Genomic DNA, 72,089 nt, shown 5'->3' on the forward strand with positions numbered 1-72,089 from the left:
CACCTCCACTGACATTTTGAAGTAAAAGGATGCTGAATACATAAGATGCAGAGACACTGGAGCACACTAATTAGCATGATCCAGCAAACTTGATTAATTGAGTCTGCTGAGTGTGCTGTAATTACAGCATGTCAGAGCAGCAGCCCTGCATGTCTACAGGCATTCAGAGGTTCCTGCTGTTATGCATCAGACAAATTATTGTTTCCTTGAATAGTTAAGTTGAGATGCCAAAGCTGTCCAATTCCAAATTTGATTGTCATAATCCTCTATATATAGAAACGGAGGAGTTAAGCTATATGGTACCATGGGCCTTATATTTCCCTAAATAAAATGGAACTATAATTTGGGCCTTGTTCCAGCAACAAGACCAAAAACAGCTCTATGAGCCAGACAACTCTTTTTGTGTATGAACATATTCCAATAGGATATAGTTCAATTCTATAAAAAAATCTTCTCAGGTCAGCTGCAGTTATTAATCTTGTTGGAGCATAATATTTCTATGTTACACACATTTATACAATAAATTGATATGGAGGCATTTGAATTCCTAAAAGCTCTCCTACAGGCGATGGTTAAGTGGGTACAAAACAAATGAGATACTTATATGTACAATTTTTAATAGTTTACTTAGCCATTTATCTGAAGAATGCCACCAAGTATTTTTACATGTATATTCTCCAGGTATTCTTCATTAACTTAGAATCCCAAAAGGTACCTTTTTTGGCACCTAAAACAAAGTTAGTGTTATCCACTGGATGCTGAGTGTTTTGGAAATCCTCACTATCTTGTAAAGCACTGGCATGCACTGAGTACCATGATTTAATTTCAACTTTCTTGTGATTATCTGTTACCCGGCATAAATTTGGGGGATTGCACCAGAGTTTACTTAGGCTGGATGTAGTTTCTCACACTGCAAAGCTTTAACTCAAGGCATTGCACTTGTTTGTGTGCATCACTAGGACCAGCTGAAATTTTGCGAGTGGAGGCAAAGGGAACTATGTACATAAAAGACAGATTCTTTTCTATCTATTACGTGTGTAAGTGGAACAGGCACTAAGTGTGATTCTATTCCCCAGTGTTTAAGTTCCTGAAAATCCATGAATACATCTATTTTTGTAACACTGTCATGATGTCTTAAAATCAAGCCTGAAAAACAGTAACAAGTAGGAAGAGGACTGACCCACTTTTTGTATTCACAATTTTTCAGGGGATCAAGATGGGTGGAATAGCCCCTATACATAGCTAATAGGTGGAATATAATCCTTCAGGGTCTGATATTAAGCTATCCTAGGAAGCCCTTCTCAACCTTACAGACATCAGGCCATTGTGAGAAAGAGGGTAATCTTATAGAAGATATCCCACTGTTGCTTACTAGGTGGTCATTTTTTTCTGGACAGACCCTATAATTTCTTACTCATCTTGTAGGACTTTGATAATATGAAAAAAGGACACCTTGGATACAGTGCTCTTTTTCTGTGCAAGTGCAGTATGCTTATACAATATGTAATGTCTGTTAGTTTTATAAGGGAATTTAAACTACTATTGTTTTTATGTTCTGGAATATATAATCCAGGGATGTTATACACTATAGTGCATCTCTCAGCAATATTGCACATATTTAGATAGAACAAGGCTTCAGCTAAAGTGATTTGGAATTATAATTCTTTTTCATTTTATTTTACTTTGTGGCTGGTAAGGTGATATTCATAGCCAATCTCTGTATATCAGCTGAACCATTATATTCAATTGTAATTAAAATAAACTGCCAGCATGAATTACTGTACATTGGTTTTAGAGATCTGTTTTTAGACAACCATTTCTTACACATGCAGAAAGACAGCAATTTGCTGTCTAACTTTGTATATTTATAAAAGACACTTGGTGTAAAATTAATTTGGTCATTAGAAACCTATTTTCTTGCCTCTAAGGACTTGATTTTAAAAGCAAGTGTTTCCTATAAAATATGCCATCTTAGCATTCAAATCTAGTTGTGCTTCATTCTTCAGATTTTACAGTCTATTCTCTGTTTTTGTCAGAATAGAGACGTGTGTGAGACATAATATAGCAATCTCAGTATTTGGGCACTTCCCAGAAAAGGTTATTATTTAACTGTTTACTCCTTTGCGTAATAAAGTTCAGTGAATAATTCCCAGTTAATTTTCTGTTCTGGGACTGTAGTACTTTTTGGACTTGTTCAAAACCAGTGGGTGCTTTTATGTATTTCTGCCCTGTTTGGGATTGTTCAGTTCCTGTTCTATGCCAAAAGACCTCATCTTACAGATAGCTCATGAAGTATTCTGTTTGCCAGTATGCAAAGGGTCCTGTTTCCCTGTGTTGGCCTCTTTTTAAGTGCTAGAACATGGGTCAGAAGTTTAGTAAACCTGCAGTGTTTTTTCTACACCTTATCCAAGGCTAATCACAGACATTCATAAAGCCCAAGGTGAAATCAATCTAAATTACATGGTTTCCTGCAAGCAGCATAGCGATAGATCAGTAGCAAATAGTACACAAGTTTGCCCTTCTGCGGGGGAGGCGGGGGCGGGGGGTCTGTGTCCTAGCATGAAACCTATTGTGAAGCACCCACATTATACACACAGAACTCACACAGGCTATCAGGCATAGGTAAGCATTTCAACCCAGCTCTTTTTCCTCCCCTGGATGCTGCCTGCTTGCAGATGACAGATACCTATGGCTGATGGACAATGGGGCAGGGAGAGGGCAGAATGCTCGGTCATGCCCGCCAGTCCAATTGGGGTCTGTAGTGCTGCGCCCATTTGCAGGGCTTCTCCTGGGCTCAGCATGAAGTTTGTGTGTATATCATAACTTCATGACAGGTTTCATGCAGGGACACAGATGCCACCCTTTCCACCCTCCTGCGTGCTACCTGCCTGAGGCTGACAGCTGGTTGGAGGCAGCAGGTGGGGCTGAGGAATGGGTCTGTGCTAGAAAAGGCCTGTGCTGACTCAGCTCTGGGTGAGTTCAGAACTGGACCAACTGGATGCTCAGCCAGAGCAGCAGAGTGCAGAGTGAGTGCTAGCACGCCTCCCTGCAAGGAGAGAAGCGGGCTATTGAAGGGCTGCAAAGGTGCCTAGGATGACAGGAGACACTGACATAACATGAATCAATAGGGATCTGGTACAGAAGTTTGATTTACCTATCTAACCTAAATCAATTAAGTTTGAGTGCACATTGATCTAGGTCTAACTTAGACCAAGGTCCACTGTTTTTAAACCAATTTGTGTGTACTGAACTTCTGTTTCATTATGGTTATATACTGATTTTTGATCACCAGGGAGATGTGGGTTTTCTGTTTCCCATGGAAAAACAGAGTAAATTGTGGATTTTACCTTTTACAGGAGGCAAAAATGGATTTCTCATTTTACTAGAGAAACCTGAAGATTTTGCAGTTTTGCCATGGAGGGAACGGGAGGAGGGCAGGTAGGCAGGCAGGCAGGAAGCCTGGAGAACTGCTCCCATAAGTAAGTTAGGGGTAGTGGTATTGAGGCCTCCATAAATAGAAAGGAAGGGAGTTGAGCAGGGCTAGGGCTGGGGCTGGTGCTGCTACCCAGCTGATCAGTGCCTGGGGCTTGGGGCCTGGGGCTGCAATGTATGGCTGCAGGACCAGTGGAATGGGGCCATGGGTGGGTTGTCCAGAAGGTGAGGGGGTGGAGCCAGCTTTCTGCCACTGCATGCACTCTCAGGGGCAGGGGGCACCTGTGCCCCCCAGATCTGTATGCAGGCCAGAGGGTCTTATGCTGCTAGCTTCAGGCTCATGGTCCCTGCTCTGCTGCCCTCCTCCAGGCCCTCTGTAGACTGGCACTGCAGGGAAGACCACAGCTTTGCAGGAAGATGCCTGCTGCTATGACATCTGCACTTCCCACCACTGTGAGATCTGTAATACCCACATCCCCTCCAAGCAAACCTGTGCTGCCACCCCTGCTGCAGCTGCACAGGCAGGGGACACCTCACCAGAGCAGCGCAGAGCCCACAGCAGCAGGCAGCTTCCTGCATGACTCTGCTTTTCTTTGCAGTGATGGGTTGCACGTGGTGAGCTGTGGAGGCCCTGGGGGTGGGCAGTAGGGCAAGACCCCACAGTGGGCAGCACACAGCTCCCACTCTGTGCATAGATGTGGGGGGCATGGATCCCCCTGCTTCCCAGGAGTGCACACCATGGCAGGAAGCAGCCCCTTTCCCCCTTCCACCCAAGCCAGCAGCGGGGGAGGGGGGAGCCAGGCTCCGCTCCATTGCAGCAGCCACTGCCTTCTGCCAGGAGCAGGGGGCTGTGGAACCCATGTCCCTGGCTCCACAGCCCTGGAAGCTGGGAGCCTCTTCTGACAGGGCTGAGGGAGCAGGAGCTGCAGGTGTGGGGTGAGGGGGGGGGTCTTTCATTTTAATCACAGTTTTCGAGATTTTTTATCAGAGAATTGGTGATTTTTATTTTATTTTTTTTAATCGGGGAAAACCAGGATCCCTGCTGATAACTTATAGCTGTAAAAGTGTTGTCTGTACCTGGGGTCCAGGATTATGTGATTGTCTTTGTGTTATACATTGCTAGCTATGTCTGTGACATGTTTGTAACTATTTGTCAGATGCATTCAAATACAGAGGGTGGGCGAAATAAACTTCACTATCACAGAAGGATGCAGAAGTCTGTATGTTCGGAGAAGTGTTTTCCTCCTTCTAAGTGAGATGATGACAGAAATGCTCCTACAGTTCTTGTAACTCCTAAGTTAGAGACACCGCTTAAAAATGTTTAAACCCTGCATGATATATTATAATCAGACCCAGATCCATTTCAGCCCTATGAGAAGAAATTAAGTTGTGATTTCTAATAAAACTTTGTTGTGTATTTTGTGAAGCTTCAATTGAGTTTTCCCTGCCATGATCTCATCTTTCACATGAAAGATCAAATCTATTATATAGCTTTAAGATATGGTTTTCCTTTGTATTGTTTTTATTATTCCAATGGCATAATTTTGATTGTGTACATAGTATTAACATATCTTTCTTTTTATTGGTTATTTTGTTTTCTCTTTCTCTGCATCTTATTCTGTTTCTCTAGATACTTATTGACCTCTATCTCAGGCATACCCCTCAGTTGTGTGTCTACATGTTCTTTAATGTGCAGTAGTTACTGTACATTTTGTTTAGTACTTGCTTAATGAAGTACTAACTAAATGTACAGTAAGTAGAGCTGGCACATTGGGTATTTTTTATGCTTACTGTGTTGCAGCCTAATAACACTGTGCCTTAGCTTATTAGCACACTTTTTGACCCGTACACTACTCTTCAGTGTTATTAGGCTACTGCGCATTACCCTGCCCAGTGTGTCTCTTACAGGTGTGCTGCCCAGTAGTGAGCTGCCCTGGCAATGCGAATATGGAAGAGAAGAGAGCAGAGTGAGACAAACCACAGTCTTATTCCAAAACAAACAAGAAGGGGCATCTTCTTCATTAAGGCACAACCTTGTATGTGTGCAGTAGAGATTTAGGTTGATATTTTCAAAGCTGCTTCAGCAATTGGGGCAAGGTATTCTCATCCAGTTTATTGAAACCTGTGGGTAAGGACATGGTTCTGATGCCTAGGATAGAATTTTGTAACAGCTAAACTTTTGAGTGACTGCTGAATTTAATTCACAGCAGCCAGCTGTGTTTCAGAATGCATTTTCATTTTCTGAATAACTGTGAAGAGCAGCTGTCCTTTTTCTTCTGTATCTATTTTCGTATTCTCCTCTCCTCCCCACCACCTCCAATAAAATTATTAGACATTTAAAAATGCAGTTATTCAGATTTTGAAAGTTTTTTTCCCCAACTTCTATTGACTAGGAATTCTATATCAAGGGTATATGGATGGAGCCTTTGGACTGAGTTCCATGTGAGGGATAGCTTGGAGCTGTACCAACCTAGGGAAAACTTGCGAGTCAGTCATAATTTGTTGCTTGCTTTCAGGGAGACAGGTTACTTTACCTCTGTTCAGGATGCAGTCCCCCCTGCTCTACTTTTTATCTGTCTAGCCAGGGCCCCCCGCTTTTCCCTTTACACTTGCTGCAGACCCTCACATTATTCCGATCTTCCCCTCTACCTGTTTGTATAATTGGGGCAGCCATACAATTGCACTCAGGGGAAGTTATACTCCCATTACCGCCCCCACATGCAGAGGATCTGCCTCTTGCTATACGTTTGTAATATCTCACTTTGGACCTTGTTCATCCCATGATGCAAATAATCAATAATGGGCAATTTTCCTTTAAAGAGAAAAAGTAACATTGAAGCAGCAGCACCCAAGCTTTTTAAATTCTGTTTTAACTAAATATAACTGATCACATTCCCTGTGTCCTTTTCCATGTTTTATAAAACATCTCTCTTCTGTATTTCCAAAGCAAGAGAGAATTAAAAACAATACAGTAATCAACAAACATACTGGAGAAATGTCTGCTTCTCTGGCTCTTGCACACCTTTTTCAGAAAAAAGAGAAAAATCTTTTAGATCCTTCCCCCCTAAAAAATTGCTTTAGGCAATTTAGCCAATTTCACTGCTCAACCAGAATTTTTATTTACTGCATTTGTCTGTGGTTTCTTCAAAGCCACCTGCCTGGTCTCCCTCCCTTTCAGAGACTTCCCTGCCGTGAGTCTGAATGCTGCTGATCATATGGGTAGGATTCAGCTCAGAGAAACACAGCAAGCACAATTTACCTTTAACATTCAGCTTCCAGCTTCTGTGCTGTGGTGCCAGAGTTTTGTTTTTGCTTACAGTGAATGCTCTAGATTGCCACAAAGAGGATTGTTTTGACTTTCTGCAGAACTTGGAAACTTCTTTTCACCTTTACATTAAAAAAACTTTTTGCATAAAGCTAGCAGAGTTACACAGCTGGCAATCAGAGCACGACAAACAAAAAGAATTAGTTCTCAATTAAAATTACTTTGTCGAGAGACCTAGATTAGACAAAGAATGGATATTGCTGTACCACACTTCCAGCATCTACTGTCCTTTGTTCTGGAGCCAAAAACTAGAAAGGCTTGCAGAACCAAAAAGTGTTGTGTTTTAATGTCAGCAGTCACAAAGGCTCTGCCTCAAACAGTGATCACAATGTGATCTGAAGCAGACTAGCTGGTGCTGTGATAAAGATGATGCTTCATTGGGAAATGATCACAAGGCATCATATCTGTGTGTAAACAGTCTAATATTAGGGACAACACTATGAGAAGGTGGGTAGATCAGATAAAAAGTACTTATTTATTATACAAGAGAGAAGGGGTTTTGGTGGTTGATATCTTTTGTTGGACCAACTGTGTACTTGAGCTAAAGTTGAACAAGTTGAAGAAGAATGGTTTGCATTTGAAAGCTTGTCTAATTTATTCCAGCTATACAGTTATTCCAATAAAAGATATTACCCCCCCAAATCCTTGCCTCTCACATAATTATTGGATCATCATGGCTACAACACCACTCTAACACTATCATAACATGCAAATTATTTATTATAGGCATTTAAATAAAAAAAGGCTGTGGCTAGGGACAGAAGCTGCTTGCAGACATTAAAACAAACAAACAAACACACACTTTACCTTCAACCCAACTCTGTAGTGTCCGTATACATTGGGCACATCGTGGGGCTTTTTGGCACTTTTATCTAAAGATGATTGAATTAGCTATTAGATGAAGGTGGAAAAAAAGCCCCACTAAAGCACCTGATCTATACAGATATTGGGTGAGCCGGGTCCAACTAATGCAATGCTTCTCCTGGGCATGTGCTGGCCTTGGTGCAGCAACACACTGAATTTAGAGTGCTGTTGTTGGGTCGCAGGGTTAATGTCTGCAAGCAGCCAGAAATTACACACAAACTTATATAACTGATTGGAAACAGGTTCAAATAGATTCATAGATATTAGGGTTGGAAGGGACCTCAGCAGATCATCGAGTCAGACCCCTGCCCCAAGCAGGAAAGAGCAGTGGGGTCAAATGAAGAAGTTCTTCTTGATGTCTAACCTGAATCTGCTCTCTGTTAGTTTGTGGCCATTATTTCTAGTTACTCCAAGGGGTGCCCTGGTAAACAGAGCATCTCCTACCCCCCGCTGCGCCCCCCTCCCCCCCCATGAATTTGTAGACAGCCACAAGATCACTTCTCAGCCTTCTGTTGCAGAGATTCAGGTCCCTCAATCTCTCCTCATAGGGCCTTAGCTGAAGGCCTCTAACCCTACAAGTGGCCCTCCTCTGATCCCTCTCAAGGTTATCCACATCCCTCTTGAAGTGTGGCACCCAAAACTGGATGCAGTACTTCAGCTGCAGCCTCACCAGTGCCACATAGACGGCAAGTATCACCTCCCTGGACCTGTTTGTGATGTACCTGCTAATGCATGATAAAGTGCAATTAGCTTTACTGATCACTTCATCACATTAACGACTCATGTTCATTTTGAAGTCAACTATGACTCTGAGATCCCTTTCTGCTACAGTACTGCTGAGAGGATCACCCTGTAAGTGTGTTGCTGATTCCTTCTCCCTAGGTGCAGCACTTTGCATTTGTCCTTGTTGAATTGCATCCTATTCTGCTCTGTCCACTTCTCCAACCTTTCCAGATCTTCCTGGATTTGTTCCCTGCCCACTAGTGTGTTTACTTTAATTTGCTGTCATCTGCAAATTTGGACAGAGTGCTCTCCACACCCTTATCCAAGTCACTGATGAAAACATTGAATGGCATTGATCCAAGGACTGAACCTTGGGGAACTCCACTGCCCAGGTCTTTCCAGGTCGGTGCGTCCCATTAGCCAATTTGCCACCCACCTGACTCTGTAATCATCGACATCACAGCTGCTCAGTTTATTTTTTAAGAATAGGATGAGATACTATATCAAAGCCCTTCTTAAAATCCAGGTAGACGAAATCTACCTTGTCCCCTACATCTAAGTATTTTGTGACCTGGTCATAAAAAGAAACAAGGTTAGTCAGACCGGATCTACCTGCTATGAACCCATACTGGTTGCCCTTCAGCATTATTTTTCCTGCTGGACTCCCACAGATGTGATCCTTAATCATTTTTTCAAATGTTTTCCCAAGGATAGACTAACTGGCTGATAGTTACCCAGATCTTCCTTCCTCCCCTTCTTGAAAATAGGGACCACATTGGCCCTCTTCTGGGACCTGACCCGAGCAACATGAGTGCTCAAACAACTGTGCCAGTGGTTCTGCTATGACGCTGGCCAATTCCTTGAGCACTCTTGGATAAGATCATCTGGGCCTGCTGACTTAAACACATCCAGCCCCTCCAAGTATCCCTTCACTAAGTCGGTGCTAAGAGTTGGTGGGATAGTTTCCCTCCTATGCCTTCCTACAGTCCATTTGGGAGATTTATCCTGATCCGTGTTCAGGAATACAGAAGCAAAAAACTCATTGAAGACCTCAGCTTTGCCCCTCCTTTCTGTCACCAATTGCCCTAGTCTGCCCTGTAGGGGCCCTATGTTACTGTGCACCTTCTTTTTGCTCCCTATATACATGGAGAAGGACTTTTTGTTGTCTTTAATTTTAATTGCCAGCCTAACTTCCATTGCAGCTTTGGCCTTTTTAACTAGATCCCTGCAAGTGTAAGTCAAGTAGGTATACTCCTCCTTGGTAGCTGCTTCCACAGTCTGTACGCCTCTTTTTTCTCCCCTAGGATTTCCTGGATTTCCCTATTCAGCCAAGAGGGTTTCTGTACACAAATAATAATGTTTCTGTTACACAAATCTGTAACACAACAAAAGTTCAGTGCACTTAAACTGCTTTCAAACTAGCTAACACCAGTTTAAGACAAACTGGATGGATATAGTATCAGACTTAACTGATTTAGGTTAAATTGATTTATTGAACTTCTGTCTCAGATCCCCTCCAGATCCTAGTTAACTCACAGTACCCAGCATCCCAGGGGGATGCTTTGCACCTCCCCTACAAACCCCCTGCCTTACAAGGTGGGCAGGCTAGCCTTGGCCCAAGCTGTTTGCTCCAGCTGAGCAGGGAGGTGTGCTCTAGTGCCCACCGACTTTTGGCCTGGGCCACTGCAGTCATGTAGTTGCATTTCCAGAACCAAAGATGAATGTCTGTTCATTTGCTTATCAGTTTAATTTACACAATTTAGACTAACCTATGAAGATTTAATCAATCCAGCCTCAGGCTTTTTGACTGTCTGTACTTAGCCTATGAGGCTAAACTATGTATCAGGTCCTCACAGTGCACCTCAGTTCTCTGCTTGTCTTTTGAATTGCACTATGAACTGCCTTTTGAAAACCTGCACAGAATCAAAATACTCACTTTGTTTAGCCTCTTTTGAGCACCTTTAAGGATAGGATGCAACAGACTGACACTGATTTTTACAGTTTTGCAATGTAAGTTTATTTGACTATAATATTCATCTAATACTTTATAAACTAAAATATCATTTCTGCAGAATAGTCAGAATACAGTTAATTAGCAAAGTGCTGACCAGGCACAAAAAATAGATCTCTCTAAAATGTTAAGATGACAGTAAGCTGATCTTGCAAATGTGCTGTGTTTTAATTGTCTGCTTATGGCAAGCTTGCTTGGTATTGATGCATACACATGGTGAAGGCATTCACTAAGCATGTTAAACGGCTTTTAACAGAAACCTGCTGCAAACTTAACTTTGGTAAGAGTGGTGTTGTAGACAAACTACTGCAAAGCTAATTTGAGCCAATGTTTGATGTCTCTTTCAGGTAACCTTGGCAGAAGAATTTAGACAACTGAATTGATCAGGCTAATCCCATGCAGAGGGAAGACTGCTGCAGCCTTGCACTGTCCTTTCAAAATCCACAGGTTTTATGGATAGTCTGCTGTGACAAGCTTGCTGTAAATTTGTGACAAATGTACAGATAACACCTTATTATAAAATAGTTTGGAACGTTTTATATGTAAGTTGCTGAATAAGTAATAGCAAGCCAGTAATCCTACACCAAGCAAATCAGGGAGATGCAGTTTGGGTTAGTCACGATTACAGTTATCCTTCATGCTGTATTGTTAAAGGAATGCTGCTGCTATATAGTTCTGTCATTTTTGCTTTAGGGAGAATTAGGCAGTATGAAAGCATGACCTTAATAAGACAACACAGAAAATAGCAAGGATCTGATTGTAGCCTTGCACTTGGGTGGTAATTTTCCTCTATACCAAGAGACTGTAAAATGCTACCATTTCAGAATAAAAGATCCTTGCAGCTATTTTGTATGGAAGTAAAAGGCTTACAGTGAAGAAAGGGGCTCCAAAGGCATTTGAGTATGCCAGAAAGCACACTTACTTGGGAAAACTGACCAGCATAGCTACGGCAGAATAACTCCTTCATGTGGATATGCTATTTAGAAATAAAATTGATATTGGGCTGGGATGAGAGTGCCACTTTGAAATTAATGTAATTATTTCAGTTTGCAGATTAGCCCCTAATACTCTGTATCACACAGTCACTGCCATAAATTTGTCATTTACTCATGAGAGACTTAGAAATAAGTAAACAAAAAAGCTTACCAGAGTAAATGAACTGGATGGCACCTGACCTTATGCACTGCCAACCTGAGCCCTCTGATACTTTAAATTTGAAATTGGCGAGTAGAAGAGTGCACAAAGTGATGACAAGGGCCACTGAGGGCCAAAACCTTGTTCGGAGTGCCCCTACTCCTGAAAAGGAACTCTGGATGATTCGAGCATGTGTTCATTCCCATTTCTTTGGTATCACTGCCACCAATGAAAAAAGCAGCAACCTCTCCTGTACAGTAGGGAAACTCTGCTGGTAGTTGTGAGGAATGAATACATAGTGGTAGTGATGCATGGAGTTATGGTACTTCTCTTATTCTGCTCTCCCTCACCCTCTTTCAGCTAGCTGTCTCTTTCCTATGATAGTAGGAAAAAGCTCATAATTTTCTACCAGTGATATCGTAAGTAGCCCCTACGCAGATGCACAAAAGGAGAGCTCATGTCTTTGTCATGCACAGTCTCATGTACAGTTTGAGCAGAATGTAGTCTGTACTCTTCTGACCCATGATGTAAAGGGAGCAGAGAAGTCCTGAAGAGCTAGAGAATCATTGTAGAAGTGAGACAGCATAGTTGATGCGTCTACTATTTTATTCAGAAAAAAGGAACCTTTAAAACATTAGTTTTATGTAGAGCTTTTTGGCAAAAATTCATCACAAGTAAAACTAAAAACTGCCTTGGCTTCAAATCCTGTGGAATTGAAAGACGGGAGGTGAAAGCAGAATAGAATCCTGGGCTGAATCCTGTTTGGTTACTATACTGAAAGATTTGAAAATGACAAAGGGAATTAGCTGGTAATGAGCAAGAAACTCCACTCATGTTATCTTATGGGAAGATGGGATACAAGTGTTGTGCCCTGTCATTGCACAACAGAAATCAGTACTTGGAATTCATCTGTTAACTCTGTGTGTGAGTACATGTGTATGTATATAGTGGAGAAAAAAAACCCAGAAGGGGGACCTTTTGATTGCCCCCGGCAAAGAATTAGCAGGGAAAAGACTCATGGATATTTTGGAAATGTGTTAAGATGGGGACTGTGTCTGGCTAAAGGAAAAGGTAAAATAGAGACAGAAGGAAGAAATGAGATATTAAAAAAGCTTAAGTGACCCTTTAATCTTCACTAGCAATAGCCTATTCTCCCTACCATCCAAACAGCCGAACCACAGAAAAAGTGCATTCTCCTCTGAAGAAGGATGGGAAGGCAGACACAGCCTAAGAAGGAAATAATTAAGCAAATGAATGACACCACATTTTATTTTCACCTGCAAAACAGAAGCAATTAAATATTTGGCTTCTTTTAACTTGAAGAAAAATTCTCTTCATCCCTACAACCTATTGACACATAGAATTTGTATTATAAACATTTCAGTGTGACATACAAATCACTCATCATCCTCTCAGACTGGAGACAATGCAGTTTCAGGCATGGTATTTTTAGAATCAGAATCATTCCCTTTTTCTGCTGTTGAGCAGTTAAAGCTAGAGAGGTAGAATGGTTTTGAATTCTGGAGGGGGCTCAAATAACAATCATCAACAAAAAAGTTGAGCCTTTAGGAAGGAGGAGGCTTATGAAACTACAGCATTATTAAGCATAATTCTTTCCTTGAGCCTCATAGATCCTCTGGTCTTAGCTGAAAAAAGTTCATTGGTCTAGTTAAAAAATAAAGTCAGAAGGCTGTTTTACCTATACAGGGCCAGTTCAAGTCAGTTCTAGCTATGAAAGTCTTTGAACAAACACCTAGAATTGGAGAAATATTAGGAGAAACTATTTTGTGAATATTCTTTCAAATACTTAATTTAATTCACTAGAGGTATGAGTAACACTGATATCCCAACACATCAGTTTACAGATAATATTCATCAAATGAATCTTTAAATGCATGCTATAGAATTCTAATGAAAAACAAATCTGGGATTTCTAAACACATGAATATTGGAAACAATATTCTGTTAACAGTTAACAAACAGATTGTTTCTGAGTTACATTCATTTAATCAAGAAACAGACATGTTCCATTTGACTGATGGGTTCAAGTATGGAAGTCTGAACATTAAATATTTGCTCAAAAGTAATTTATAGGCCAGGAATTATTCACGAAAATTATTGGGTAGATCATTTCAAATCATGAAGAAACTTTAGCTAAGAATTTTTACAGTAATTCTAAGGGAAAAAAAGTGAAATCCTGGAATAATTATCTCATTATGAATCATTTAACCAGCTTTAGTTGGTGGGTGCATTCAGCTGCAAAAAGTATCATGGCTGTCCTTTTGCCTAATAAAGAGTCTCAACAGAGAACCGGTTATTGCAAGGATCATGAACGCTGAAATATTCTTCAATAAATACAGGTAATCGAGAGCAAAGCATAATAGATGGCCAGAAAGATTCTTGAATTGTTGCTTCCTGATCTATGTTTGTCCTGTGGGTAAATATTTCATCCTTCAAGACTAATAATCTGTAGCTACATTTATTTGAAAATAAAACATACACAAAGAATAGGATGCGACTAGTGTGAGATGTTTGTTCAAGACTGAATATTTCATCCTTCATCTGAAGGAAATAAGAATAAGGAATAAGGAATAACAAGAAGGAAATATTTCATCCTTCATCTGTAGCTACATTTATTTGAAAATAAAACATACACAAAGAATAGGATGCGACTAGTGTGAGATGTTTGGCATGGCCATTGATGATTCGTGGATGTTTTTCTTACCTGCTCATCATTTGTTTGTTTTTATGTAATCATGTGAATTCTTTATTTGTTTTCATTTTTAGGGGCTGGAAGGGACCTTGTAGATAATCGGGTCCAGTCCCTGTGCACTAGATAGGAAAAAACAACTGGGGTCAAGTGACCCCAGCAAGGTTACTGTCCAGTCTCCTTTTGAAGATTTCTAGGGTTGGTGACTGCACCACCACTGGAGGGAGTTTATTCCACAGTTAGGACACTCTGACTGTGCAGGAGTTTTTCCTGGAATTGAACCTGAAGCGGCCTTCCAGGAGTTTGTATCTGTTGCTCCTGGTCTTCCCCAGGGGTGCCCTGGTGAACAACTGTTCACCGAGTTCTTGATGTACTCCCCTAACATAGCAGTAAGCCGCTACCAAGTTCCCTCTCGGCCTTCTCTTCTGTAGGCTGAAGAGGCCAAAGTCCCTCAGCCTCTCCTTGTATGGCTTGTCTTACAAGTCCCTGATCATACGGGTGGCCCTTCTCTCGACCCTCTCAAGCTTTTCCATGTCCTTGTTGAAGCGCGGTGCCCAGTACTCCACCTGTGGTCTCACCAGTGCGGAGTACAGTGGGAGTATCACTTCCTTAGTTTTGCATTAGATGCAATGGTTAATGCATGCCAGCATGTTGCTTGCCCTGGTGGCCACAGCATCACACTGCTGGCTCATGTTCATGGGATGGTCGATCACTTTCGGCCATGGTGCAAGTCAAATTGTCACCACTGAGCCTGTAGGTATGATGGGCATTGTTTGCCCCCAGATGGAGCGAGTATACTTCTGACTGTTGAACTTCAGCTGGTTCTGGTCCACCCAGCTCTCCAGCCTGTCCAGGTCTGCCTATATATGCAGCCTATCTTCTGGCATGACCACACTCCCCAATAACTTGGTGTCATCCACAAACTTGGCCAGCGAGCTTTTTACCCCTATATCCAAATCATTGATAAAGATGTTGAAAAGCACTGGTCCAAGCACAGAACTATGAGTGACACCACTGGCCACTTCTTGCCAGGATGACACAGATCTGTTCATGACAACTCTCTGGGCACTACCATGCAGCCAGTTTTCCACCCACTGATCTGTTGAGCAATTAAGCCCACAGTCTTCCAATTTTTCCACAAGGATATCATGGGATACTAGATCAAAAGTCTTCTGGAAGTCTAGGTATATAATGTCAACCTTCTCTCCCGTGTCCAGGTGGTGAGAGACCTGTTCATAGAAGGAGATGAGATTGGCAAGACAAGACCTACCCACAACGAAGCCATGCTGGCTGTCGTTCAGAATCTTACCCTCAATGAGCATATTGCACAGATTCTTGAATGAGTTTTTTCCAGGATTTTCCCTGGAATGGAGGTTAGGCTGATTGGCCTATAGTTGCCCAGGGCCCTCTTCCAATCCTCAGGGATCTCCCCTGTGTGCCACGATTTCTGAAAGAGTATTGCCAGGGGTTCTGCAATGACCTCAGCCAGCTCCATCAGCACTCTTGGGTGAAGTCCATCTGGTCCTGCTGACTTATAAATGTCTAGCTTTTCTAATTGGTTTTGCACCAGCTCAGCATCCACAGTCGGAAGGCTATCATTCCCACCGTGCCCCCTGTGATCCTTATCTCACTTGTCTTTCCCCTTGGTTGGGTGAAATACTGAAGCAAAGTGGGCATTCATGAGTTCAGTTTTTTCCTGAGTGTCCATTACCAGCTGTCCTGAGGTGTTAAGCAGGAACCCCATGCTGCCATTTGCTTTTTTTCTGTTCTACACACCTAAAGAAGGACTTCTTATTGTCTTCGACTCCCTTGGCTAACTTAAACTCAGTCGCTGCCTTAGCTTTCCTAATCATTTTCTACAAGTGTGGACTACTGTTGTATAGCCCTCCTTAAGGACTATCCCTAGCTTCCAGTGTGTGTACCCTTTTTTCTTTCTCAAGAGGACTGTGATGTCCCTATTGAGCCAGGAGGACTTGCCAGCCCTTCTGCTAGCTTTCCTCTTCAATGGAATGGTTTTCTTTTCTGCTTCAAGGATCTTGTCCTTGAGAAACAACCACTCTTTGTGCACCTAATTTGCCTTCCATCCCTGGTCCTGCATCGCCTTCTCTACTAATGCCCTGATCCTGTTGAAGTCCAGGACTTCAATCCTGCTAGTTGATTTGTCAAACTTGTGGTGGACAGTGAACCTGATGAGCTCATGGTTGCTGTCGCCCAGGCTACCCTCAATGTTCAAGCTACACACCAGATCATCTCCTTTGGCCAAGACCAAGTCTAGGAGAGTGGTACCTCTGGTTGGCCCTTGCACTTCCTGGGTCAGAAAGAGCTCCTTGATTACAGTTAAGAAGGTACATGACTGATCCGACTTAGTTGAGTGTTCCTCCCAATTTGCATCTGAGTAATTGAAGTTGCCCATGACAACCAAGCACCTTTCATGTACGGCCTCTGTCAGCTCTTGAGAGAACTCCAGATTAAGCTACTCCATTTGGTTTGGTGATCTGTAGTAAACACCCACAGTTAGGTCTCTCTCACCTTGCCCCCTCCCCCCTCAAAGCTTGACCCAGAGGGTTTTAAGTTGCTTATCTTTGGAGCCAATGTCAGCCTCCAGAGAGGTGTGCTGCTGCCTCACAGAGAGCTACCCCTCTGCCTTTTCTCCCTGTCTGGTCCCTTCTGTGCAGGGTGTAGCCCTCTAAAGCTATGCTACAATCATGTGAGGAGTCCAATCAGGTCTCCGTGATCCCTACCAGGTCATATTGCCCACTAGAGAGCAGGAGGGCTAGCCCCTCCTACTTGTTCCCCATGCTCCTGGCATTAGTGTACAGACAGCTGAGGCCCCCAACTGACACACTCGATTTCCTGAGATGCTGTGGGAGAACTGTTCTGTTTAGCATCTTCAAAAACAGTTATCTTATTGTCCTCCACATGGAAGCTTTCCTGTGTGCCTGTCCCCAAGCATGCTCCACTTGGAGTTTCCCCATATCCTAACAAAGTCAGTTTAAAGCCCTGTCTAGTAGATCAGCCATCCTGGCTGAGAACAGGGACTTACCTCTTCACGTGAGGTGGATGCCATCTCATCCCAGGAGTCCTGTCTCCCTGAAGTGTGTGCTGTGGTTGAAGAAACTGAAGCCCTCATGGTAGCACCACTATCGGAGGTGCCTGTTTACTTCTTCCACACAGCCTTCCCTATTGGGGCCATGGCCTGCAACAGGGAGCACAGAAGAAAAAACTGCTTGAGGCCAGCCCCCAGAGCCCCGTAGTTACTCATGACCTGGTCCGGATTACTCCTGGCTGTGTCATTCATGCCCACATGAATGAGGAGCATGGGGTAGTAGTTGGAGGGACGGACAAGTCTGGGGATCCTCTCCACAATGTCCTGGATGCGGACCCCAGGAAGGCAATAGACCTCTCAGACCAAGGGGTCTGGATGGCAGATAGGTCCCTCCATGCTCCTCAGGAGAGAGTCCCCCACCACCACCCAATTACTTCCTGTGTACTTACCTCCTCCTCTGGTGTCTCCTCATGCATGATGAGGGGAGCGTACACGTTATGCAGCATCAGGGGAGGAGTAGCCCTAGCTCAGTGTGCTCTGGATCTGGAGACTACTGTCTTCCAGGTAGCTCTGTGACGGTCTTTGTGGCCAGTCTTCTTCATAGCCATTTTCTCCTCCACCTTCTTATCTACTTCTTCTTTTTCCTGGGGTAGGGCCTGGCAGTAGCTGTTGATGTAATCTTCATGGGCCCTGATGGTGCATAGCTGGCATGCCTCCCCCTCAAGCTCCTCTACTCGGCACACCAGAGACTCTATCAGGGAGCATACCCCACAAGTGGGGGTGCCCCCATGCACAATGGCCAGCAGCTGCTCCAGGTAGCCCCTGCAGTCCGGGGCCATGGGCTCTGTCTGAGTGGAGGTCTCAGCGATGTGGGGATGCCTGTGCATATGATGAGTCACTGCCATGCCCCAGAGTGATTGGGTGGTAATAGGCTATGCTACTACACATGAACTGGTCAGCAAAATTCCAGCAAACTGCTTCCCCTTTTGCCAGTCCCTGTTTGCTGGCTCCCTGGTCGCTGGGGGAATCTCCTTTTATATCTTTCTGCTAGTCTAGTTTATTTACAAATAGCAATGCTAACAAATTAATAATATAACGAACATGCTGTAAAGGTGCTGACCTTTCAAAAGAAAGACTTGGAAAACAAAAAGGTTGAGTTAATTAAAATCTGTTGTATGTTTTTTTCTTATGTACCCTGAAGGCAGAAATGTCTGCAGGAGGTTATGGAGAAGCTCCAGACAATTAACTAAAGAACAAGGGGCAGTAAAAACAGAGGCCCACTGTTTTTTTTTTTTAAGTGATAAAGAGAGAAATAAGCATAATCATGATTTTAAATACATTATTGTAGTTAACACTTTAAAATAAATTTACATTGGTGTAAGGAAAATCTGAGGCAGGCTCATTGGTTTAGACTTGAGAGTTCTACATTTTAGAATGCTTATGTTATGCTATGCTGCTCTAGGGATGTTTGAAGTAGTACTTTATATAGGAGTGTTTGATATACTATTTTAATGGGACAGGGTCATATAGCATTTCTGAATTTGACATGATCATTTGTAACCTCTCTGGACCTTATCTGATATCATTCATATAAACGGGAGTTTTTTGACTGATTTCAGATCCTCTAAGAAAATGAGGTGTTAACATTTGAGGTGTTAATATTTTCAGATTGCCAAAAAATCTGGTTATTTTTTATATTTCTGCCCCCTTGAAAATATTTGGGTCTTCTGTAGGAGAATCTTTCACTAATAATGTGTTCAGGATTAAATTAATAGGGCTAAAGCCTCACAGAGGTCATATGGTCCTTACTAGTGAAGTTTGTGGCAATTCCGAATCAGAAATGTCAACTTTACTAAAACATGTTGTTCATAATAGTCCCCACTGGAACAGGATGTATTCTAGGTCAAAAGTAGGTTAGTTGTGGTATTCTAATTATTTCTGACATCATGTTGAGACTTTGGGCATTTATCAGATAGCCTGTTATACTAGTGTGACTAGTGCTTAACTCTTTACAGAGTTCCCTGTGTTATAATAGGAAGTCATAGACCCTTAAATAGTTTTGATAACACATACATGCTTAGAATCCAGTCCTGTGCTTATTGAAATCAGTGTTAGGACTCCCATCACTTTCTAAGAAAAGAGACTTGCCTTCTAAGCTTCCAAACGCAGTATCAAACATTTTTATATTAGCTTGTAAGGTCATTTCCTTGCTGTAGCATCATGTTGTGCTGCCAATTAGGAGATGACTCTGTAGAGCTCAACGAAGCCAGAATTGGAGAAGCATGTGGAAAACTGTCTGGTCATCTTCTTAGCTTCAAATACCTGTGCATCAGTTTTTCTATGTATTTTGGTGAAAATGCTGCAGATGTTTTCAGCCCTGTTGTCTGTTCCTTATTTGAGTTAACCAGAACATGTGACACCAGATGATGATCTGTGGGTAGTTGTTTCCTGGTTTTTACTTGTTTGGTTGGTCTTGCTGGTAGGGAATTATCAGTGCCATCCTATCCATGGGGTCATATGAGACAGAGAAACTAGCGAAACTCATCATCCTGTTCCAGAGACCTCAAATAGTAGTAAGTCATCAGAATAACCATTTGGAGGTCTGCATAGATATTTTGCTTACACCATGAAATATTCTGTTAGTTTTCTAAATCAGCAAAACTTTCTGATAGTTTTAGTACTGTCCATGGATATTTTAGAGAATTTGGTGGCTTCTTTTAGCAAAACAAGCTTTCAAACAAAACTCAAATAAAGCAGTGCCCTTCTCTGCATGTATATGGGCTGCTTCTCATCTCTGTCTGGGGTGCATCTGGAAATTAAAAAAAAAAAAAAAAACAAGGAAGGGAATGTAAATATACATGCCATAAATGTACAGTGCCCTGGAGAGATAAGATCCATGGGGCCTGTAGACAATGGAAGATTTGATACTTGTAAATTTCTACACTCAAGGAAAGGAAATAAACCTTTTAGATGCACAACTGGAGAGCCTAACTTATCAACCCATATCCTTTAATTAAGATGAGTTTTGTTTTTGTTTTTTTAAATCATTTTTTTTCATTTAATCATGTGTTAAAGCCAAGAAGATTAAAATATGAACCAGGTTCACAAGACATGTTTGGAGCTGGAAAAAAAGTGTCCGCCAGTCTGAGTTAGGTTAGTACGCACACAAGTGTCATACCAGCATTTAATATGCTTATGGATGAAAGAAGCCAGATCTTTCCCCAGAAATATTATTACCCAAGAATAAGAGCTGCACTCAACTTTTGCAAAGAGAGAAGTTGATTGCATCAGCGTCAAAAGCTGTGATTATCTGCATTAATAAAAAATATCATAAAAATACTCATTTCATGTGGTAAGTGTCCTGGCAAATTTCTGTTGTCCAATTTGGTGGGTACAGAAGTAAGTAAAGCTGCATCCTGTTTTATCTAATAAGAAAATTTCTCAGTACTTCCAGAGTTTGCAGTTCTATTTCAGTGCTCTTGAGATCACATTATAACACTTGAAATATGCTGGAAATTTGTGGATAAACTTTTTTTTCCCCACAAGCAGCACTTATATTAGCTGTTTTCTGAATCAGATGCTTGATTATATTGCGTATTCTTTAGTGAATAAATTTCAAGGATATGTTTAAATTTATCTGAATTAAGTTAATTTGGATTATTTGTTTGTTTTTACCTCCCAAGGCACATGGTTGATAGCCCAGAGGTCAAAGTTCGAGGGCATAGCAGAAGTGCTCACAGTATGGCCGTGTCAGATTAACAAAATCTGTTAATTCTTCTAAATAACTTGTCACAAGGACATGAAAAAGGAAGGACTTGTAATGTTACTGTGTAATTAAGGTAGTTATTCCTGAACTGTTAGTGGTAAAACAATAAAAGAACCTTGATGCAGAATGTACTAAAGATTATACTTCAAAATGAAGAGTGTGCTGTACATGGAATATTTTAAATCAATAGAAAATGTTTTATCTCTAACCTTTAAGATTACAAAAAGCTATTGATAAGCCATTCCTAATCATTGTTAGGCATGTATCACAGATTAACAAATCCACTAACTATTTTTACTGATGCAGTCAGCAAAAATCATATGCAGAAAGCTGTGAAGGCAGTGGTCATTGTAGTTGGTGTTAGATAACCAATTAATAAGTTGAGCTGAAAATGTTGGGGGTGGGAAGAATGCTGTTTAATTTATACTCATTTGTTATGGGAGGAAGGCATTTAAAAAAAAAAAAAAAGAAAGGGTTTTGTTGTCTCTGGCCTTGTGAGGGGAAAAGCTTGTAACAAAGGTTTTTGACAAAAAGAGTTCCACAGAAAGAAGTTGGGGGGGGGGGGGGGGGGGGGGGGAGAAGATATGAAAAGTAGGGCTGTTTGAAGCTTCAGGTGCTGATTCGATTCAGAAGAGATTTGGCCCTATTCGGTGGCCAAATCTCCAAATTTGAATTGAATTAAGGGACCAATTAAAAGGTCTGAATTGATTCTAAGCTCTCTGAATTGATTTGGAAAAGATTCAGAGAGCTCCAGCGATTCAGGCAGTCCCCACTTGCTGCAGCAGGGAGCTGGACCTGGACTCCATGCTGGTAAGTAGGGGGCAGGGGAAGGGATGCTGGAGGAGGTGGGAGGGGACCATGGGGGGACCCCTGCCAGGCCCTATCCCCTGCCTGCTTCCCTAGCCCTCCTGAGCAACCCCCAACCCCCGCTCACTGTCTCAGACCCACCCCCATGGCTGCGCCACCCACTCCAGTTCCCAGTTGTTTAAAAAAAAGCTCCCACTCACCAGCTGCTGCCAGGAGGGGGGCTGTCTCTGCTGCCCCCCACTGCCCCATGCTGGGTTGGAAGGTCTGCCATGAGCCCCCCACAACTCCTGCCCACTCCCAGCCCCCCCATGGCTGCCCAACCGGCCCCAGCTCCCGGCCCTTTAAAAAAAAACCCAACAAGCCACCACCCACTCGCTGTTGCAGCAGCCTTGGGGCTTCTGGGGGCTCATGGAAGAGCCCCCCCATGCAGCATGGGACAGTGTAGGGCATCAGAGAGCACCCCCCTTGCCTAGCAGGAGCCAGTGAATCAGGGCTTTTTTTTTTTTTTTTTTTTGAGAGCTGGGAGCTGGGGTTGGGCAGGGCAGCCATGGGGTGGGGGGACTCATGACAGCCAGTGAGTGGGAGCAATTTTTTTCTCAAAGAGCTGGGGCCGGGCAGGGCTGGGACAGTGGGAGGGGGATGGGGCCTGTGTGATTCGGAGATTTGGCTAATTCAGCTAAATCAATTCAGGACAGTGATTCAAATCACTGAATTGAATCACTGTCCTCCAAATTAGCCAAATCTGAATCCAAAGTGAATACTAGCCACTTTGCATAGGCCTAAATTAAAAAGCTGAAAGGTTTCCTCAATAGAATCATAGAAAAAATAGGGTTTGAAGGGACCTGAAGACTTCAACTAGTCCAAGCCTGTGTTCAAGACAGGATCATCCCGTCTAAACTATCTCAGCCAATTGTTTATCTAACTTGCTTTTAAAATTTTCTAAGGATTGAAATTCCACATCCTCTCCAGGTAATCTGTTCTAATGCTTAATGGTCCTCATTACCTGTAAGTTCTTCCTAATATCCAAGTGTAGTCTCCCTTGTTGCAACAACTACTACTTCTCCTGTCCTAGTTTCTAGCATCATCTTCTTTATGGTATTTGAAGATTGTCATCAAATCCCTCCCTGGTTTTCACTTCTACAAAGTAAATCATCTCAGTTCCTCCATTTGTAAGTCATTATGCTCTTTTCAATTTGTCTATATATTTCTTGAAGTGTGATGCTCAAAATTGGACACAGAACATAGGCTGGATAGAGTGAAAGATTTACTTATGTGACTTGCTAGCAATGTTCCTATTAATGCATCCCTGTATGCCATTGACTTTTTTTTTCCCCCAAGAAGAAGACACTTATGTCTTCAATTTGTGGCCCATTGTAAACTACAAACTTTTCTTAAAGTACTACAGCATAACAAGTCATTTCCCAATTTTTATTTTTTGCATTTGATTTGTCCTAAGTGCACAACTTTGCATGCATCTGTATTGAATTTCATTTGATTAATTTTGGATTATTTATCTAGTTTTTCCTAGGTCATTCCATGTCAATACTACACTATGAAATTCTTCTAAACACAAAACAAAAGGTCAGCTCTATTGTCTAACAGTGTGATTGTGTCAGTTCAGGCTGTATCATCTGTTTAAGGAGGATATCTTGAAATACCCACATAATCTATTATTAGTCCCCGGCTAGCATCAAATTTGATGCACCCAAACAAATGATTTTGGGTTCACTACACAAACATATAGGCAGTGGCTGCCATAGAGAGGAGAACTGAATTTTTCCTACTTAGATAATCCTGTAATGTTTAAGCATGGATAGTTATTGATGTCCTCTCTAGCCATGTGGTGTTATGAAGCACACAGATAGCTTTGCCTTTTTGTTCATGCATGGTAGTTACAATGGCATCTATATGTCTATTCCATAGTTTCTAGAAAAACTTGGTTCTGGGAAATTTCAGACTGTTGTTGCTGTGTTGAGCATTTCTAGAAAGGATTTGGGGAAAACCAGGACTGAAATGCCTCTATGTTTTTCAAATTGACATTAAACCAATATAATATGGAATGCTATTCAGATATACTGTTATATTGAGGTCTCCTGGAAATCAGTAACTAATCCAAATAGCACTTGACATGCATGTACATTATTTGGAAAACAGTTGTGTGTTGGGAAGAGATGGTTTTGGGTATGCTAAGAGAACCATGGAGTTCTTAAAAAGGGATATTTCTCTACCATAGAAAAGACCATGTTTTAATTTTTAGAGATGGGCTCTGACTGTACAGGGGTTTGGGGCCTAAGAGTACTTTATTTCTGGTAGCTCTGAAAAGAAGATAAGAAATATGTTCCATTTTTTGCCCGCCAAGTGAAATAATATTTATAATGAGTTGCAAATAAAAATGTATGAATAAAACAATAGAGAGCCTGTCTCGGGCAATTTTAACTATTACTTCACACCCGCTTATATGAAAAACTACTTTTGCAAATTCTTACCTTCCAAAATCAGATTTCTCCTTTCTCTTCCAATTTGCAGTCTTACATGGGTTGCTTTTATTCTACGGTCACACCTATGCAGCCTTTCATCAAACACCTACTTAGCAATAAATGGGGTAACCAAAGTACAAAGAATCACAAACCAAGACTGAGATGAAATCAGATTTAGAAGCCTCCCAGTGACCTGCTTGAACCATGAGATGAAAGCATGTCTTTTCATTCTGCAATAAAAATCCCGATTTAAATAATGTTGGTTAAGTAAACTGTCTGACATGATCTAGACTGGAAATATGAGGTCATGTAATCCAGATCACTTTAAATTATTCTTAAATACTAATATGAGGATAGAATAACACATCTTGCATCTAGTGTTTGTAGTGTGAAGGCAACTGAAAGGAACTGACAATTATAAAATGCATTATACTGGACATTTCATAATCACTTAAGTAGATTGTAAGCTTTCAGACATGGAACCCCATCTAACAGTGGTCTGGAAAACAATGGAGAGAAAGGATGAACAACATTTTACACATTATATTTTATTTACCTCAGCAGTTATGGTGATCGCAGCTCTATACTGCTTAGGCATTGTCAGTGAAGTTGTGTGTATTATGAAAGAAGTTAATTTTGAGAGTTTCAGAGTTAAGAAAATGAAAATCTGTGTTTTCATTGGGAGGCACTAAAACTTGCAAAGAATGGTGTGGGAGACAAGAAGCATGAACATGTTTGTTGTGGAAGGAGAGAGAATGTTGAATGAATGAGGCCAGCATCATTTATGGCCTAAAGAGAGGAGTTGATCTTGCAGGGAGATATTAGGTTGGAGTACTTGAAAACAGATATAAGAAAATGTGTTAACTGTATTGGAAAAAGGGCAGCCAATGGAAGAGTTTAAAATTAGATGATGTAATCAAAGTGATTAGATGATAAGATTGTAACAGCATTTTTTAAGTATTTGAGGGAGCGTGATATTGTATGCATCAGGATCAGACAGCAGAAGACTTCATCAGTCAAGGAACAAGATGAAGAGCTGGACAAGAGTTCTTCCTCTAAGAAGAGAAAATGATTGGATATTGAAATTTCAGGAAGAAGTGGTAGGATTAGATTCTTCTTAAGTATATGGGTCAAGAAGAGAGCAGAGTTAAAGACAAACCAAAACTATGGGTTTGCATGAGAGGGGAGATGGTGTCCGTCATCATAATGAAAGAGGAGTAAGAAAGATTGGTATCTTGGGTTTTGGTAATAGTTACTTCCAGATGTAATGTATACATTATTCTTGTTTAGTACTGACATTGGAGAGAGGCTGTGAACTTGTTTTTTGGCATTAAAACATCATTTATGAAAGTTGGGACTGATATGAACAAGAAAGAAGCCTAATAAATAAGTAGGAAACACAATATCTACCCTATTAATCTGCTAAGAACTCTATTTTCAAATACCTAGACTTATATAGGCATAACAACCACTTTATTTTTATTCTTTGACAAAAATCTGCCTCTTATTTTTTTTCTTAACCTCTGCCCACTCTTGCACCCCGTGACTAACTGGGCTATTTTTAATCTGCCAACTCCCCTTCCCCCTCTCCCTGTGGACCCTCTAGTCCCCACAGATCCTGCCCCCTTCTCCCACCTCACCAACTTACTTAGACTATGTTCCTGGCATGGATCCCAGCACAACAATCACAGGGCTTAAACTAAGCCAGGTGATTGTAGATCGGGTCCTGCAAACATTTACATGTGCCCTTAACTTGCTAATGCGTTGACATCAGACACAGGCACACTGATGAGTGTACCAACAGTTGTGCATTCAGTTTAAAAAAAAATGCATAAAGCTATCCAGATTTAACCATTTTACTGCAAATGTCATCAGGGAAAACCTGAAGTAATTCTTAGAATATAGGCATCCTCAAATGTTTGCAATCCACTACTGGTTGAGTTATTGTATTACACTTAATCCCAGTTCAATGAGACAGTCTTCTTTCATGTAAACACAACCTTTGATGTAAAAAGAGAAAATATATAGTGAGCCAGACCTCTTTTAATGGGAGGAAGAAGGGAAAAGGTACATTTCAAAAGCTTATTCTATTGAAACTTTAGTGATTCAGTGCAAATGGAAACTTGCTTTATTGATTCTACTTGTACTTTCTGGAGGCAGATTCATTGTTGAAGTCTCCAATATGCTATATTTTAATTCTACATTTGCTTCTATGAGGCTACAACAAGCCCTGTTTAATGGATTTACTGAAATTCAAGACTAAAACCTAAATGGTTATAAAAATGAATATTTTAGTGTTCCATTCTTTAGACCTGTTATATCACTGCCATGAGGTTTTTGTTTTCTTCTGTATTTTTTTTAATCCTAAATTTTTCCATTAAGTCAGTATATTGATAAAGATAACATTTCTGGCCTTCTTAAAATATAGAAGATAGGTGTTGATAATCTTGACTCTCAATAAATCTCAGTGTATATTTTTTGTCATTGAGGGGAATTTCACTTTTCTCCTTTTGTCTCCTTAATAAAACATCATCTCTTTTTAAGAAAGATGCCCCCCTGAAAACTCACAAGTCCCTTATGTGTCACTCATGTTATCTGCTCTATACTGCAGAATATGAATGGTTGTGCTCAAGTTGCACTATTTTTGTTTATTTATTGTTGTAAGAAAGAAAAAAATAGACAGTCGTAGGTTTTAAAATGTGTTTGAATTCAAATCTAAAGATGAAAACTTTGACCAAATCACTTTGCATTTAGGAAACAGGGCTTGAAGCTTTGGTTAAAAGTGGAGCATACTGAGTGAATTTAGTTCTCATTGAAGTAAGCAAGCCAAAAGCTTTATCCAAATCCATAAAAGCGTCATGGGATTCTCTTTGCTGACTTTAACAGAACTTGGATTTGGTCATAAAAGCTTTAGCTAGAGGTGTTGCTATACATACAGCTCTACTGATTCACTCTCTCTCTAGCCTGCAACACCCCTGCAGGTAAAGCATAAATAGAAGGCTCTTCTATTAAATATAGAACACTGGTACTTTTGTGATGCATATTCAGCTGGAGAAGCACCAAACATTTTCACTCATGTCAGGTTTTGAAGCCAACTCTTAAAGGTGAGAGATTAGAGCAGACTGCTGCAGTGTCTCACCCTGACTGAATGAGTCCAATTGATTTCTACCTCCCTTGAGGACAGTTCAGCTGTTTGTATTCACTAGTGAGTATCTTTGTCATCAGCAGTTAAGAGCTGTTAAGTATAATGGGAACAATAATTCTTAGATCCTGATTATCCTTTACAGCTAGGTTTCTTTATACCAGAGAAAAGTACAAATAAGAATCAGGCTTATAATTTTTTTTTCACTTTGACATAATTCCTCAAACAGGACTTTTTCCTCTACCTGTTACTTGCTCTTGACAAATGTAGATACAAAACATCCTGTTAAGTCCAGGGACTGAACCCTTAGTTTTATGTGGGCTATATTTGATAGTTTTTTTCATTGATATTTTGAACTCAGAAAGACCTTTTCCTTTAAGTTCTTTCTTAAGCTGCAGAGCAGAGATATTTTTGGCAAGTGGAAGTAATTTACAGTTTATTTCTAGTGGCTGATCTCCAGAGGGGTGGAGCAACTTCAGAGCCATGTGCAAACTCTTCTTGCCATCAATGTGTGGATCAACTTCTGAGCCATGTGCAAACTCTTCTTGCCATCAATAAAATTTCAGGTACTCAGCATCTCCCAGGATCAGATATTAATTTTGTGATTCTATCAGGGCTCCCACTATTACTAGGGAAAGTTACATTGCCATTGTAATCCAACAATATGCAGTACTGTTGAATGCAGTATTTGGTTCAGCATTTTGTGTGATCAGAATTAAAGCTGCAAAAGCTTGAAGAAAAACCCTCCTTGCAAGCAACTTCACTTGGGAAGGATTTTTTTAAAGCCTTTGCACTGAGGGAGAGCTAAATTAAAGTCATTGGAGAATTTTAAAGAAAGAAATAATTAGGGCAGGAAGAAATAATAAAAATGCTAGGCAGGAAAAGTCAGACATCAATGATTCAAGGGTAGGATGTGTCAAGTATAAAAAATGTCATCCATTGTGAAAAATATAATGAGACATACTGTAAGGGCCCCACCTACCCATTCTCAGCTGAAAAGTAATACATTATAATTATAGATGTCAAATATATATGGTGGCTTGCTGCTTAAATACTGGCAAAAATGCCTGAACATTGTCCATGGAGTGTTGTCTGATACTATTCACTTAGCCCTTTCTCTCTACTTCAATTATAATTATTTCTATTCTCTGACTTAAACCAAGAAGAAATAAAACCTTTTGGTTTCATTTCTATCAGCCTGGCAACAATATAACCTGTGCCACATTTGAATTTTACTAGCCTCTTCAAAATGTGGAGGGAATCCTTGATCCATTGAAATCAGTTGCAAGAATCTATTGACTTAAAAAGGGCTAGAACATCACCCACTGAATCCACTCTTGCCAAGCGCTAAGCTCTATCAGTTTCTATGTCAGCTGACTTTCAAGATAGATCCCCTTGTGAATTATGCTACTGCAATGGAATCTGAGTTGAGAATTCCTTTTTTAATTAAAACTTAGTTTCATCTTGAACTTATCTGCATCCATAGAAGAAACAAAGAAAATAGATTTTTTTAAAGAAAAATGTACTAATTAGGTAGGACATTGATTACACTCTGTGCAAAGACTTTGTCCCACTGTTGAGTAGTGTGAATACAAACAGCACTATAAAGGTATGAATAATAGCTTGATATGGAGAAGTGTAATAGGGGCCCAGCTCAGGGCCTATCAGTCGTTGGTCCCCCCGCCTGTTTCTGGGCTAACTGCCCACCTCTCCCTCCTGCCATGCCTTGATGTCCCTCAGGCAGGAGGCTGCCCATTTAATACCCTGATGTCTAGGGGTTATATATGGCTCCAACCTCCCCTTACCTTGTCCCATGACTTGTAGGTAGCATCCCAGGTAGCCAAGCTCACTTGTACCCTTCTCCCTCTCAGCTGTGGTCCCCTCTTTGGGACCTTTGACTTCCCAGGCCCTGGCCCCACCTTCATCACACCCTGGCCTTGTCTTTGTCAGGCCAGTCAAACCCCTTGCCCCTGGCTCTGCGCATCCCTCACTGGTAGGCCCCTGGCCTTTTTGGGGCCCCCCAGGTCCTGGCCCCAGAATTGACTAGTTCAAGAGTCCATCCAGTCAGGTTAAACTCAGGATTGCCTTCTCTTCCTCAAAACTCAGATGACCCCTTGCTGGAGTTCTCCTTGGTGTTTGAGCCTCAGCCCTCTCAGTCTCTTAATAATGCTCTTTTGGGGCCAGCCCATGTGCAGCTCTTCGGGTCCAACTCAGCTAACCCTATTCTGTACACCCTGGTGTAGTTCTTCAGGCTTGCCGCACCCAGCCCTACTCGGTAGCAGAATGTTATCTCCGTCTCTCCCCTGTCTCTGCTGCATCAAACTGGGCTGAGATTTCTTAGACTACACAGCCACAGGTAGCCCCACCAGACCATCCTGCCCCAGCAGGGTGCAGTTTTTAGTCATACCCAGGACCTGGGGACTGCCTCCTTCCCCCATAGCCCCAACTCATAGACCTTCAAGGATGTTCCATGGTGTTGTGAGCAGCAGCTCCAGTCAGCTGTTATTCTTTTGGCTGCTAGCAGCAGACTGCTGACTCAGCCTGGGTCTAAAATGGAGGTTGCTCAGCCCTCTCCTCCAATCCCAGGGCCCTCCTGTGGTATATGACTATACTATACTATACTATGACACACACCTGCCAGCTGCCCTGCTGCCTGCTCCAAACTCTTAAAGTGGCAGACAGCAACAGTGCCCTGCCACAGGAAGGTTTGCATCTTACAGTGGGATGTTGCTAGTTTGAGTTTCAAAGGCTCTTTTGTTTCTCTAATGTAACATGTTAAGTTTGTTCTAAACAAAATTGTGTGAGAAAAGGGATGATGTAGTAAGAGAGGACTGGGGGAAAACTGAAGACAATTGGTAAATTGATTCTACTTTCATTCCATAGATTTTCAAGTTGAATTTTTATAGCCTCTCTCCAATAAAATTACACCTTGACCAAGAAAGCTGTTAAAAACATGTCTTTCTTAAGCTATGTTCTAATTCAGTATACATTTGACTATGTAAACTAAGATATAAATTCCCTCCTGGGAATAAGACAAAATTCCCTCCTGGTAAATGTTAACCCGTGTTTTAAGATGATTTATGAAAACACACCAAATGATTCTATTCTAAGCATTTGTACCATTCTTGTTGCCTGGGAATCTGAGTCCTTGAAATTGAGACTAGTCAAATTCTGGTATTTATTTCAAGTGTAATTTTAATAGAGATAGCAATGAAAAATAAATTCCTATAATAACAATGAAATAAAACCTAATCTAGTACTCTTTCATTAGTAATTTCTTCTACACTTACTGATCGTTATGTCTCATAGCAAAGCATGTGCTGTACTAGAGGTTTATTCAATGTTAGTGATTGTGAAACAGATTGTGATGACACTGCACTATAATGTATGCTACTGTAGATCCCTCAGATGGAAATGTTCTTTTTTGGCTTGGTCATGAAAGATGAACTAATTTCATTCTGACAGTGAAGAGAGGGCTGAAAATTTATATGGAACTGGGCTTTCTCCAAGAAAATTGATGCAACCTACAGCATGACATCATAGTTGTGGGCATCAGAGATGGACAAATCACTAGAAATAATAGAACTGGATTGGGGAAAATGAGAAGTGGCTTAAATCCTATCTTATTATTTGAGTTGAACATAAACTGAGCTATTTCCAGGAACAGAGTAGATTTGATAAATATTCTCCTTGGCATTTCACAGCTCCCTGCTTTATTTACTTACAGCTTCTTACTTTTTCTCATCTGTCAGAAGATGCTTATTCAGGAAGGATAATAGCCAGGTGATTGTATTATATCTTGGGACAAAGCAGTCTTTCATGGGGTGGACTTGCCCTTAGCTCTAGTGGGAATGAAGAGAAGAAGGATTTTTGTGCTCCAGCACATATTCTAAGACAGCCAGAAGGCAATGAAGCAAGACTGTAATAAATACTGCAGCAGTGGCCTGCGGAAAGTCTGCTACATCATGCTGTTCCAGTTACTGGTACCAGAAACAGACTATGACTATCTCTGACTTCTTCCCACAAAGAGCACTTATTAATGACTAGGAGGAACAGGGAGTAGACAGATCTCTGAAGATGATTCCATATGCCGTAGGCTGAAATAGGTCACTTGGTTGATGCCACATAACTGATAAAAGCATTTAGGTCTTACTGTGGCTTAAAAGACATACAGATCCCAAGGGATTAAAAATACAACAAAATGTTAAGAAAAGGAAATTGTTTACTAGTTAATAATTTAACTGTTGACTTCTCCCCTTGACATTTATGATCTATTGTGCCTATGGCAATACAAGATATATAGGCTACAATCTGTTCTTGTTGAGAACCTTATGGTATTTAAACAGACTGTAATGTATTCAGCACATAAGGAAAGCTTTAAATCTGAAATTTGAATATCTTTGGTTTTGTAATATTCATAGCATTACAAAGCTGGCAGACATAGTAATAAAAGATTGTGTATGTTCCAAGTACTCTACCACTGTACTTATGATTATCCAAGTGTAATTTAATCCTTCTGTTCACTCATTGCCAAGCAAGATATAAATGTTAACAACTGATAGCTGAAAACACCAACAGAACTACAGTGAATTGGCTGTGTTAAATCCTCCTAGGCAGCATCATCTTGAATCCCAGAAACTGCTGTACAATCATATTTTTAATAATTTAGCTTAATCCAACATAATAAGACATGAATGTTCAGAAAATCATACTAAGCAATGAGTAATACTAAGGAAATTGGTGTCCTTAAGTAAGTTTTAAAGGCTGTAGATAAAAAACCCCCCAAAAACAGAAAAATTACTTTTAACTTGGAGAGTTCATTTAAGATTTCTTATTTCTAGGGCCCAGTTTTTTGACATTATAGGATTAGGATCATGGTGTTTTTCAGATCGCATCAGCTCAAGCTCTGTTGTGCTTGTGTTTGTAAGAATCAAGGTAAAGTCTTCTTAGATAGACCAAGTCTAAAATCAGAACAGGATGGGGCTTACAAACATCTTAAAATACAACTGAGCCCAGACTGTCCTAACAAGTAGGTATATTAATCAGGTAATGTTTTGAATTTGGTGCACCCAAATCTAAACAAAGAATTTTCTAATTTAATTTTCTTCAGTCCCAAGTTAAAAAACATAAAGGTTTCGATAGTTTTAATATCTCAGTTTTAGAAACTGTAATACAGCTATTGTTGGTAACGAAAGGCTCATGTGAATGGATTAATCTTTTCAACCTCCCACTCCAGAAAATTCTTGAAAGTAGCAAGATACTTTTATCCAGGAAAAGCTGTAAATTCTTAAATTCTTCAGGCAAGAGCAGATAGAATAAACTACATGAAACAAACGTCAGGAATTTTTGATAGATGTGCCGTGCATGTTGCTTTATAAGTAATAATAGCTCTGTGAAATATTGACCTGACTCCAGCTGGTTGGTGGTACCTCAGCAAAGTACTTCTCAAATATTCTGTTGTTACCTTCCATCTTTTCTGCTTCTAGAGCCACAGCCAACAAATATAGGTATCTACTGTTGGAGCAGAAGTTACTTAATGTGTGTTGATATTTTAATATTTGTATTGTGGTGGGGAGGTATGGAAATATTAAATGTAAATGATTAATTACATCTGATCTGGACTCTGCCTTTTGACCTACATGCTGTAGCGTTCAAATAGCTTATAAAAATGGAGCAGGTATCTGGATGTGCGTACTGTACAGTTATAATAAAACTGAAGTTAAAAAAAATGCCAGTCTTTGGAGGTATAATTATATATCTGTTTTGCCAGAAGAAAAATAGAAATGTTATAAAACTGAAATGCAAATTTGTAGAACTAGAACATCTGGTGCAAATTGCTTATAATTATTTTGCAAATCATGTTTTCCCATTAGCATTATATTTTTAATTGATTTCCCAATATTTGACATAAATATAAACACCCTGTGCATCTAAATTGTTAAAAAAAAAGTTTTTATAAAACATTACAGCATGCCCACTGTACAAATTTCAGTTGCTATGCTAAGCTATAGTAAGCCACTATACCAAAAAGCAGTATGAGAGAAAGGAGCCTCTTGACTGCTGAATGACCCAGGAAGAAAGAAGAAAAATCAAAACACATTAATAAGCAAAAAGACACTGAAGGGAGTATGAAAACAACAGCTAAAAAACTTGAGGATAAATGTAAAAGTTAGAAATTACTAATGAGACAGAGATTAACAAGTGCAGGTATGTAAATTTGGTAAATGAAACAAGGAGAGATGAACATCTTGACAGAGACAAATAAGAGTTGACATGAAACGGTGGACATGAGGATAACTACAGGGGTTTAGAGATCTGTCCCTCATAAAGACTTAGGGAAGTATGAATAATGTACAGTGTGTCTACCTGCAGAGGACAAACTTCACTAAATTGGACCGATTGTTAATTGTTAATCAGACCAACTTGTGTGCTATCTGATAACAGTAAACATCTGAGCTTTTGCCACTGAACATGTATCCACATTGTTTTTTATGCATTGCCTGTATGATATGGAAGATGGCATCCAAGTGTCAGCCTTCCAGACCTTATGGACTCCATCAGTCTGTATATCAAAAGTGGCAGCAACCAGATACCACCTGAGAAAACACGCTGCATGCCTCAGAACAATACCCACTACTGTGAAGAGATGAATTTCATTCTATCATTATTTAGTTCTACCACCATGATAAAATTAAAATTAAAATCAACTGGTAGGGAAGACAAGACTTCCACTGATATTCAATGAACACTATCCAATTTTCAAGTAATAGCTGCATCCAAATATATCTACCTTACAAGCCAAAGACACAATTTCAGCTTCCATCGTCCTGTTTCAGGTAGCTTTAAAATAACCTACTCAAGTACTACTAATAATATTATAACTATGGCAGCATGGAATTTTTTTGCTATATGCCTACTTGGGACCATGCATGGAGACATGACAGCTTAGACAGCAGGTGCAGGCAGGCTTACAATGTCTTATAGAATGCATTTGTTTAATTTGAGTTTGGGTAAATCTTCTCAGAGGTATTTCAGTAATATTGATACTCATTCAGCAGTAGAATTATCTTAATTTGCTTTGAGATTCAGGTTCATATGAATCCCAAATGTTCCATGAAACTTTCTCCTTAATCAGGATAAATAACTTATTAAATGAATCAGTTCAGTTAGATCAGGGGTAGGCAACCTTTTCCTGTTGTAGACTAGAATAGCACACTGGGCCAGAAGTAGATGGGTGAGGGTTAGGACCTGGGCTGCTCTCACCACTGCTCCCTACAGTGACACAAAGACAGCACCCACCGCCCCTTGCAGCAGAAACCCCACCTCTGTGGGCTGTATCTGGCCCACAGACTGCAGGTTGCCAATCCCTCAGTTAGATCATGCTGATGTTTGGTTTCATAATTATTATTTCTAGGAAATACATATAGTATAGTAGTGCTGACAGGCCCCAGCATGTGTTGGGATTTCATTGTACTGGGTGGCATACAAACACATGCCTTTCTGAAACAGCATCTAATTTCCTTTTTTGGATAATATTTGGTCATGTGCTTTAAGTACTGACCTTGACAGAGCTGGGTGTAAATGTGTTCTTAAATCTTTATTTATCTGCCAAAATATTGTCTATAAATATGACCCTGACATCTTTGCTGAATCAAGATCATAGAAAAGAGGCAATTCAATAGTGAAACCTTATTGCTAATGTTATACCCAAGGGTGTGCCCTATTTTCAATTGAATGGGATAGGTAGGCAGGAGCGGGTGCTGTGAGAGGGATGCCAGAATTTCAAGCAGATCCTTCTTTCCTCTATAGAGTTAGCTCAAGCCTCAAGTTCTTAACTATATACAATTTACTGAGTTATAATATACATAAACATAAAACTAAATCTTATATACATATATTTACACAGTAAACACTAACCAGTAACCAAGGTCAAACCCTAAATAACACTATTTACAACATTTCAATTACAAAATATAAGGCACAAACATGAACAATCTTAATAACATTTATACCTTAATATAATCCCTGACCCACGGCAAGAGATAGTCCTCCTTCCAATGGGGTACCTTTGGGGGTATCCAGGAAGCACCAGGGGACCTCTCCTTAGGGTCTTGACTAGGCAGGGGGCCTTCTCTGGGTTAGCTCACCCCAAATGTCTTTCCCCTGTGAGACCCAAGGGCCCAATGACTCATGTTCCATTAGATGGCTGTGGTCAGGGTGCAACTTGATGGGGTCTCCTCTGCTGGAGCACCTCTCCAGGCCTCTCCCGTGCCACTGGGTTCCTCCCTACCCTGTGCCCCACTCTGGGCACTGAGGGCTCAGCTCCTCTCAGTTGCTGGTTCCTGGGCCTCATGCCTCAGCACTGCCATTTCACTGTGCCCTGGCTTGGCACCGAGAGCTCTCTTAGCACAGGCTGAGCCTTTCAGGCTCTGGCCAGCTGTCCTCACGCTGGGTGGTTAACCCAAGCATCCTCTGCTGCTACCTGGCTCCCAAGCCTTGGGTCCATGCACCACCCTGCACGCTGTGGGACCTGGCCACTTGCTGGGAGACGGGGCCTGAGCCGCCTCACTGCGGTCCCCAATGCCCTGCTGGAGTTGCAGGCTCAAGCTACCACTTGCGACTCCCAAACCCTGGGCTCCGTGCACTGAACCATTCACTGTGATGGGCCTGAGAAGTCTCTCACTCTTCCCAGGGCTAGGTCTCTGTGCACCGTTCCTGTGTGACATCAACAGCCTGAGCGGTTTCGCGCCACTCTCAAGGCTGCTCCTCCACTGGCAGCTTCAGGAGCCTTGGGCCTATTGCCCGCTAGGGGAGAGCTCCCCAGCTTTTCTTGGCTTTTCTTGGCTCTGCTCTTCTTGAGTCCCTTGCTGCATCTGACCCTGGGCACACAGCTCCTTTTATACACTCCAAGGCTCCGCCCCTGAAGTCTTCCAGACCTGACAGTTTGCAGCCTGCAATCAGGTCTGCTGGAGCTCTTCTCCCCCTCCCCTCTGGAAAGAGGTATGACTTTATTTCTCTTGCTGCCTCTTGATTGGTGGATGGGCTCCCCCAATCAAAACAGCAGGATCTCAAGCCCAAAGTCTGAAAGGTGAACCTGCTAGACTAAAATTAAGTGGCTCTGGGTAGAGGTGGCTGGGATTTCTTTTATGCTTCTTTCTTTTTTTTTTCTTTTGGTCAGGAAGCATCAGTGCACTCATACTGAAACTTCTTGCAGAATACACCAGTTTACTATTTTATGTGTAAAAGATTTCTCACCTCCAAGAGAGAATCTTTGGGGAGAGGGAGAAGGAGATACATCCTACAGTAACAAATCGCCCTGGTGGTCAGGACATTAATTTGAGCTGTGGAAAATGCAGTCTAGTTTCTCGTCAACCTTATTCAGAACAAGGGACCTGAGATGGGTCTCTCTGATCTCATGTGCATTTCAAACCACAACGCTTTTGGCCATTCTCAGACTGAGTGGGAGATAATTTCACTCTGTTTCTGTTTCTTGTCCAAAACTTCAAAAAGTCTCAGTTTTATTTTGCTCCAGAATGGGATTTTTTTTTTTTTTTATAATTTCAAAAAGCTTTATGGGAGGTAGGGGAAAAAAAAATCCATTGCTCACCCAGCTCAAGGTTGTAATTTGACAGCTCTGCCTTTATTCCTGTGAGCCAGGAGAATGTTTCACAAACCTTGTCAGACATTTCCAAGTCCTTTGGGCTGTCTAATCTTGCATGGTATTACAAAATAGTGTACAGTTATAATTACATTCAGGTTCAAAGTGTTAGAAACAAAGTTAACTATTTCTGGTAAAATCATGGTATCAACATCCATAAACAGTAAAAGGCTGAAAAGTGAATAAATGTGATTGAGGTTTGTATCACCAGTGAAGTTATTCATCTCTTTTTTTTAATCTGCACAATGAAATCTTTACATGCTTCCAGCAAAGAAACGATTAAAAAAAACCCAATAAAAATAAAACCTTGCTGTATGATTATGCAGTAAATTACTATAGGTGCAGCATATTTTAGTTTCCATCTACAAGTTTTTATCAGGTTTTGAAATGATACATCTTTGTCCAACTGTAATATAAAGTTATATCTACATTACATAGAATCAGTCATTTGCAATGTTGAATGCATTCTCCTACACTTCAACAGAAATGCATTTGAAGATGTGCCTAGTGCAAAACAAATCAGTATACAGGAGTACAGACAGGTGTTTCTAGAAATGCAATTTCACAGGCCTTAGCTTATAGGTTTTATACTGATTTATCTATTTTGATTAGGGAACAGTTTTTTTCTATGTAAATCAGGGGTATCAAACATACAGCCTGTGGACTGGATCTGTCCTATGTTGCCCATAATCTGGACCCTGGTGTTGCCCCATGAACCCATGTGTCAGGGGCCATAACAGACGTGTTCACTGTCAGGAAATACCTGGTAATACCTGTGAATTTTGCTAACACTCCAAACCACAATATTGACCCTACAAATTGACCAACTAAAACCAATCATAATACCTTGTGACTAAAGCAGACACAAGCCCTCCTTAGGGCCACCATTGACAGTACTGTCCACAAACTTTGAAAGGTTTTCAACGGTGAAGAAAGAACCCATTGTAAATCTATGTAAGAAAATCCAGTGTGATGTCTTGTGCTTACAAGAGATGCACCAAGGGCCTCATGATAACCATCCTTCAATACTTGGAATGACTATGGCGAGTGAAAGACCACACGAACAGTTTAGAAGTGCCACATTTGTTAAACCTGGAACAGTCATAATTTCTACATCAAAGACTAAAGAATACAATGGTGCAATCCTGACTGTCAGACTCAATGGAATCATAATCACTTCAGTCTACAAACTAGCTAACATGAGTTTTACCTTTACAGCTACACCAGGGATCACTCAGAATAAACCATGGGTGATCATTAGTGACTTTAATAGCCACAGCATGGAATGGGACTACAAAGATGGCAAAGCAGTACAAGTTTGGTTGGATGAATACCAGATTAGTTTGATCCATGACCCAAAGTTACATAAATCAACAAAGGCTGCTGGAAACAAGGATACAACCCAGACCTTATAGTCACCAGCGACACCATCCATGGGTTAAGTAATAAAATGATATTATTCCCACATTCTCTAACATTGACAAATGGGCATTCAGATCAAAGCTGCAGTAACACCTATAATAGTATCATTCTGCTGATGCTTCAACCTTAAAAAGGCAAACTGGAAAGACTTTTCAGCATACCTTGATGCCACCGTGAAAAGCTATCAGAGCATTGCTTCAGAACTATGACCAATTCATAAAAGCTTTATAGAAATCTACAAGAAAGAACATCCCATGTGGCTGCCTCATGAATTACATCCAAGGCCTCACTCTGCAAACCACTGGCCTATACAAAGACTTCAGGCGACAGGATAAACTAGACCCTTTTTCCTCACACACCATTGCTACAGGTAAGGAGCTTATATTAGCCATTGCAGAAAGCAGGATATCCTGGCAGACCATGATTGTGTTGACTGATATGACACATAATAGTAAAAAAGGCATGGGTGTCAATGAGTAAACTGAGCAACAATCCATGAAAGGTAGATTAACATCATAATGTCACTGCTAACCTAATTGTTCACCAGATGCTCCACAATAGAAAAAGCCCCAACGTCAAAAACGAACAAAAATATTCAGACTGGAAAGGTACAAGTACCCCAAAGACATGGGTTTACAAGCACCTTCTTAATGATGGAAATGAATGGTAACATTAACTCACTGAAGACTGATAAAGCAGCCAGCTTTGATGACATACAGAACAAATCAAGCAATTTGGACACCAGATTCAAGAATGACTCCTCTGTCTATACAACTCATGCACAGCCAGTCAAAAAATTCCAAAGATATGGTGACATGCTCAGGTGACATGCACACCTAAAGCTAGGGAAAGATCTATCTGACCCAAAGAGCTTCAGAGCTATCTCTCTGCTATGCCACACATACAAATTGTATGAATAACTGATACTGAACTGGCTGTCCCATGTGTGGATAAACACCTAATCCCTGAACAGGGTGGCTTTCACCCAGGAAAATCAACAGTGAGCCAGCTGCTCAGTTTAATTCAACATACTGAGGACAGTTTTTAAAGAGACCAAATCACTGGAGCTGTGTTCATTGACCTAACAGCCACCTATGATATAGTTAATCACTGCTGACTCCTCCATAAGGCCCTGGAAATAAAAATTATCTACACCTTAGAGAGCTGATACAAACCCTGCTTGAAAAAGACATTTTTTTTGTCAAATGGATGTTAAGGGAAGCAGATGGAGGAGACAGATTAATGGCCTCCCCCAAGAAGCATACTTGCACCTCTGTTATATAACGTCTATACGAATGACCAACCAATTGATTTGGAAACAAAATGTTTAATCTATGCAGATGGCCTGTGCATAACAGCCCAAAACACTGGCTTTGACCATATTAAAAAATCCCTAAATCAGGCACTAATTGGCCTAACCTCATACTACATTGAAAACCAATTACACACCAACCCAGCAGAAACACAAATATGTGCCTTTCCTCTGAAAAACCATGAGGCCAACTACCAGCTGAACATTACATGGTCCAGGACTCCACTATCCCACTGTCAAAATCCAGTTTACCTTGGAGTCACCCTCAATTGAACCGTCATACAAAAAGAACACATCGTGCAGACAAAAGCAAAGGTGAGCACATGTAACAACATTCTATAGCTCACCGACTTGAAATGGGGAGCTAGTCCCTGAAACATTTGAACACTGCACTAGCTCTCTTCTGCTGTGTGCGCATGCTCTGTATGGAGAGATCCATACATGCCAACCACCTTGACCCCATTCTGAACAATAGCTGCCAAAGCATCTGCTGATGACCGAAGTCTGCCAGCCTAAATAGTGCATACCTCTTGGTTAGCATCAATCCACCTGACATCAGAAAAGCAGTGGCCAGCAGGATAGAACAATCGACACAAACTTAACTTTTGAAATTATAAAAAGTCTGGGATTTGGCCCATGATAGAAACAATTATAAAAAGTCTGGGATTTGGCCCATGATAGAAACAAGTTTTTATTTTTTTTTATAGTTGAGGCGTTTGCTGTATGACCATTCTGTGGCACACAAATGTCAGAAGTCATGCAGGAGCTTCCTCACCAGCACCCAACTCCACTCAAGGAGACATGATTACAGATGCAGAATGAAAGGCTGAAGAAAATACCTGATAGCAAATTAAGGACATCCCAGCTGCCATGTCCTTACCACCAGGTGCTGATGAACCATGGCAAAGGGAGTGATGTCTCAGTCGCCTACGTACTGGAGTTGGACACTCCAACGAACTACTGAAGAAGTGGGGCAATACCATTTGTTCAACCACCTGTGACTTGCACAGTGCCTCAGACTATGCAACACCTACTGCAGTGGCCACAGCTTGAAGGCACATTGACAATGAAAGACCTCACAAAGTACAATAAATGAGCACAACCATGTGTAACAAAATGTTCAAATGTGGCATAGAGACACAAGAAGAAGAACCCACATGCCCTGCACACAGTGCCCTGGACATGCACCACCTGCAGCACTCACTTGGGCTTAGTCCTGGGCTACGCCACCCACAGTGGCCACTGGGGCCTGGTCCCAGGCTGCATGACCCATGGTGCCCACTTGGACTGGCAACCCAGACTGGCCCCAGTGTCTGTTGCATATACTGGATCAGGCATGCAGGCTGGGGTTGTGAGTCTGATCTGGGCCATGTCCACAGACCTTGAAGGGTTTTCAATGGTGAAAAAAGAACTGATTGTAAATCTATGTAAGAAAAGCCAGTGCGATGTCTTGTGCTTACAAGAGATGCACCAAGGGCCTCATGACAGAGCCAGATTAGTTTGACACCCCTGATTTAAATAGTTAAATCAATTCTGTTCCATAGGGTGAGCATATTTATGCTGGCATAATCTATATTGGAATAGCCTAGCCTTCTTCTCTCTGAGAATAACTACTGCTATAAGGCATCTTTATAGTGATATAACTGCATCTGCACTAGTTGAGCTTTGCTATTTTATACTGATGTAGTTAAAGCAATTATAGGCAAATCCATAGGGAACTGGTTTCTTTCTACTGAACCCTCTCTGTCACTATATGTGAAAAGCAAAACATATGTTATACTACCTAGAGCCTTTTGATTAAAAATACAAATATTCCTAAGAGGAAAATATTATTTCCTTCATTGTGATGATGGAACAAGTGATCTAATTCATTTTTTCTGGCAAAGGAGTTTGATTTTTATATCTGTGCTGACGTATATCTGCTTACTCTAGAGAAATCTTTTGAAAATGTGGCTTTGCCTGTACTGGATTTCTATCATTAAGCAGTAACTCTGCAATGACATTGGGCACTGCTCAGGGTACATCCTCAAATCCCCCTCCTGACTAGAGATTGTCTGATATAATGAGCTGGATAGAATAAGTGTTCTTTTTTCCTTTGCAAACTAATTTACAGTGTTAGTATCTCAATGTCATAACTACTGTCTTTGGGAAGTGTTAGCAGGGCGTAGTGCTGCTATTTTTGCAGTAGAGGTTTGTATCCACCTTGAAGGAGTACTGTTGGACAAGTCAACAGGAGGTTTTGAAAAGCAAAGCATAAACCCATCCCAAAATTATCATTTTTTCTCTAACCCATTGACAGAAGAAATGACTTCTGAAACTGCACATATGAATTGAGAAAAATGTAAAATAATTGGCCCAAATTCTCACTCAAGCAAAATACCAATTTGCTTTACCAAACATAACACTTGGCAAAGAAGTATTTCCTGCAGGTACCATCAGTGCATCGATTCTACTTGGTGAAAATGTGTGGGATGTCATTCTCATTTTTTTTTTTCTTAGCTCTGGAACTCCCTACTTCTTGAGGCCCACTAGAACCAGAGACTAGAATTTTTTTCAGAAATGCACAACTTTCTTATTTGTAAAGCCTTTCCAATCTGTACAGGCATTTAGAAAACAAAGCTAGGCCAAGGTGTCATTTAGTAGGTATCTGTTTTATATTGATAATCTAGTTAGCCTTTAAAGTGTCTCGGACGGCCGGAGCCGACTCGAGATGATTCAAATATCACTCGGTCGTTTGGGCGGGCTGGTGAATGGAGAGGCAGACACAGCTTATTGGTTGCAAAAACTTTACTTACGCTGCTTGTAGCCGCGACACAGGTGGTCCGGTCACTTGAACAACTATGTGAGTTGCTCCAGCTGGCAAGGCTCAGGCCAGCTAATCCATCCACAAATTAAGCCGTCAGGGAAAGGGTACGTCGAGGATTGCGCTCGGCGACGGGGAGAAGAATCGATAGGTGATCAGTCTATCGATCAGCTCAGCCGCAAGTCAGATCTCTTTAGAGGCACTCTGCAGCGTGCTCAAAGTTCTCCGACTTGGGCGGAAGTCGCACGAAATTTTAAACGGCTAGCAAGCCAATTACTAGCCACCATGTAGGAATAATTTAGAACTGGCCAATAGCGGAACACAAATTTGCATTCAAATGGCGGGAACTCTCTTGCACCGAGGTTTTTCTGTTGCAACAAAAACCTTTTGCTGTGCAAGAGGCTCTCATGTGGCGGGGAAATTCCATCGTGCCGAGGCACCAAAATCACTGGGTTGTGACATAAAGTTGTTCCTTTTTCTTACTGTAAGCCACCCTGAGCCTTTATTGGGAAGAGTTGCATATAAATCACATACATATATGTATACAATGAGTAAAAATGCATACATCTATTTGATTTAAAGAATAGATACATATTATTTTTTGTTGCTGTTGTAAAGTTCTTTTCTGTAAGAAAAACTTGTTTCTATCATGGGCCAAAGCCCAGACTTTACACGGGGAGGGGAGCAATGGTCAAACCTCGCAGGCCTCACGCACAGAACCTTAGAGACAAATAACAAAAACAAAGAGATGTCAGGGGCCTTATCTTTGAGCAGGGACTGTCTCTTTATTCTATGTTTGGATAGTTTCTACTACAATGGGACCCTGGCCTCTAGACACTTCAGTACCTCAAATAATAAATGATATTGAAAGCAAAAAGTTTATTGCAAGTACTCTGCAAGCTGCTGAAAAGTCAGTTTATTGGAATATAAATCTATCTTGGGCAGAACATTCTCAGGAAGGTCCTATATATATCACTCATCAAAGACAAGCCAAGGAGGAGTGACCAGGATTTGTAATGGCTCAAACATTTCTTTCATATATTTCTTAGATTTTAAAAGGATGTTGAGGACACAAAGTGTCAAAATTGGGTCCCAAAGAATGACAAAATTAACAACCTTAAATTTCATATATTGAACATGTTTTGTGCCCTATCATGAAAATCCCAATGTTTTGGACAAAGAACCTGAGAGAGAGAGAATTGTAACTGCTTTAACAGCCTTGCTATTCTGCTATTTAAAATATTGCACCAAATATGTCAATATTGTTTCCTGAAATTTGCCAACTAAGTTCCAAATCAGAGGCACAGTGAGCTCCTTCAGCACCTGGGTAGGGTAGAGATGGGAGGGGATTATAAAGACCACTGAAATCTGTGTGCGTGTGTGCATGTGTGTGTGTAGAAGGGAACATAATTTTACTTGTCCTTGTTCTCTGCCCTCAAGTGGCAACTGCTACTGCTGCTGTAGCAGCATGACTTTGGGCTGAGTCACAGGCTTCCCAGGAGTTGCCTCTGGTGCCCCATTCACTCCCCCTTCCCACCCGGATAAGATAGTGGACACAATGCTGCACCTGCCATCGCAAAGACACTCTGGAGGAGGACACCATTCCATGAACCCTATGGCCCCCCAAATACTACTGTTCTCCTATGGCCAGGCAGCATGGAGCTATTCCTGCCACAGTAAAGATTCCTGGGAGCAATGCTGGTGTCCCCTCTAATATGACACATGGGGCTGGTGCCCCACTCACCCCTTTCCCCAACAGTTTTGCTACTACTCCAAAATTGTTATCATTTCAAGTTTCCCAGTGGCTCTAGACTATAAAGATGACATGAGCAAAACTAAATTTGTCAAACTATTTTTGACTGTCCGTTGTAATAGAATGCATCTAATTTTCCTAGGTAGTAGTGTTTGAGTTGCTTGTATTTCTTTACCAGTATTACTTTACCAGAAGACAATAAAATAAAGTCCCTTGTGTATAATTAGGGACCTACCTAATTCACGGATGCTGCCTCTGTATTTGGTGGTCTCAGCATGGTTTCAGATTGTATTTTCACAGCCAAGCACTGTGGCCCCCCACACCTCTGATTGGTAAAGGGGCCCTGGAAGTCCCTCCCCCTCAAAAAAAGATTGATAAATGGCCACCTGTCAATCTCTGGGGAAGGTTGGGACTTCCAGGGTCCCTTGGCCAATCAGATGCATGGGAGACAGTGGCACTGCGCTCCTACATGAAACCCCACCCCGCCACTCCCTTCCTCTCCCTCCTCTTAGTGCTTCAGGATACCAGGGCTTTCTGCCCTTTTGATTTCGCAGCTGTCTCTCTGTCTCTCTGTCCCTTTCCCCTCCCCATCCAAGTTGCTGATAATTTTGTGCTTTTTCACAGACTCTGTGCTTTTTCACAGGGGACCTACCAAATTCAGTTTCCACAAAACCCATGGATTTGGTAGGTCCCTATGTTTAATATAACAATGGTCATTATAACAGGCTTAACACTAGGAAAAATGTCTTCACAATTAGGGTATCCAGACTGTGGAATAAACTCCTTCCAGAGGTGGTACAATCACCTACCATGGAAATCTTCAAGAGGAGACTTGACGGTCACCTTGCTGGGTGACCTTAATGACCCCAGCCACCTTGCTGACACCAATTTTCTTTCCTGCCTAGTGCAGGGAGGGCTGGACCCAATGATCTTTCAAGGTCTGTTCCAGCTGCTTACAATCTATGAATCTATGGACAAGTTACTGAATGCACTAGCACAAGGGTTGGTAACACAGGTCACTGCTTACACCCCAGTCACTGCTGTGAGCTGCAGCCCTGCACCTCTTGGTAACTAGCAGATGCTGTGAGAGAAATAGATAGAAAGGGTGGGTATGGGTCCCTGGGAATACCTCCTTTGCTGCTTTGGCTGGAGCATGCTGCTAATTCCCTGAGCTGCTGTGAGATGGATCCAGTCTCTTCATGGGCTGGATCTGGCCTGCAGATGGTAGATTGAGTGACCTCCACACTAGCAGCCTGTGGAAGTAGGTCCCAATCCAAGGAGAATGGCAAAGAGTCCTATAGATTTTGAGAGGTGTGACCTGTATTCATCTCTATATTTAAGTCAATATCATCATTCATTTGATTTGTTTGTGTGGTTGTGTCATTTTAGGTTGCACCCCTATGCTTCTTGCATCAGAGCAAGTTCAGATATGAAATGTAACAAAATCAGAGAGTCCTATGATCCATTAAAATAAACTGTTAGATGCAGTAAACTCAATATAAACTACAATAAACTCAAGATGCACTGAGCAAATTTTGTGGTAATGCAGACTAAAGTTGACCCTGTTGAAGTCCATGTGAAAAGAAATATACTATGTCTTAGTATAAAAGTAACATTTAGGTTCATAGACCTAAATGTGCTGTGTCTAGTAACTTTTGTAGTCCCAATAAATTCCCATAATTTTGGTAATTGTTATATTTTAATTACCATTTTGAGTAAGCTTTTTTTCCATAGCTATGAGCTCAGATTAATGTTTTGTTCTCCAAGGATATAAGAGGAGTTACAGTGATTTTCCATACAAATTCCTGCCTTTTTTATGGTTCAAACATATAGTTTGAGCTGAACAGCTATACATCAAAATTAGCCACAGTATAAATGGGCCTTGTTACACTTTACATTGTAAGCCATAGAGATGTTATTTGGCTTAGTACTGATCAGCTTAGTGGAGCCACGGTGGTGAAAAACTTTCTCTGAACTGTCCTTCATCTGCACAGCTGTGACTTTCCACTGGAGGCTTGGTAAGCAGGGACAAAACTAGGAGCAAGGGGCAGGATGGGCTTATTGTTCCTGCCAGGAAGAGCAAGCACTGCAACCCAGGAGATCACTCACTCTGCCTGGCATTTGGATTTGCAGCCAGAATCACAGCAGCAGGACACAGCAAGGTTGCTCATCACTTCCTCTTCCTGCTTTCAGGTACCTCTGGGATTTGTAGTCCATAGTCGCAGTCAGCAGTAAGTTTTTGCCAGGGCAGGGAAGGGCAGCTCTGTACTCAGGGGAATGTAAGTTTAACCTCCCTCTAAGATGCCAGACCCCAGCAGAGTTTTGCCTGCAGTGTGGGGGGCAGTCTCTGCCTCTCCCCGCACCTCTGCCCCTCTAATCTTTCTATGCTGCAGCAGACAGTCAATCCCAACCCAGGGCTACAAAGCATGCTGCAATGCTGGAGGACTGTGATTTAACTTGAACCAGGAAGGGGTCTGGGACAGAAGTTTCATAAACCAGTTTACCCAAATCCCAAAGTTTCATAGATTCATAAATGCTAGGGTTGGAAGGGACCTCAATGGATCATCGAGTCTGACCCCCTGCCAATGGCAGGAAAAAGTTCTGGGGTCATGTGACCCCAGCCAGGTGCTTGTTCAATCTCTTCTTGAAGACCCCCATGGTAGGCGAGAGCACCACCTCCCTTGGAAGCCCCTTCCAGATTCTGGCAAACCTATATGTGAAGAAGTTCTTTCTGTTGTCCAACCTAAATCTACTCTCTATCAGCTTCTTGCGATTGTTTCTGGTTATTCCAAGGGGTGCTCTGGTAAACAGAGCATCTCCTATTCCCTGCTGCCCCTCCCTGGTTAATTTGTATGCTGCCACAAGATCCCCCCTCAGCTTTCTCTTGAGGAGGCTGGACAGGTCCAGATTCCTCAGCCTTTCCTCATAGTGCCTTCCCTGCAGGCCTCTAACCATACAGGTGGCCCTTCTTTGGACCCTCTGAAGGTTGTCCACATCCTTCTTGAATTGCAGCACCCAGAATTGGATGCACTACTCCAGCTGCAGTCTGACCAGTGCCACATAGAAGGGCAGCATCACCTCCCTGGACCTGTTTGTGATGTACCTACTAATGCATGACAAAGTGAGGTTAGCTCTGCTAATTACTTAATCACATTTACAGCTCATATTTGTCTTGGAGTCAACAATGACTCCAAGATCTCTTTGTGCCACTGTGCTGCTGAGAAGGTCATCCCCCAGCCTGTAGGTATGCTGGTGATTCCCTCTCCCTAGGTGTAGCACCTTGCACTTGCCCTTGTTGAACTGCATCCTATTGTTCTTTGCCCACTTCTCTAACTTGTGCAAGTCCACCTGGATTCAGTTTCTTCCCACAGTATGTTTGCTTCACCCCATATTTTGATGTCATGTGTGAATTTGGACAGAATACTTTCCACACCATTACCTGTTGATGATAGTGAACAGCACCAGCCCAAAGACCAAGCCCCCCACTGCCCACATCTTTCCAGGAACCAACCTGTCTACCACCACTCTCTGGGTATGACCCTTAAGCCAATTTGCCACCCACATGACTGTGTAATCATCTATGGTTCAATTTGTTTCTGAGAATAGGATGGGATACTGTGTCAAAGGCCTTCTTAAAGTTCAAGTAGATGACATACACCTCAACTCCTGCATCTAAGCATTTAGTGACCTGATCATAGAAAGAAACATGTTTAGTCCCAAGAGTCTGATACGGCCAGTTTGACCCAAAAGTCTTATACTTCAACCAGATTTATAACTTAAACCAGTTTCAGCCTTTTTTAAACTGATTTATGTGCACTGAACTTCAATTACAAGTTTAATCCAGTTTCTTATCACTTAAATTGGTTGTGTAACTTCTGTCCCAAGCCTTTACGGTGTTAATATGCAACTAATCCAGGAGTTAAGAGCTCCAGAAGCTGCCTAAAATTACAGTATAACATGGCTCAAAGGCTATGACATTCAAATAGTCAAGTAAAAGAAGGGATTCAATTAATTCTTTTTCTGGTACCTCTACAAATGAGTGAGGGCAGACATTGTAAATAAATAAAGTAAAGATTTCAACTGTTTTAGATAAAGTACATGGGGTGAATTTTCTGTCATGACCTAGTCACTATATTATGTCAAAGGCTGAATTCAGTTATCACACAAGTCCTAATTGGTCTTTAAACCTATTAATTTATTCACTACATGAATTAGGATCAAACTCATATGCCAGAAAGGTGTTTTCTCAATAGTATAGCTGAGGGCAGAATTAGGTCCAGTCAACGTAAAATTGTATAGTTTATCAAAAAGTGGTATTCTAGCAAACATAAGAAGTTCTGTTTATTCACATGCAAACCCAAAATACTTATACTTGCATTATTATTATTACCACACCCCTTTATAAAGAGTAAGCCTTGCAACATTAAGATGTGTAGGAGGGAGTGGGGAAAACTTTACCCTTTCACACTACAAGCCATAAGTCAGTGCAGAATTTAGTCCAAGGGGTTTTAGTTAAAGCTTCTACCTTCAGCACAAAAGCAAAGCAATTCTGAATTTACTAAATCTTAATGTTGTTTAAAGTAGTATACAGTGGGGTTAATTTCTTGGGGTTTTTTCTCTCTCTTTCTCTCTCAGGATAGTTTAATATGATTGATATAGTTTCTTTTCATTTTGACATTGTAAGAGGGTCTCATTAGGCCTGCAATGAAATTGAATTGCCGTCATAATACCACATCATAAAGGCATATTAACAAGATCTCTATAGACTTCTATTGGAATCATTTTTCTATCATAACCTTAATATCATTGAAGTGGGGGTCTCCCTGAGCATAGAAAGAAAGATAGCAGGAACGAAAATGACTCTAGGACACTCATTTCTAAAACCCAGTCCCTTCTTAAATTTTTCACTACTTATTGGAAACTAATTAGCTAAAATATCAAAAATAAATGTGATGTCACATTTAATTATAACCCTATATAATACTATTGATAGTTGTTTTTGTGACTTGTGTATTTATCTCACCTTATTCCTAAAGATAAATTATTCTGTTCTATTTTGTTTCAGACTTTAATCTCACTCAACTGGTGATTTGACTGTTCAAATATACCTTCTACACTTATTAATGACATTTCCTGTTCTTACCACTAGGTGATTTGTATCTTCCCTGGTTCTATCCTTCCATCCTAATGATTCTTTCTTTCTTTTTCTACGTCACTCCAATTTACATTTTCATCATTCTTCTCTCAATATTTCCTTCTTTTCTATGCAGAACATGCCCAGGCCATCTCAGTCTAGCCTCTGCCTCTCTCAACAACATTCCTCTCACCCAATAATTTTTAATGTGGTCAGTTTTTTCTCTGTTAGGCACCCCAAATTTACATTAGCATCTTCATCTCAATTCACTCAAAATCTTTCTCATCCTTCTTTCTCATTGCCTAAGTTTTTACCACATGTAAAAGTGGTATCACCAAGCTTGCACACTGAAGATCTTTTCCCTCAGTTTCCATAGCATTTTTTCTTACAAGCTTAACTTTTTTCCCACACTTGCACAGTGGTATCACCAAGCTTGCCACTGAAGATCTTTTCCCTCAGTTTCCATAGCATTTTTTCTTACAAGCTTAACTTTTTTCCATTTTCTTCCATCCCACCCAACCCTCTTACTTCTGCTGTACTGTAGGGCTGTGTGAAACTTCAATCCCTGATTCGATTCAGTAGAGATTTGGCCTGATTCAGTGGCCGAATCTCCAAATCCAGATCAAATCAGGGGACCCTCTAATCTCTCTGAATTGAATCGTAACCCTCCAAATTGATTCAGAGAGATTTGGAAAGATTTGCAGATTTGGACATAGATGCATCTTTAAATATTTTTTGTACATACCTCAAGGTACCAGGTGCATCATGAATGCTGCAATGGTGGGGTGGATGAAGCATCCCACAGGAGTGTTGGTGGCTCCCCAGTGAACTTGGCAGCAAACCTGGAAGTAGACCAGAAGCACTTCCATTCCACTTCCAGGTTCACTGGGGAATGCACAGGAGGGAGCCCCCACACGCCCCAACTCAGTGACTGGTGCCTCCTGGGTCTGGGGGGATACCAGGGGTCTCCCTGTGGCTGATTGCTGAGCTGGGAGGGCATGGGGGGGGGGGCAGTACGCTCAGCAGCAGACCCTGGAAATACTTCCGGTCCACTTCCAGGTACGCCACCGAGCATGCGAGCCCGTAAGCTGTGTCTATGACCAAATCGCTGATTCTCTGAATCAGCATCGACTCTTCAGATTTGGATTCGGCTGAATTGAATCAAGGACAGTGATCTGAATCAATTAATCAAATCACTGTCCCCAATGTGGGCTGAATCTGAATCCAAATCAAATATGGCCCATTTCTCACACCCTTACTGTACTGTTTGCCTTTCTTATTTAAAATGAATACCAAGTTCTCAAAGGTCTCTGCATGACTTAGTGATTCTTTTTCTATCCTTTGGTGAAATAATTTTCCCATCCCACTCTGTAATTCACCAATAGTTCATTTTTTTTTGGAGTTTGGTTAGGTCACCTGTCTCTAAATATGTCTGTTTCTTCCCCACTCCCTGTTTTATGGGGTAAATCTGCAACACATTTCATTTTTAAGTACATATTTCTGAGGCTGGATTTCCTTTCATCACCCACCTTCTATTGTACTCCTGTCTTCTGTTTATGTCCCATGGAAGCCAGGTCCAAACCCTAAAAATATGTCTAGAATCCTATATGTCTAGAATCCTATTTGACTAAAATCTATGTATTTTAAGGATGATGGTGGATCTTAAGATTCCAGAAGTTTTGAAGAGTTGGTTGAAGAAAAGGGGAAGGCATCTGATTTTTTTTTTAAGCCAGGCATCATTCCTCAAGATGTAAATGTTTTATAGTGATTATTAAAAAGCCTGTGAAAAGAGGCTTGGAGAGGAGTACCTGGGAAAGAAATACTCCATAATGCACCCCCTCCTGTAGTTGCCAAATTTTTTCCAAGGAAAGTAGAATTTTGAGCGTCGTCTTGAGAACACGGTTAAGCACCCAAAGTGACTGTCATACATGGGGGCAGTGGCAACTTCCAGTTGGATCTGCTGCCATGATTGCTTTCACATGGGTGCAGCAAAAGTTGGTCTTTGCCCCCTATCACTGTTGCTCCCCAAGGTAGTTGCTCCTATCTTGCTTCCCCATCCCCAATTATCTGGAGGGTATCCATATTGTAATAAACAATGGATTCATTAGTACATCTGGCAGGATGAAGGCCTATTTGCCTGGATTTTCAGGATTATATCCTAAAACATTAAAAACAAATGAAAAGTAACAGAAATGTATGTTTCCTTTTTCTTTATTTTTCACTGTGGGCAATGTAAATTGGCTAGGAATTTTTACACTGTAAGATTTCAGACACTAGTACAAAGCTGTAATTCTGCTTGTTTACATAATTGAGGGTGTTTGCTGAAAACACTAATTCCAATAGAAAACAACAAAATAAATGCTGACAAATATTTATGTGATTTTCTGAAGGATTTAAGTCTTATAAAATCTACATTTAGAATGAAGTTTGACTAGTAGAACATAAAGAACTGTATAATTTACAGTAGCATTTGCTACAGATCCGTTTGCAACCCTAAAGGATTAATATTGTACAAAATTTGGTCTAACAGTTACATGGTAATCTTTATCTTCTAATTATTAATTAATGCTGTGGCATTTTGCATGCTCTTCTGATAGCAATAAGATTCCCTGTGTTAGTCCTGTATTAGGCTTGGGATATATATGTGGTTAATAGATTTTTTACACCTCTGCCACCCCAACAGTCACATTTTGGTGAATTATAAGGAAATATACCGTAAATGACATGCAAATACCTTGAAAAAGTGCATGCTAAACAACAGATCTTTGCAAATTGAAATATGTGAAGACAGTTGCATGATAGACTAACCTATTATTCTGGGATGATTAGATCTGCCAGAGTCACATGTTTAAAGTAGTCAGCCAATTTAATCAGCCCGAGAAAGCTTCATTTATTTCCAAGTGTTTAGAGAGATTATTGGACTGATTCGGAAACAAAAAGCTACCCCCACAAAAATGATGTGGGTGGTGCACCATTTGTTTCCAGATTATTTCATGTATCAGGACATACAGTGATAGTGCATGGAACATTTAAAAAGAAAAATGAGAGACCTCTATAGAAGCATTTCAGCATGACAGCTGGGTGTTATTCAAGGACATATAGTAGCTTGTGTTAAAGTCAAATATATAATAGAAGGAACACCCCTTTTTCACATGTTAAAAAAAACTGGATGGCATACTCACAGCTGGAATTTTCACAGCTTCTGAGTCACTGACAATATCAGGTACATTTTGCAGCAAGCTACATAGTGGCAGGCCACATTGCTTACTAAAGAATTCTCTGTCTCTCTTGGGTAATCATTCTGATTCTTTTAAATGAAAAAAGAAAATTAATTTAGGTGAGACCAAAAAGTGTTTATAATAAGCATTGAAAGCAAAGAAAATGTCTAATTATAATGTGTTTTGTTGTCATTTGAAACACAGGACAAATGACTTGCGTGTGCTGATACACAGGGTACTCTTTATGAAGATGTTATTAATCTAAGTAACAATAGTGTCATTTATTAACTATGGCTGTATTATTATAATAGGCTTTTATGTTTTCAAAGCACTGCAGATCATTAACTGATTAATACTTGCAACACACAAATGAGGTAGGTAAATATTATTATTAAAGCTGGAAGCAATGTGTATTCATGAATAGTTGTTTGATGAAAAATTGCCCAAATATTATTCAGAACAAATTATTCAACTGGCTAGGAAGACACTTCTCATTTTAATGATGAGGAAATGGAGACAGAGAGGATAAGCTGTGTGCCAGGGTCCCAAACTAAGCCAGTATCAGAAATGAGCTATGAATCCAGGGCTCTGTCTCCCTTTAATTCCTCTATAGCACATTACTTACAGCCTGTAAACAGATCACAATTGAACTGCATTATAGGGATAGCTGAATAGATTTGTTCTAATGCTATAGAACACCATACTATACCATATCTTGCCTTCAGCAGGGTGCTGGACTAGATGACCTCATGAGGTTCCTTCCAACTCTACTTTCCTATGATCCTATACCTATGTGGGTAAAGAGAATATTTTTGCAGTAGAAGAAGTGTCATGTGAAGTCATAAATCAGTTGGATGACCCATGTGATTTACATTTTAAAGCTGGGGTTCTCTGTGAACTGGGGTTTCACAGTGAACAAAGTACAGAATCAATACACTAGTTTAGTTGGTCTAAGAATCCAAAAGTTTACAAAGCTTTTTAAATGTATCTCTCTTATTGGTTTCTTCCTTCTTCGTTTTTTTTTCTTTAGTTCCACCTCAGTTAACAGTTTTGGATTGGGCTAGTGCTTGATCTTATCTTATCTTACACATTTCTAATTAGGATTTCCAGTGAGAATTTGTGAAAGTGAAGAAGTAAGAGATTTGGCTACATATAATCAGGAGAGATGAAGAACCATTGAGAGCTACGTCTCTATGCCTTCCAGTATGGGAGTGCTATTGAAAAATAAGCCATGCTTGCTCTCAAAGCACCCAAGCTTGCAAATAGTCAGCACATATGGTTCAGTAGAAGACCTGAGTGGCCTTAAGCATATCCCCAGGTAAAGAAAGCATGAGTGTGATCCTGTAGTATACAGTCAGGACCACTCTGAGCTGCTTAGCCTATGTTGTCTAGTTAATGAGCTTGGCATTCACAGAGTGGGCATGCAGTTAGCAGGGCTTATTTCATAGAATTGTAGAACATTAGGGTTGGAAGGGACCTCAGAAAGTCACCCAGTCCAACCCCCTGCTCAGAGCAGGACCATCTCCAACTAGTTTGTTCCAGCCAGGGCTTTGTCAAGCCAGTCCTTAAAAACCTCCAAGGATGGAGATTCCACCACCTCTCTAGGTAACCTGTTTCAGTTCTTCACCACCCTTCTAGTGAGATTTTTTTCCTAATATCCAACTTGAACCTCCCTTGCTGCAACTTAAGACCATTGCTTCTTGTTCTGTCATCTGTCAACACTGAAAACAGTCCATCTCCATCCTCTTTGAACCACCCTTCAGATAGTTGAAGGCTGCTATTAAATCACCTCTCAGTTTTCTCTTCTGCAGAGTAAATAAACCCAGTTTATTTACTCATGAGCCTATCCTCATGAGTCATGTGCCCCCGCCCCCAAACCATTTTTGTTGCTCTCTGTTGGACTCCCTTAACTTGTCCATATCCTTTCTATAGTTGGGGTGCGGGGGGGGTGGGGAGGGAGAGGGGAAGGGGAAGGGGAGAGCAAAACTGTGCACAGTACTCCAGATGTGGAATCACCAGTGTAGAATAGAGCAGAATAATTACTTCCCTCAGTCTGCTGACAATGCATCCCATTATGCTGTTAGCCTTCTTGGCAACCAGGACATAATATTCCTGACTCATATGCAACTTATTGTCCACTGTAACCCCTACGTCTAGCCAGTCATTTCCCAGGGAGGCCAGTGGTGGTATTTCCTGGTGGTTTTGAAAAGCTGTGTAGACATAGTCAAGGAAACCTCTGGGAAAGGCAACATCCAAAAACCAATAGCCTGGTCAAATAGAAAAAAATGTTTTAAATTTATTTCTAGTAATAGCTTTGTAGATGTAACAGTGCAAGTAGTGATACCTCAGTGTTTGGGTATATTACTGTAGAAAAATGGTCCTGCTTGATCTGAATGGAACTCTTTTATTCTTTTCTATCCAAGTATAAGCAATATTTTGGATAGCACTAAGCACAATGCTGACTACAACAGTCCTCCTTTTTTGTAGCTCTTTTATGCATATATGTAGGCACTGCACACATTTAACTTCTTTTTGAAAGTTTAAACTGATAAATGGTGAGGTTTAATCATAAGATTGGCAGACCCTTGAGTCTTGGACTATTCTAAAAGCTTTGGTTAGACTCTCTTTTCATAGACAGTCAGAGAATTGTGAAATAAATATGGCTATATAAGCCATATAGGTAAATTGATTCCTGTTGTAAGGCAGAGGTAAAAGTATACCATTACCAAGGACAGTGTAAGAATGAAGATGAAGGAAATGCAGTTTGATTTGTGTTGTCAGCAAGCTGGTAAGGGGAGGCCTAAATGTGACATAAGGAGGCCCTTTTCTTGGGCTTTAAATGTTCATAATTACATTAACCAGTTTGGACATGCCATCTGGCTGGCTTCCATGCAGAAAGAAGGCTGGCCACTCTCTCAGATTTTCTGAGAGTTTTTCTCAGCTCCCAGGCCTTATAATATTCATTGAAAGCAGCACTTCAAACTGGTCAGTGACATGTACCAATATAGTATGTCAGTCACAAAGATAAGTTACAGACTTTTATATTATGAAAATATAAAAAATATTGCTTTTAATATTTAACATTGAGCCATTACAAATTTTGGTTTATTTTTATTTTTGTTAAAAAGAGTCTGGATCACTTTCTTCTTTTTTGCATTAGGAATATGAATGTATGAATAAGAAGCCAGAACACTTTGAATCCCATTGTTTTATTTCTGACAAAAAAAAGGGTTTTTTTGTGTGCGTTTGTCATTGGTATACACAAGAAAACAAAATGGGAGTGCTACTGTAACCACTCAACCATATTTGGTTGAGATATTCAATCTTTACCCTCTTTATGTGCCCCATTTAACAAGTAGATGCCCAGAAATGGATCAAGGATTTTGCACAGGGTGATGCAAGAGCAGAAACTGGAGCTCCAGGGATGGGTGCACCCCCTGCTCCCAGCCTCTGCACCCAAGAGTGGCAAGTGGGAAGGAGAAGGGACGGGAATGAAGAGTATGGAGGGGTGTTAATTCTTACCTTCAGGGACTTCAAATAGTCTCCTGCTGCTGCTGCTTCTGCTTCATATTTAGAAGGGAGGGTGGGGATCTGTGCCATTGGACCTCCCTCTGGATCTATCCCCATATGGCCTAACTTCAAGCATGTGAGTAGCCTCATGAATTCCACTCAACTACTTATACTTAACATTATGTGCATATCTTGCAGAATCAGCACTAAAATGGAGAAAGGGAACTTAATATTTTGTATTATCACTTCAGCTTCCTTTGAGATCATTAGAACTGCATGACACTGTGACCGTTACTAGGTTTATTTAATTAATTATTTTTGTATGTAGGGAGGTCCATAGATGTGTCTGTGTGTTTGTGAGATGGCCTAAAGGCAACAATCAGGCATCCTTACTTCAGCATATGTCGTACAGCATGAAACGAAGGACACTTGGTTTAAAATAGCAGACCACATTGAGCCATCAAACTGTCAGTTCTTTTTTGCACTAAGTTTTCATAAGACAATGTCATTGCCAATTTCAATAAAATGGGTAACTCATTCTAACTATTTTAAGGTATGAATCACTTAATGTTTTGCAATTAGGGTAGAAGTACTGTGGGTGGGCTGCATAATAGATTAAATGAGGATTATCTTGGAACATGATTGTTCCTTTCAAATACTGGTGTAATGAACTTCCTGTCTGCTATACCCAGGTAAAGCAGAGATCTTGGTGTCTTTCAGGGTTTTTTTGTCTGACATGGGCTAGAAGTGTCATTATTATTCCTTCAGTGGTTCTATAGCTTGCAATCTTAATTAGATTTTTTTGCCCTTAGCTACTCAATATCATCCTGCCACACCTGTGGTATTTCGACCCTGAAGACAACTAGTTCTTCTCAAATGTGTGCCATCATTTTATAATATAAACATCTATACACTATAGTCTAGACTGAATTACTTTTCAGGCACCAGACCTAAATGTACTTGGTTTATGTATTTTTGTGAATTTCTTTCTTTTTTTTTTTTAAGCAAGAAAACATCACTGTTGATTATAATCTTCCTTAGTTTGCTTAGAAATAAAACCTATTTCTTTTTTCATTTTCTTCCACATGGTCACCTAAACATGAAATCTCTTGCTATTTTAGTAATATCCCTGTGGCTGATGGTCTGTGTAGGCATTTATGGTAAGATGGAAGCATTATTCATTGATTAATGTAGTTTCTATATTAAGTAGAATTAATCTACTATCTCTAGGGGCTTCAAGTCATTTACTTATTCACCATTGAAATATAAAACAGGTTGTGACAGTGGAAGCTTCCAATCCTGTGCTTCCATTATGTCAAATCTGCTTCAGGTATCTGATAGTGCTCCAGCTGACATGTTTGTTAACTCATCTCTATGTCCCTCTGATTAGACAGTCAACAAAGCCATTGCTTTTTGTCTCTGTTTGGGGATGTGCTTCCCCTTGAGTATATATGGGAATGAGATTGCAATTGTCATAAGTTTCTTGATAGCCAGAAACTCTTGTAGCCAAACAGACATCACATTATTATGGTATAAACTACTTAATTCTTGGACAGAGTGCATTTGTTCAGACGTCCATGTCTGTTGTTTTGGGATAAAGGGTCATGGGATAAGAAGTAGAAAGGGCTTATCCTAGCACATGGCAAAGTGCATCTGAACAGCTATCCCAGGACTGCATCACTGAATCAATGGCAGAAAAGTGGCAGTATATTCAGCTTCTCACTGACTCCAGTCTAAAAGGGTGATATGTGTACGTGCCAATCTCAGGATGTTCCTGTTCCAGGACAAGCACAGGCAAACCTTGTCCAGGGCTGAATTAAAGATCTGTGAGAAAGTATGGGGACTGGCCTTAAGGACACTGAACAGCAAGGGATGTTTTGGATCATCATGTTCTTAGTAAGGTAATTCCATAATCACTTAGATATATAGATACATTTAGTTAATAGGAGCAAAATTTGTCTCAGTTATAAGAGATTGATAAATGGCTTCATAACAGGAAGCCAGGTGCTCCTATTACTTGAAGGGAGGAGCCATAGCAGTGATGTCCCCAGATGGAGAAACAACACATCATTATAGACCAACCATTAGGCCAAAATAGAAACTCCTGTGGGTGGCTGAGGAGCCACCTGGAAGGAAGGGGGGGGGCTTTAGAGGCACATAAGGCTAGTGCTTGAAAAAAGTCAGTCAGTCTGGCCTTGTAGGTAGCAGAGAGAGGAGCTCCTGAGCAGGATGGCTGCAGAGAGGGATTGGCCAGCAACCAGGCTGTCCCCAAGTTGCAAGTAGAGAGGTAAGGAGAACTTATAGCTTGATGAGGGAAATATTGATTTAGTGTGGGGAGAATTTTAGTTATGTGTTCAGTAGTCTTGGGTTTTTTTGTTCTGATTTAAGTACCATTAGATTGGCTGATAGAGAAGGAAAGGAGGCCACCGTGGTGCCTGAGAGGCATGCTCCTGAGCCCTGATAAGGGTCGGCGCACAAGGCACAGGCAAGATGATGCTCAGAAGGTGAAGGCCTGAACCCAGGGTGTAACAGAGGTGGCCTGAGGCTGAGAGGGCAAAGCCCAGGCCCAAATGAGGCATCAGAGGCAGCATGAAGTGAGTGGGCCAGAACCAGAGCCCAGAGGAGGCAACAGAGGTGGCCAGGAGAAGACAAGAGGCTGAGACTGAAAGGCCAGGCCAGAGTCAGTGGGGCTAGATGACCACTGTACAGCCAGAATAATATGTAGGCTAAGGCTAAGAAGGCTGAAGCTCATACAATGAACTACACTGTTTGCCTGGAGAACAAATATGGAGCCGTAGCAACAGAGGAGGAGGAGCATGTTTGGTTGGTGGAGGAGGCCATGTTAGGCATCCCCAGGTTGGAAGAGTCAAGACCACTGCCACCAAGAGGAGATGACAGGTGGTGGTGATTGGAGATTCCCTTCTGCAGGGGCCAGAGGCATCCATCTGCTGGCTTGACCCATTGTCTCAGGAGGTAGGCTGCTTGTCCAAGAGCCTGGATCTCAGATGTCATGCGGGGATTACTGAGATTCATCCCACCCTCTGACTTCTACTCCATGCTGCTCATTCATATGGGCATCACTGATACTAACAGGGGTGATCCTGAACATATCAAAAGTGACTACAGGGCTCTGGATACAAGGTTGAGGTGGACAGGGGCTCAGGTAGTGTTTTCCTTTACCTTTTCAGTCATGGGGAAGGGCCTAGGCAGGAGCATATGCATCCTACAGATCAGTGCATGGTCACCAGAAGGGCTTTGGCTTCTTCAATGAAAGGATGTTGTTCCAAGAAGAAGGACTGCTAAGAAAAGATGGGATCCACCTGAGAAAGAGACGGAAGAGCATCTTTGCAGACACGGTTGCTAACCTAGTGAAAAGGGCCTTAAACTAGGTTTGCCTAGTTGTCTAGATGGAGACCAAAGCACGAAGGTAAGTTGGGAAGTGGGTGACCTTGAGGAAGCACAAGCAGAAGGGGGCACCTGGGGAGGCCTTGTCATTCTTTTTTGACACTTTGAATCCCATTGCAATTGAGTCGGTACACAAATGCACAGAGCCTGAGAAACACACAAGAAGAACTGGAAATCCTCATACAGTCAAGGAACTATGACATGATTGGAATAACAGGGATTTGTTGGGATAGCTCGCACGACTGGAGCACTGCCATGGATTGCAACAAGGAAGAACAGACAAGGGAGAAGAGGGGGAGGAGTTACTCTTTTTGTAAATGAGGCATATGATTGCTCAGAGCCACCTTATGAAACTGGAGATAGACTTGTTGAAAGTCAGTGGTAGACTTAGGGTTGTTGGGGCCCTGGGCAAGACAATAATTTGGGAATGCTTAGGGGCTTAATATTGATGACCTATAAGCAAGTTGGACATTTTTGATTTTTCAGTTGGAATTAGAAAAATAGTTGAGTGTTAAAATGCAAATAGATCCACTTCCTTGCAAAAACTTCTCCCCCCAAAAAATTTGTTGCAAAATTTTGGGGCCCCCTAAAGTGTGGTCAGATTGCAAAATTTTGGACGCCCCTAAATTGGTCACCCAGTTTGCTCTCCCCTAAGGTCGCTACTCTGATCAGAGGAGAAAGCAACAAGGGTGACATTGTGGGGGGTGTCTCCTATAGACCACCAGACCAGGAGGATGAAGTGGATGAGGGTTTCTTCAAATTGCTAGTGGAAGTTTCTGGATCACAGGCCCTGGTTCTCATGGGGGACTTAAATCACCCTGACATCTGCTGGGAGGGCAATACAGCAGTGTACAGGCAATCTAGGAAGTTTTTGGAAAGTGTTAGGGACAACTTTCTGGTGCAAGTGTTGGAGTGGCTGTATTCTTCGTGATCTGCTGTTCCCAAAGTTAGTGAGGCACTGAAGGAAAAGAGCATTGGTGAGATGGGAGTCCAGGAAGGGTTGTCATTCCTCAGGGGAACAATCCTTCTGGCACAAAAGAGGACAATCCCATTGCATGTAAAAGGGAGAAAAAGGGTCAAGAAACTCTCTTGGCTCAACAGGTAAATCCAGGAAAGCCTAGGGGTGAAAAAAGAGGCATACAGATTGCGGAAGAAACAGGTAGCCACCAAGGAGGACTATACCTACTTGGCTCACACTTGAAGGGAGTTGGTTAGAAAGGCCAAAACAGCAATGGAACTCAGGCTGGAAACAAAAATTAAAGACAACAAAAAGTCCTTCAGGTATATAGGGGGCAGAAGGAAGGCTCATGGTAACATAGGACCCCTACAGGACAGACTACGGCAATTTGTGACAGATAAAAGGGACAAGTCTGAGCTCTTCAGTTAGTTTTTTGTTACTGTATTCCTGAACATGGATCAAGACAAATCTCCCAGTTGGACTATAGGCAGGCACAGGAGGGACTCCAGCCTACCAACAGTAAGCACCAGCCTAGTGAAGGGACCCTTGGAGGGGCTGGATGTTTTTAAGTCAGCTGACCCAGATGATCTTCATCCAAGGGTGCTGAGGGAATTGGCCAGTGTTATAGCTGAACCACTGGCACAACTGTTTGAGCACTTGCGGTGCTCAGGCCAGGTCCCAGAGAACTGGAAAAATGACAATGCGTTCCCTATTTTCAAGAAGGGGAGGAAGGGCGATTCAGGTAACTATAGGCCACTTAGTCTTACCTCTATCCTTTGGAAAAACTTTGAAAATATTATTACGGATTACATTTTTGGGAGTCCAGCAGGAAAAATAATGCTGAAGGGCAACCAGCATGGGTTCATAGCAGGTTGCCCTTCAGCATTATTAGCAGATCTTGCATGACTAATCTTGTTTTCTTTAATACCAGGTCACAAAATGCTTAGATGCAGGAGTCGAAGTTGATGTCATTTACTTGGATTTTAAACAGGCCTTCAATACGGTGTCTCCTCCCATTCCCATAAATAAATTAAATGGCTCAGACATAGATGATTACAAGGTTAGGTGGGTGGTGAATTGGCTTAAGGGATGCACCCAGAGAGTGGTGGTGGACAGGCTGGTATCAACCTGGAATAATCTGGGCAGTGGGGCCTCCCAAGATTCAGTCTTTGGAGCAGGGCTAATCAATATCTTCATCACTGACCTGGGTGAGGGTTGTTCAACCTAACAATGGGTGGTTGGGCCCAGATTATGCGAGCAGGCTGGGGACAACAGGGTTTTGGGGCCTTATTCCTCCCTCTTCTGTTTCTCCTTCCGTCGACAGAAAAACACCAAGAAGGCGGTGAGATAAGTAAACGCTTTACTCACAGTTTAGGCAGAAAAAAAACCTTCTTAACAGCTGTTTTAGGATTAAACTCGCTGATAACTCGAGAGCTCTTCAACACGTTCAGGTGGTATACCCAGTCATGATGGGGGTGTCCAGGGGGAAGGGATTTCGTGGACGCAGGACCTCCGGTGACGGTGATCAGGCCTCTCCGATATTGTGCGGGTCCCCCTTTTCTTTTGGCGCACTCGCTTTTTAAACGGGCTGCATCTGCACGCCCCCTGCCAATCAGCGCGGGCCGGGACTGTCGCTATCAGGCTGCGCCCATCGCCTCCCCCATGGCATGAGCACGACTTGCTCCTACGTTTGGCATTTGGTCATTTTTCTTTCTTATCTTTATCACATGCCCCCTTGACCAAATGCCAATCTCGAACATGTCTAGGCTCAAGAACTCCTTTCCTTATATATATATATATATATATATATATATATATATATATATAAAGCCAAAATACAACATCTAATACAAATACATTAAACAATGATATCAAGAGTAAATCCAACTGTGTCTGTCCGGATGCAGCACGACGTTTTTGCCAGGGCCATCGCCAATAGATTCACTTGCGGCGACGAGTTTCACACCACGTCATGCATCGGCGACTTCATGCCGTTTCGGGCTGAAAAACAAAACTTGGGGTTCATCAGTAATATGTACTAAACTGTGTTGCGCCGACTTAGTCAGTTATGATGGGTACGGGTGAGGTTGTTTCAAGGGAGACAAAATAGGTATTCGGGTACTCGCCGGGTTTTAGTACAACACCGGGAGCTGGAGTTGGGCGCTTACTAGTAGCTGTGGGAATGGTTAGCCACACTGTTTCTTGGGATGAGTAACATGGTTTCTAAGGCGGACGTGGCACCGGAGCGCGTTCATCCCATAAAGCTTTGGTGGCGTTCATGGCAATTAGTACATCATTGTTGTACTTGGTCCAGTTCTTGAACGATCCGTTTTCCCTCAGCCTTAACTGTTCCTTGTATAATCCTATTTGGCGCTCCACGATGCCATTGGACTGCGGGTGATAGGGTAGATGGTGATGTCACTGAACGTTATGCTCTATCGCGAACCGTTCTAAGCCTTTGGAGTTGAAGGGTGGTCCTCCATCGGAGTGTATGATGTGGGGCACTTGCCAATGGGCGAAAGCAAGCTGTAGACATCCTTGAATCACGGGAGCAGTGGTCTTCCTCATGGGGAGGACGAGGATTTGATGGGTTCCCAGGTCTACAATTACTAGTCCCTTGTTCGGTGCCTTGGCTCCTGGGAGTGGCCCGAGCAGGTCTATTTGCCACACCTTCCCTGGAGCAAAGTGCGCTGGGTATATAGATGCCCTTTTGGTGCTTGTGGTGCACCGGTTTTTCTCACGCACAGGTGAAGCAGGCTTGAATTATTTTCTTCTACTGTTCTACGCTTGGTCCTTTGTTGCCTTGTTCCCTCCAATGAGCTTGCGCTCTTTTTACTCCGAGGTGTTCCCAACGTTCGTGGAGCCAAGCGAGAAAGGGGTTGGTGTCTATAACGTCAGTGACATGTAACTGGGGTATGTCCTTTTTATCTATGGAACCTCGATGTGCCAGTAGCTGATCTATGATGGCATGTACGGGGTCTGTATCAGGTTGGTGAGAGCGCGTGTGCTTGATTAAGGGGTGAACAGAGAAATGTGATAAAATGGTCTTGACATCGTCCCAGAGGGTTGTGTGTTCTGTAACTTGTGCCTTTCCAGTAACAATTCTATATATATATTCTGAGTCTACGGCTATGACAGGTACCGGGAGCGTCCCGTCGTGGTGACGGTAGGCATGTTCAAGAGCTAGTTGAAAACCTCATAGTTCAGATGCTTGAACTGACTCTCCTGGATGGGACATTTTGAGCTCATAGTCATGACAAGGGTCACAGTAATATTTATATCCTCCGCCATCACGGGATGTACCATCTGAAGCTATCCATGCCGGGGATGTGGTCCCATACAATTGCAGTACAATGGGATCATCCTCTTCAGCGGCCGGAATCAGTTTTCCATCAGTGACTTGCCACGCCGACCAGTGATACTGGTAAGGAAGGACCAGGGTGCTCCAAGTTTTCTCCGTGTCCTGATACTCCGGGTGGATTTTGCTAGGATTAAGCAATCCTAGTGTGGTGCCGCTGGGTGCACCAAGTACACCTGGGCTCGCTGCGAGGTGTTCCCATAGTTGAGCCGCGAGCATAACCTTCCCTAGACCAGTGCGCATCGGGATTGGCTGGTACCGCCAGGGTGTAGGGTTTGCTAGCACTGGCTGGTGTTTTTCGCCTGATGTCACAGTCAATGGGAGTGCTAGGTATATGACGTTCTTTAAAGCTAATGCCTTTATTGCGGGGATGCCCAAGATATTTATGCCCCCTAAGACTCCATGCAGTACCCTTTTGTTAATCCAAAACTTGAGTGTGGACGCAGATGTCATGGCGTTTAGCCCTTGTACAAAGATGACTTTGGATGTCTTAACATGGGGTGTTTCAGATCTCAACACATTTACTTGAGCTCCCGTGTCTAGCAAAAAGCATGTAGGGATAGGGGTAGAGTCTGCAGTTGCGCTCACATCATAAGTTGCGTACGGGCATTCATCATTAGTGGGTGTCACCCGTATCGACGGCCGCTACTGGGGTTTTTTTTTTTGTCTGGCTCTTGCTCTTTAAGCTTAAAGCCTAGGTTCAGCACCAGTATTTTTTGCCCCTCATCCCCTAACCCACGAAGCTGATTCTTTGTCAGACCGCTTTTGCTTAGCAGGAAGCTAAACATAGCACACTCCTTAAGTGTGCCGTCTGGTGGTCATCCACACGGTGAGCGATCAGTTCAGGGTTTTCTAGGCGTTGCTTTCCACACTCCTACCGCCTGTACCACCACTGGCGGGGTGGGTTTGGATTCTACTTTGCGCGCTGTGGTGAGCTTTCCCAGACTACTTAGAACGTTCCCTATCAGCCCCCCACCAGTGGGTGTAAAAGCAAGCGGAACATGGGTGTACTCATACCTCCATAAACCTCAACGCAGGCCTCCACTGCTGACGCAGATACAGGGACCTTGCCAGGATCGTTACACCAGCAATGAGGCCAAATACTGTTTGCCTGGCGTGGAGTCAGGGTTAGTGGATACCGTCCGGCGTCCCAGGTTAAGTAACTGGCTCCCGCTATTGCATATAGGAGCTGTGCAGGCGATGGATCATTGGGCGGATCCGCATGCCAAGCGTGAGCTCGGTTCAACAGTGCTGGAACTGCGGCAGCACACAGAGGGATCGGCCAAACCTGGTTGCGCAGTACTTGAGTCGTGTCGCTACATGCTCCTCCACTCCATTCGGGTTGGCGCATTAGGATAGCACACTCCTCCGGGTCTACTAAATCTGACCCGTGCTCTAATATCAGTCGTCCTAGCCATATTGCCAGTGTTTCACCTGGATTTAGTCGGGTATCTCTTGTCAGCTCTTGGAGTTCCGCTCTGGTGCGCGTGCGGAAGGTAGTGAGGGTGCAGGTTCCCGCGCCATCAATGGCAGTTTTCACTAAGGCTACAGGGTTTGCGTGTAGAACGGGTGTGGCTGCGTCGGCAGGGAGGGCGGAACATAGCTCCGGCGGGATGTTGTATGGAGGCGGTTCCTCGGGTGGGGCCGACGGGGTTTCTCTAACATCAGCGTCTCGCACCCGGGACTCTTTGGCCACGTCCTCTTCTTTACCCACGGCGCCATCTTTAAGCGGTGGCTTGGGCTGTGCGACACTCTGCTGTGCGGCCGTTCTAGTCAGCGTATCTATTATGCTGGCTTGGTTCGCCGCGTGTCGTAGCAAGGTGGTCACCGAGCGAAACAGGATATTAATCATTTTTCCCTTATTCCACTTTTGCCCTGTCCACCCTGTGGCATCCCGTCCATCGGTCTCAAGACTCTCACGGAGTGCCGTTAGAATTTCATCTTTGGCGCCCCCGGGATTGAGATCGGGGCATTTGAATTTATCGGGAGGGATTTCACAGCCGCTCCCCTCTTTTAGGTACTGAATGCACCTAGCATACTCTTTTGCGGGAATACGGTCATCTGTGCCTGCGGGCTTGATGCGGCTAAGTAACACCTCTGTTTTTTTGTTGGGCGGGTGGTAAAGAACTGCGGGACTGGAAAGGAGGCATCCTAAGGCTGTGGGGCTGAGGCCGGACACGACCCATTCTTTAAGCGGCTCCTCGCTGCCCTCGGTCGGGCGGATGGAAACACAGCCTCCCATCTTTCCGTCCTGCCCAGCTTGATGATACACCACATGAGCCCATAAATCATCGGCGTTCGTGGTAGGGGGCCGGTGATGGTTTCCCCAAGGGCAGTGCCTGACTAACTCATCAACATCTCCTTCGTTCTCCCTTTGCCCTGGGGATCCTGTTCGTGATGCCATGTTCAACCTAACAATGGGTGGTTGGACCCAGATTATGCGAGCAGGCTGGGGACAAAAGGGGTTTGTGGGGCCTTATTCCTCCCTCTTCTGTCTCTCCTTCCGTCGACAGAAAAACACCAAGGAGGCAGTGAGATAAGTAAACGCTTTACTCACAGTTTAGGCAGTAAAAAAAACTTCACAGCTGTTTTAGGATTAAACTTGCTAATAACTCGAGAGCTCTTAAACATGTTCGGATGGTATACCCAGTTGTGATGGGGGTGTCCAGGGGGAAGGGATTTCGTGGACGCAGGACCTCCGGTGACGGTGATCAGGCCTCTCCGATATTGTGCGGGTCCCCCTTTTCTTTTGGCGCACTCGCTTTTTAAACGGGCTGCATCTGCACGCCCCCTGCCAATCAGCGTGGGCCGGGACCGCCACTATCAGGCCGCACCCATCACCTCCCCCATGCCATAAGCATGACTTGCTCCTACGTTTGGGGTTTGGTCATTTCTCTTTCTTTTCTTTATCACAAGGGTGTGAAGATCACTCTGTCCAAATTCACAGATGACACCAAATTATGGGGCAAAGTAAACATTAGTATGCAGGGAACGGATTCAGGAGGATTTGGACAGGTTGAAAAAGTGGGCAAAACAGAATAGGATGCAGTTTAACAAAGCTAAGTGCAAAATACAGCACCTAGGGAGAAAGAATCACCAACACACATACAGACTGGGAGATGACTTCCTACGAAGCACAGCAGCAGAAAGGGATCTCTAAGTCAGAGTAGACTCCAAGATGAATAAGAGTCATCAAAGTGACAAAGTGATCAGTAAAGCTAACCGCACTGTATCATGCATTAGCAGGTGCATTACGAACAGGTCTAGGGAGGTGATATTTATCCTCTATGCAGCATTGATAAGGCCACAGCTGGAGTGTCTTCTGTTCACTTATGGTACTTATTTATGTAAGTTAAGCTGTTTTGCATAGACAAACACACTTCAGAGTACCTTAGCCTAAATGTCTGCAGCATCAAAATGAAATCTGAAAGTTAGGTTTTGACAAGGCCATGGTTTGTATTTTTTTTATTTTTTTGCATTAGGTATTAAGTTGAATCTATGTGTAATATTACAGATGCTATCCATATTTGGAAGCCAGTTTCACTAATGAGGGTGTTATTGGAGTTTGTGTTTGATTGTTATTAGTTTAGTAGTAACTGGATGCGATATGAAGAAATGCACCTGGGAAAATATTTTGGAAGCATTGAGAATAACAGGTGGCACAGTATAATATATTGCATGTTTGCTGAAATGTATTGTCTGTCTGTTCTTGCTAAAAGACTTTTTTTACAGTTTCTGTGAATGTTTTATTTAAGGACATCTGGTAATTAGAAAGAAAAAAGAGTTATTTTTCAATACTGTCTCCTAAGTAAACAAGTATTTTTCATCCATTACAGATTTGTGTTCCTTTTAAATAAAAATAAACAGAGATATATATAATTTTTCCTACTGCACAAGCTAAGTAGTTAAAACAAAAACCTAAACTTGAACATACTATCCACAGCATTGTGTATACAACAGATGTAGGAAGTACTTGAGTTTTCACTCTGCTTCTCTCTGTGCCAGATTCAATTTGGATTGGCTAACCACAATCTGATTTAATAGTAGTTATTGGACCAGGAAATATTATTTTCCCCCTTAAATTTTAACAGTCACATCACATTACATCACCAATGCTATGTCATGTCATGTAATATTCTAACAATTTCCACTTTGACACAGTGTAACATATGAGGCATAGTAAATGGTGTAAAATAATGCATTTTGTCACACAGTACATGCAAAGTCTCATAAACATGCGGTTTAACATGGCAGATGGAGCTTAACTTTTGTGTCTGTTTTACTAATCGTGATCAATAAGTGATGTTTTAGTACAGACTGTGTATGTGGAACATGCTGTATTAAAGCTTGAAACAAAAATCATTAAAAAAAAAAGAAAAAAGAAACACTGTTGCTAATATCAGCAAGCTTTAGACTAGGCATTAGTCTTTACATTTGCAGTGTATATATTCTGTCCAAACCTGGACACTGAGTTGATGAAAGGGGAGGACTGAGTGAGTTTGCTGCTTCAGCTGTTTGATATGGAATCTGCACATTCTTGAGCTGAAACTCATTTTGGCTAGTGCTATGCTGAATGTTTCAGAAGAAACCTGTTTAACGTATTTATGAGTTAAAAGAGTCAATGAAATCAGTGAAGTGTTCTCGCTAAGTCAATTTACCAACCTGTAATGGTAACTGTACAGGTTATAACTTTAACAGATCTAGTTTTGAAATCTGTTTAAGGCATCAGGCAATGTGCTTGTGTCTGTCTGTCTTTTTCCTCCATTGCTATGTCCATACTGAAACTGATCCTCATTAGTACATATCAACTGTCACTGAAAGCTGTAAACTTTCTCAGTGCTTTTAGCACCTCATGTGCAGTGGAACATGTTTAAATATATTCAGTGCAATCCTGTACCCTGTTCTTGCTTCGCATCATATCTAGGGAGACTCGGGAGTAGAACCATTCTCCCCCAACCCACCATACACTATGGGGTTCAGGGCTGTCTGGCTTCTATAGCTAGGTAGTGCACGGCTGAACCTGCATAGCTAAGACTTCTTGGGTGGTTGGGAGTGGAGGCAGGACTCATTCCAGTGCCCCTGTATAGCAGGGTCCCCTCACCCCTGCTACTTAGAGAAGAAGAGAGCAGCATTGTGATGTAGGCAGTTGAGCAAGGGCCAACTATAGGGAGGGAGCACAGGAGAAGCAAAAGAGAGGAGCTGCAGAGCTACAGATAACTATCTGAGGCAGGATGTCCTGCAATAAGCTATAGGAGCAGTCCTGTAAGCAGACAGGTTGCTCAAGAGCAAATGAAGAACATCTGGTAAGACTGCACTGGAATAGAGAAAGTGAAATAACTAGCTTAGAAGAAACCTCTGAGTCAGTCAGAGGTCAGGTGATTGGAGAAGAGGGGAGTCCTAGTATACTTATAGCCTAGCTCCAGAATTAGATGGTCTGTTTGGCCCTGAGCTGTAGATAGGGAATAATTCTTGAGAGTCCAGGCTGCTAAAGCAGGGGACCCAGTCAGCCCAGTAATCTGGGGAGAGAGCCGGAGGGTACAGGTGGTAGTTTCTGATACCTACAGACTCAGGAGACTGGAGATGTGGTTGGCAGGGGTGGGAAGTTTTGGAGGCCAAGAGTAGGGTATCTGTAGAGCACCCATGTCATAAAGTGCCAAGGCCCAGATAGTTCTGCAAGGGTCCAGGACCCGGAGGGCTGCACCAGCTGAAGCTAAATCAGGACCAGGGTGCATGTTAGAGGAGGAGCTGAGGCTAACATAGAGCCTTGCAAGGGTCTGAGGCCATGTGCTGCATGGGCCAAAGCCAAGGGGGTCATAGGCTGAGGGTAATAGCCCAGAAAGAGTCAGGGACTCAGGGGGCAAAGACCACTGTGTGGCTAGAGGCCCTAGTGAAGGTTCATAGGCTGAGGGTAATAGCCTAGAAAGTGTCAGGGACTCAGTAGGCTGAATTCAGGATAGGACCAGGGGGCCCGATGAAGTACATAGAGTAAAACCTGTGAAACATGTACATGGCTATGGAGGTGACTTGAAGCTATGAGTTATGCCGTTTAGGTGATTAGCACCTGGAGGACATGATTAGGGCCAAAGGGACCAGCACAAGTAACCCAGAAGGACTGTGTAGAGGGAGGGGCCAAAGTCCTATGGAGGGGGAGGCTATGCCAGGGGAGGGCAATTATTTAGGGCGGAGTGCTGCTTAATGAAGTTTGGTGAGCTATCAAGGTCTGCATGGGTAGCTCCACCCCTTGATGATTGCCCCACCCCCTGGTCACCATCCTGGGACAAGAAGTCCCTCCCCTTGTCCCCTAGAAATACAGCTTTTAGGAGTTTTGGGGGGTGCCATCTTAGAATCAGAAAAAACAAATGATACACTAAAAGTCAAACACCTACTATAATATATTTTAATTTTATTACAAAAAATATTTTTGTTGTGATTTGTATTTGTGTACTGTATATAGAGGTGATTGCATAATAACTCAAAAATAAATTCTTAGTCTCTTATATTGTGTAGGGGGTGTGCAGGGGCTCTGTGGGGGTGTGTGTATGGGGTGTGTCTGGTGGGATGTGGGAGGGTTTGGGGGAATTTGTGAGGGTGCATGGCTGTGTGGGGGGACATAGGGTATGTTGGCGGGGTTTGTGGCATTTGTTGGGTATGTATGTGTGGCTCTGGAACACACTGTCCTTTCCTGCAGTCAATGCAGGTAACACTGGAGGTGGGGGTGTATGTGGGTGGTGTTTGTGGGTTGGGAGGGGTGTGAGAGAGGGTGGGAGGGATGGGGGAACTCCCCACACTCCACTCATGGTGCAGCAGCAGATGTGGGCACTGGTGCCTGGCTCCAGCCAGTGCTACACATGACAGTGAGGAGTGCAGCTCCCGCCATTTGTATTGCCAGCACTCCCTGCTCTTCTGTGGCATGGGAGGGAAGCCCCAGGCACCAGAGCCAGCTGCCTTCCCTGCCCCAACCAGCTCCTGTGCCTGGGGTTTCCCTCCCAAGCTGCATCAGTGTAGGGAGTGCTGGCAATTCAGACAGCCTGGCAGGAGCTGCGCTCCTCACTGTGATGTGCAGCACTGAACAGAGCCAGGCACCAGTGCTGAGCATGAGTGCCCCCCTGCTGCTGCTGCTGCCCCTGCTCCCTTCCAGGGATGCATGCCATGGGGGGAATGTGGGTGGGATCCCCACACACCCCCATCCTCCCTCACACCCACACCCTGCCCAGCTGAAATCCACATTGCCCCCGGCCCCTGGGCACAGGATCTACACTGCTGCCCATCCCAGCCCCATGCTCTGTGCTCCTGCCCAGTTGCAGCCCCACCCCCCACTTCCCTACCTGCTACCCAGAGGGAGTGGGATGCTGGGGAAGCCTGCATAAGGGTGGGAGCAAGGCATAATAGGGTATGTTGAAGGTGGATCCAAGTGCCTTGCTCCCACCCTTGCGGGTGGAAGGGCTGGGTGGGGTACAATTCATTGTGGGGTCACCGTGGGCCAGATGAAAGTGCGTGGTGGGCTGGATTTGGCCCATGGGCCATATTTTGCCTGCCTCTGGACTATGATCTGAAAAGCTCATGCTACCTCTGAGGGCAGTCTCCCCAATTTTACCATTAAGGTGTGAAAAGCAAGATAGGGGGATGATACTCTGTGAGGCCAGAGGGGAACAAATGGGACCACTAGGGGACACTACAACCAGCCTCAGGTTGGATACTGTTACACCATGCTACTGTCCTGTTACACCAGGGGTTGGCAACCCTCGGCAGGCGTGCCATTAGTGGCACATGGAGACATTTTTCCCAGCACGCAAATGAATTGCCTTTTTTTTTTTTTTTTAAGTTGCTGCTCCGGGCTGTGCAGCCACAAGTCCCAGCATTGTGGCAGGCATTGGGGTGAAGCCAGAAAAACGCAGGCAGGGACACTGTCTGTGCTCTACTGCCCGCACCCCTTGCTCCCAGGCTGCACCCTCCAGCCCGGCTGGCCCCTGGAGGGAGCTGCCCAGACAGGCAGACAACCTGTCCCACCCAGGGCAGCACTGAGGTGACAAGTGCTGGGTGGTTGAGACAGGGTCTGGGTGGCATGGGGGGAGGCGCTGCGGGCAACCTAGCCCAGTCAAGCCCTTAGGAAGGCAGGGGCGG

Source organism: Alligator sinensis, unplaced genomic scaffold, assembly GCF_000455745.1.
Source record: "Alligator sinensis unplaced genomic scaffold, ASM45574v1 scaffold272_2, whole genome shotgun sequence".
Taxonomy (NCBI): Eukaryota; Metazoa; Chordata; order Crocodylia; family Alligatoridae; genus Alligator; species Alligator sinensis.